Here is a 72,089-nt window from a genome sequence, read left to right as displayed (position 1 = left end):
GGCAGCCACTCGATGTGTCCCTTCACGTCGATGTTTCTCTCTCTCTCTCCCTTCCTTTCTCTCCCTCCCACTCTATCTGTACAAAAAATGGAAAAATATCCTCGGGTGAGGGAAATAAATAAATGAATAAATAAATAGAGCCAAGATTGAAACTCAGGGAGTCTGATTCCTAACCTCCAAACTGGCACAGAGCCCCAGCTCAGAGCTGTGCTCCCTGGGGGTGTCCTCACACTGAGGAAGGGCAAAAACTAATATGACTTTGTCTAACACCCTTTCCATTCTGCCTTCTAATTCAGCCAGAGCTACTGGAGTATCAAGTTAAAACAACGTTCCAAGGGGGAACAGGTGGGTTTGGAAAAGTACATTTGTTTGGTCTGATGACTCATCTTCATCGTGTGTCTGGTAAAAATGAAGTTGTTTTGTCTCATTGTGGCCCCAGTTATATCCAGAGATATCTTGAGTTTGTCATCTTTGTCTGGCTATAAAAATAAAGCCGGGTGGCATGCTGCAGGTACCGGCACGAACCTGGGTTCAGGGCAGAGGTCTGAGAGGTCAAGGGAGTGATGGGAAGTTCTCAGCAATATCCTTGCAAAGCTTTCCCAACTCTCTCTTCCCCTGGTCACAACGCGCACACGCTCCTAAAAATACATTGGAGATGGCTGTTCATGAGAACCCATGTCCAAGCATTTCCTACACTTCAGGGACCCGCCAGCGAGGCTGTTTGTCTTCTTTCTATCCTCGTGCAGTGGTGTCCGCAAGCTGTCCTCTCAGAGGTTGCAAATTCCTCCCAAAAGCCCCTGCCCTAACTGCGGCGCTCTGTCCCTGCCTGTGGTCACCAACCCGTTCCCTTATCCAGCAAGTCTGTTCGAGGCTCCAGAGATGCACTGGTGAGCAAAGCAGATCCATTTCCTACCATCCAGAAGCTCACATCCTAACAGGAGGCACAAAATAAACCCAAGGCATTATAAGTGAGTAAATGACTTAGGATGTTCAATCAGGAGTGTTATATACAAAAAAAAAAAAAAAACATGTTGAGCCGGGAAGAAAGATGAAGGGAGCGGAGGGGGAAGGCGAGGATGTGCTTTGCGATATGAAGTAGCCTGGTCGAAAGCGGTCTCACCGAGGAGACATTGGAACGAGGCTTGAGGCTGGCAGAGAGTGAGCCAAGTGGATAAACGAGGACAGAACATGTGAGGCATAAGAAAAAGCAAGTGCAAGGGCCCAGGCCAGAGTGTGGCAGAGGGTTTGAGGAGCAGGAAGGAGGCGGAGTGACTGGAGAGCAGGAGACGAGTCCGCGACATCACCGGAGCCGTAGCTTCTAGGCCTCGTAACCCAAGGGAGGACTTTGGGTATTCACTTGGGTTCAAATGGAAAGTAAGTTATATTTGTTCTTGAATTTAATTGATATAGACAGGCTCGCTCTCCTCTTTTAAGAAAACATATAAAAACCTAAGAAACAACATAATTGAGAGGACCAACGACTTGTCCAACTCAATCTTCTGCATCTAAAGTGTTTCCAGATGAGAAAAAGAGCTTTGGACCACATCCTAATCACAAACCTCCTCTTTAATATCTATCAGACACTGTGCTCTCTTGGGCAGCACATATACTAAAATTGGAACAATACAGAGAAGATTAGCATGGCCCCTGCACAAGGATGACACGCAAATTCATGAAGTGTTTCATATTTTTACAAATACTTCAAAAGTTCATATGGAACCAAGAAAGACCCCAAATAGCCACAGCAATCTTGAAAAAGAAAAACAAAGTGGGCAGGATCACAATACTGGATATCAGGTTATACTACAAAGACACTGTAATCAAAATAGCCTGGTACTGGCACAAGAACAGGCACATAGATCAATGGAATAGAACAGAGAACCCAGAAATGAACCCAAAACATTATACTCAATTAATATTTGACAAAGAAGGCAAGAGCATACAATGGAGTAAAGACAGCCTCTTTAATAAATGGTGTTGGGAAAATTGGACAGCTATATGCAAAAAAAAAATGGAACTAGACCATCAACTTACACCATACACAAGAATAAACTCAAAATGGATAAAAGACATAAATGTGACCAGTGAATCCACAAAAATTCTAGAAGAAAATGTAGGCAACAAAATTTCGGACATTATACGCAGCAGAATTTTCACTGATACATCACCTAAGGCAACAGAAACAAAGGAGAAAATGATCCCATAGGACTACATCCAACTAAAAAGCTTCTGCACAGCAAAAGAAACAACCATCAAAATGGAAAGGCAACCCACTGTATGGGAGAGCATCATTGCCAATGATACATCAGATAAGGGGGTAATTTCCAAAATATATAGAGTACTTATGCAACTCAACAAAAGGAAGACAAAGAACCCAATTAAAAAATGAGCAGAGGAGCTGAATAGACACCTCTCCAAACAGGACATACAAATGACCAAGAGACATATAAAGAAATGCTCAACATCACTAATCATCAGGGAGATGCAAATTAAAACAACAATGAGGTATCACCTCACACCTGTCAGAATGGCCGCCATCAACAAATCATCAAACAAGTGTTGGCGAGGGTGTGGAGAAAAGGGGACTCTAGTGCACTGCTGGTGGGAATGCAGACTGGTGCAGCCGCTATGGAAAACAATAAGGTGTTACCTCAAAAAATTAAAAATTGAATTGCCATTTGACCCAGTGATCCCACTTCTAGGAATATACCCTAAGAAGCCTGAAACACCAATCAGAAAGAATATATGTACCCCCACGTTCGTAGCAGCACTATTTACAATAGCTAAGATCTGGAAACAGCCCAAGTGTCCATCAGTAGATGAACAGATAAAAAAGCTGTGGTACATGTACACAATGGAGTACTATGCAGAGGTAAGAAAGAAAGATCTCTTATCCTTTGAGACGACATGGAGGGACCTGGAAAGTATTATCCTAAACGAAACAAGCCAAACAGAGAAACACAAGTATCATATGATCTCACTTATTTATGGAGTAAAATCAACATGACAGTCTGAAGAACCAGGTAGTCCCAGAGACATGGAAGTAGGGTACAGACTGACAATCCCCAGAAGAGGGGGTGGAGGGGAGAGATAAACATAGCACTTATGCATGTACGCATAACTAATGGACAGGGACAACAAAGCTGGGGACGGGGCGGGGAGGGACAGGGAGGAGGGTGTCAATGAGGGAAAAAGGAGGAACATCTGTAACATAAATAAATGAATGAATAAATAAATAACTAAAATCTATCAGACACTTATGTGACATGTACACAATCCCATTTTAAGATGTATCCTTTTTTTAATTAAAAAAGATATATTCTTTCAGTTTGCATAAACTTGTGAGAAGAGGGTCTGAATGTGGAAGACAGGAGGTTCCAACCCTTACAGCTTACCACTTGGTCTTCAATTTACACAGCAGCCACTACCCCGTGCCAGCCTTCTGCCCCGTAACCCAAGACTTGTATAAAATCAAAAAGCCAACAAACACAGTTTTTTCTAACAATGGTTTGAGGACTTAGGTGTCTTAGACATTAGGGACCTGGTTTAAAGCCATAAGGCTCTCTTTTCAGCCCCAAATAAACTTGATGGAGTGATTCTTTTTTCTGCTTGTCATTTTGCACGAATTACTATTTATCCATCCACTACTTAATTGAGAAGGGCTAGGTGGCATACAATGTTAAACATTCAAGGAAGGACATTTTATTCACCTTGTAAGAGCACTGCAAAGCTATCCTTCAGGAGGAGAAAGGAGCCAGGGAGGCCGGGACGAGGACAGAGAGGAGACACTGTGGAAGGGGAGAGCCACAAAGACACGAGGGAGAGCAAGCATGTCGCTGCGGGTTCTTTTACGTGGATTTCTGCTTCCTGTGTTCTGTGGCCTTCTCTCTCTGACCCCACAAAGGGACACCTAACCTATAGGTTTTTAGCTTTCCTAAATTATTTAAACTTTTAAAAAGCAGCCCCGAGACAATACCGCCATGACAGCTGGAGACAAATAATTCTCTCTGAATAAATAGTAACAGCTGTTTTCCCTGGGGTGTTTAATGTTCGAATGCTTCACAGTGCCTCAGGGTCATCTTCTCCTGCCAGTGAGGGGGGAAATGAGCACTTATTATTAACCCTAGATTGCACGTGATGACACCCCCCAGGCAACAAGAGAGCAAATGGCTTAGAAGGGAAAAGGGGAAATGTTGACTCTGTTATAGAGCAGGGTTTCTCTATCTCAGCACTACTAACATTTTGGATCAAAAAACAAAAACAAAAATAAAGAATCTTTGATGGAATGTATGGGGGTAAAGGACCTATCCTAGGCACTGTAGAATGTTTGGCAGCAATGCTGAGTAGCACCTTCCCAGTCACAGCCATCTCAATGTCTCCAGACCTGCCCTGGCTGGTGTCCCTCAGCGGTTAGAGCATCAGCCTTCTCGCTGAAGGGTTGCAGATTTGATTCCCGGTCAAAGGCAGGTACCTGGGTTGCAGGTTCGATCCCTGGCCCCGTCAGGGATGTGTGGGAGGCAACCGACTGATGTGTCTCTCTCACATCGATGTTTCTCTCTCCCTCCTTCCGTCCCCTTCACTCTCTCTAAAAATCAATAGAAAAAATATCCTTGGGTGAGGATGAACAAAAATAAATAAATAAATGTCTCCAGACTTTGTGACATGCACAGCCACCCCAGCTGCGGCTGGCTGTCCTGGGGTGACCCTCCTGTGCTGATGCTCAGCCTCAAAAACTACTTTAAAACAATAAGGAGGCTGACACCTCTGTACTTTTGAACACTACAACTGGAGATCAAAATTTCAGAATTCTGGTTAGGCGCAAGCCAACGTCAATGCTTTTGCAGTGACCGTGTGGATGTTTTTCACAAATAGACAAGACTGCTTTATACAAATTAGTGTTGGTCGATGTGATTAAGAAATGTAACCCGTATGAAGCCATGTTATGAATTGTGAGGAACTGGAAGGCTGAAGCTTTTATTTCCTTGGTCAAAAGGTGAGCCTATCCATTCCCCTCTTCTTCTAAGGAAAATAAAGACATAGTTTGAAAACGCACCTACCCATTTAGCTCAAAAGTTAAGTCTTGTCTGGCTGTAATGTAAAAATAGCCATTCCTCTGTCTGAACATGAAAATAGCACTTCCCAACAAAAGCCAGTGTCTTAGAGCTTCAAAAGATGTTTACTTTCATAAAAAAGCTTTTCCTCCGGTGTTTATTTTGGAATTGCGTGGGTGTCTGGTAGAGGTAAGCAGGTATATAAGGCTCAGAGACAAACATAAGAACATGCTCCCCGCAGTAGCTGAGAAAGTTTTGTGATAATGTTTACGTGTTAGATTGAGAATAGATGCTGGTATAATAATGCATGTCCCCCCCCCTCCCCCTTGAAAAGTCGTGGATATAGTGAGTAATGATAATGCTCATAATCACTGTCTAATCTCTGAACAACACCTTATATTCATTCATTCAGTTAGCAAACACTTTTTGAAGACCGACCAGGCACTTTGCAAGCCACATTGTCCCTCAACTCTGCTGTTGTGGGGCAAAATCAGCCATAGTCAAGACATTAACAAATGAATATGATTGTGTTCCAATAAAACTTTCTTCGGAAAAGCAAGGGGTCATAATTTGTCAGCTTCTGAAACAAGAGTAAAAAGAATCAGGAGTTCAAGTGTGTCATCCATTTTAAAAAGGACAATTAAAGTTGAGTCTCACTGAGAAGGTAACATTCAATCAAAAACTGAAAGTAGGTGAGTAAGTCAGACTTTGGTGATATAGAGGAAGAGAACTCCGGGTAGAGGGAGCAGCCAGTGCTAAAGTCCTGTGACAGCAATGAGTCCGGTGTGCTTTGAGGCTTAGGAAGTGGCTCAGTGGAGCGAAGAGAGCATGTGGGTGACTGTAACCATTTCAATTGGTATCTCCAATTTGTTTTCTCTTTCTTCCTTTCTCCACTCCCTCCCCCCACCCCGTTAAATGAAACATGTTTTACCACATTGGGCAAGGGTCAGAAATAGACCTTTTCCTGACTAGGAAAGGTAAGCAAGGTTGATATGTTTTGTTTTTAAAGCCTTGGTTTTATTCTGTACGGAGCACAGCGCCACAGACGAAGGGAAGAACACCTACCACCAAAGTTTCCGCTGGGAATCTTTAACCAGCACATTCTAATCCTCAGCAAAGCTGGCAGAATACTGAAGGTTTATGATCCAAAGAGCAACGATAAAAGATTGCCTTTTATTCGCTTGCTCCCGAAGTGCTTTTCAGAGGCAGTTGGCCATGATGTTTTTGCAGAACCAGAGGCGGACTATTTCTAAAATTGTCAACAAATCTATCTTCTAGGAAGAATTCTCTGCCTGTGGATCCGGACGTGCTGCGGAGGAAGACTAACTCGAGCCTGCCGAGCAAAGCCCAGCCTGTTCTCAAGGGCAGGTTCACCTAGAGTGGCCCGCCCACCTGTGTTTGGAGGCTGGGGACCCGTGGACGAGCCTTGGTGGTCAGGGGGCAGGGTGTGTGTGAAATTGTTTTTCATATAATGTCTGATGGAGTCAGCTTATAATGCAATTTGGAATACTAACTTTGAATTTATATGCCATCTGTTCCACAAAGTATACTTATTATGAAAGGTTAACACAGACAAGAGATAGAGGGTACAACGAAGCCTGGGTAAGATTAGCAAGCAGAACTGCATGCACAGGCCGCCGACACCTCGCTCTCTTCTCAACCTTGCCCACAGCTTTCCCACCTTTCCCCGCACTTCAACTCCCCTGGAATTCTTCTTCCAGGTGCCAGACTGCACGATGGTGCCGCCCCCTTCTGGTGGGGAATGCTGGTGCCCCACCCCTGTCACCCCCACTCGTCCTGGGTTTCAAAGGGCACTTTTTCAAATTAAGTGCAGTCTTGCTGTTTTGCATTCTGGTGGTATGAAGCTTCCTTTCCTCAATAGCACTCTTCAGTTTGTAGTTTACACATTCATCTGAATGGTTACTGAATATCTATCTGTCTCTTCCACCAAAATGGAGCCTTCCTGACGACAGCGGCCCTCCCTTGTGTGCCTCGTCCTATCTCCAGCAGCCTGACATACGATGGCCACTCCATCAATACTAGTTGAATAACAGAACCCTCCTAGCAGGCAAGGAAAGAGATAAGCATGATAAGTTAGAATATTTACAAATCAGTAAGTAAAAGCAAACAGCTTTTCCTGCATTCTGAGTTTTAAGCAAAATTGCACCCATGGGTCCTCAAAAACAACATTGTGTGAGTTTGTAGATAACATCCTTATATTGATATAATACATTTCAAACAGCTGGGTTTTTTTACATCATCCCTTAATAGAGGCCTAAACAGCATGCCAAGTTGCCATTCAATATAAACAACGCTAAATGGGGCAAAACAAGGTGATCCGAGAAAAAGAGCTTTCTCGGGGTCCTGGTGCAAAGGTAAAATAATGTTAGTGAAACTGAGAAAAAGGGACTGCATGTCCTTCAGGCCCTCCTCCTAGATATTTCTTCCAGTCGGGATAATGGGATGACTGAACAGCCGAGAGTCGAAAGTTATATTCTCTGTGAACACATAAAGAGCAGACCCACATTCATTCTTTGACAATCGGCTGGAAGAAGGATGATTATTCAATTGATTATTGTTCAGAATAGAACATGCATTCAGCTGGAGAAAGAATGACTCATGGGTTCCATTCCTTTGTGAAAGAAGACCTTGGTTCGCACTGCCCTCTTGTGGCTACTCTCAAGTATACAGGCTTGCACGCCAGAGCATAGTCAGGCAAATGAGCAATAGATATCCCCTCTCCCGTCAGGTATCCTGAGAATCACTTATTCTTTAGTTTTCTAGAATGTCAGAACTTTTTTTTTTTTTTTTTTACAAAGTGACATAATGTTTAACAGCATCTTAAAACAAGGGTCAATAGACGTTATATTAAATTTGCAGTGATCAATGTGTAAAAAGCTCAATGTTTGAGCTAAAGCGGGTGGAAGATTTGATGCAAATACATGAAAGGCCTGCTCATCCCTTGCACATTACCTTCCCTTAATTATACTGGCCTTCTCTCACTCTGTGCCCTTCAACTAGCACACCGGTAAATTTGGAGCTTTTGGAGAGTGTCGAAAGGAGTAATCTGGTGAGTGAAGCAATCAGTAGAGTCAAAAAAATGCTCGTTTTACATATATTTATTGAGTAATTACCACTGTAGGAAAGCAGGGTTATACAAGAAATAATCCCAGCTCTAAAATATTATCTAATAGAGAAGAGGGAATTTGCATAATAAAACTGTACTACATCATGACAGTGATAAATATCCCCCAAATTAAATTAATGTTTTTCCCTATGACACAGGACAAAGCCAGAGAGGGGAAGTGAAGGTGGACAGATGTGCTGATTCTTCTGAGTCAATACATTTTAGGCAGGATGCACATGGACATAGCACTCACTCTGTGTCAGGTGCTCTGAGCACTTTATCAAAAATACGCTGTTCACCACAGACCCATTAGGGTATGTGTGTTATGTGCCATTGAGTCGTCTCCAACTCCTGGTGACCCTGTGAATGAGTGATGTGCACAATGTCCTAGCCTCAACAGCCCTGCTCAGCTCCTGTAGCATCCATTAGAACACCTATCATAAAAAAATAAAAGAAAATAAACTAGAATATAACAGATGTTGGCAAGGATAAGGAGACATTGGAACCCTGTGTGCTATTGTTGGGAATGTAACTGTGTACAGCCACTGTGTGAAATACTATAACTATGCCTCAAGAAAACTTAAAATAGAGTTACCATATGATCCAGCAATTCCCTTCCTGGTTATGTACCCCAAACAATTGAAATCAGGGCCTCAAAGAGATACTGGTACACCCATATTCATTAGCAACATTATTTACAATAGCTCAAATGGAGAAGCAATCCAAGTGTCTGTTGACAGATGCTATCTGTCAGTGTGAATAAGCAAAATGTAGTCTGTACACACAATGGGATATTATTCAGCCTTAAAAGGGAAGGGAATTCTGACACATGCTACAATGTGGATGACATTATGCTAAGTAAAATGAGCCAGTCACAAAAAGACAAAAGGTAAATATTGAATGATTCCACTCCTATGAGGTACTTAGAGTAATCAAAATCATAGGCAGAAATAAAAACATTGTTGCCAGGGCTCTGGGCCAGGAGGGAATGGGGGTTATTGTCTAATGGGTATAGAGCTTCCGTTTTACAAGATGAAAAGAGTTATGGGATGGATGGTGGTGATGGTTGTACAGCATTATGAATGTAATTAATATATCATGGAGCTGTACACTTAAAATTCTTGAGGTGGTACATTTGATCTTATGTGTATTTTACCACAATAAAAATTCTTTCAAAATAGATGCTATTGAAACAAAGACCTAATGCCTAACCTGATTTCTGTTTCAGCCGCTCCCAGGAAGATCATCTTAACTGGTTAATCTGGAATTTCCTGGTCAGCATCAGTGGGGCAATCTGCCTAATAGACCCAAAGAAATACTGTTACACTTCAGAGAAAGAAATAGTTCCTATCAGAGGCAGAGAGAAGGCTTCTTGGAAAGAACACATCCATGGTGGACCTTGAAAAAGTGATAAGGTTTAAGCTTGAAGGTTTGGGGCAGAGGAAACTACCCAAGCAAAAGCATCAAGGCAGAAAATGACGAAGCAGGAAAGAGCGTGAAGGGAAGGTGATCCATAAAGGAGCAGATGGCTTTCAACGCCTGGCTGTGGGTTCAAGTGGACGTGGTGCCTGACGCTTTAGGCAGGAGGTATCTGTCCTGCTGCTTCGGCTGAATCTCCACTATTAACATACAACATGAGAAGTGCCAACAAGATGAAAAAAACTGTAATTATGAAAATTTTGCATTTCCTCAGAAAAGCAACTATAATGTTTTCAAGAAGTTATTTTGGCTTGTTCCTTTATAAACTTTTAAGAGTAATAAATACTGCTCTAAGTATTTTACGGAGTTCAACAGCAAAACGTGAAGGACTGTTTCTCCTCCCATAGCAATTGATTTCGCCACAGTCAAGTGTGTGTTTTTAGGCATGACTTGTGTTTCAGTCACCTGGTGAGGCTCATTAGTCAAAGGGGCAAAAATGGTTTCTTGGGAGGGGCAAAAACTCCTGTTACTTTTTTCTTTTTTTTATCCTCACCTGAGGACATTTTTCCATTTTTTGTTCAGATAGAGTGGAAGGGAGAGAGAGAAACATTGACATGAAAGGGACACATCGATGTGGTTGCCACCGGTACGACCCAACCAGGGCCGGGGACAAACTGCAACCAAGGTACGGCAGGAAGCAAACCCCAGTCTCTGTGGACCACAGGCCAACGCTCTAACCACTAAGCCAAACCGGCCAGGGTGCTGTTAATTTTAATACACATATAATCCAGCCATAGATACAGTGCATAAACAGATGTACAGTATATCTGCGGTATTACAATTTCGTGGAGTGGGGTGGGGGTGGGAACACAGGAAAGAAAGGTTCAAAAAACCCCTTGGGAAAGTGATAATAAAAGAAATGTTTGAGAAATACTAAACTAGAGAGATCAGAGGGGGTGAGAGTGGTTCGCTCTGTCCCGTTCGGCGAACGCCAGCGCCGACTCTGGCCAGCCCCGGCCTGGCCCTGCTGCCGCCCGAGCCTCAGCCGGTGCCACCAGCTCGGTGTGCAGCCAGGCCGCGCGGTCCCGGAACAGCCCAGCGCTCCCACAACTGCGGCACCGACAAGTCCAAATGCCGCCGCTCCAAACCAAGAAGAAAGTACAACCGCTGGAACAAGTCTCCAGAAGAGGATTGCTTCATTACACAAACAGCCCTTTTTCGTCAAAACATCTTGCTCTGGGAACTGATCACTAGAGCCAGGAAAACATCAGACAGATTGGGAGTGGGGCGGCGTCTGGCTAGCAGCTGCGCTGACCTCACCCGCGAGGAGCCCAGCACGGACTTCTGCCTCACTGACCGGGATCCATCCTGCCTGTCAGGCGCACAGAAATAGGAAGGGGACCAGCTGCATCTATCTCACTGGGACAAGAGACTCACACTCCAGGCCATTTGATGGATTGGGCTCGGTGTCTACTCCACGGTGAATCGGAGATCGCAGCCAGGCAGCTCACATCGCCAGTGTGTGGGCCCACCCCAATTTCCCCAAACTCAATGAGGGTTCTGTGTGAGAAAAGGCAGCAACACAGGACTCCAGGGATTGATGTGAGCAGCTGCTGTTCTACAGAGCTGGGCTAAAATGATGTGTTTCATCCCCCTGCCTGAAAGTCATCATCCATCACAGAGCACATTAGCAGTATATGTGAAAAGAGGAGGTGTTCTAGTTTCTATTACAGGAGGCTCTGCGACATTTGGCTTCTGTATTGGTGGCCTTCATCATCATCATCTTTACTACTACAATTATTATGTATTAAGCCCTAGTCCAGTCAAGCATTGGACAAAGCACTATGCAAACATCACCTCTTTTCCTCAAAATGACCCTATGAGGTAGGTACTGTTATCATCCTCATTTGACAGATAAGGACATAAAGACACAGAGAGGTTAAGTAATTTGCCCAAGGTCACACAGCTAGAAAGTCTCGGACCTGGGACTTGAATTCAGGTCTGTCTGACTCATCAATTTCTACATACTTCTTCCAAGGACAAGGACTTTGAACACGTGTTCTATCCTCCAAGGGCTTGGTTGGTGTAATTTAGATTGAGAGGTAGTAGAATTTATTCCTGGTAGTATTCAGTAGCATCAGTAATTAGCAAGATCTGTTTAGGTCTGCTGCATGTCCTTTGTTAATCTGCCCCCTGACAGGGAGGTAGGAACAAAAGATTGAAGGCAGGCATTGAACCTCAACTCCTGATGTCCTTCGATTTAGAATTGACCAATTCTGAATCAAAGCACTGGATATATGTACCTACATGTAGCTTTTTGTGCTGGGACAACTAGACTCAAACTGAACCCACAGACCAGAGATCAGAATTTAACAAAAATAGCAGTTGCCTTTTTTTGGAGTTTTGCTAATGTCAGCATTGAAGAACAAAAATCACAGATCATGTGTTACTGTCTCACAAAATGTCTTTACTTAGTTGGACTTCAGCCATTTTCCATTACCTACCCACCAAGGGATGTTGTAGGAAACAGCTAAAAAAAACATGATATTGCAAAGATGCTATAAGGGTACCACTTGCTGCTTTACATAGTGGCATGTGGTTGTTTTGTTTGTTTGTTTTTCTGAAAATGCTTACATTATGAATTCTACCATTAATAATATTTTCTTTATTCCCTTGGGCAACAAGAAGTTTAGAGTCAAATGTGCAACTCATCTTGTAGTGGCTTGAATTGTGTCCCTTTAAAGGGTATGTTCAATTCTCAAACCTCTGGTAGTCATGAATGGGATCTTATTTGGAAATAGGGTCTTTGCGGGTGTAATTAAATTAAGATAAAGTCATACTGGATTAGGATGGGCCGTTGATCCAACTGTGTTGTCCTTGTAAGAAAATAGGACGCAGAGAATCAGAGCAGACACACTGGGGAGAAGGCCATGTGAAGACAGAGGTAGGGATCAGAGCGATACACCTACAAACCAAGGAATGTTGGGAGCCCCCAGTAGGAGGAAGTAAGGGCGTATTCTTCCCTAAAGCTTTCTTTTCTTTTCTTTTTTTATCCTCACTCAAGGACATTTTTCCATTTTTTATTCAGATAGAGTGGGAGGGAGAGAGAGGAAGAGAGAGAGAGAGAAACATCGACGTGAAAGGGACACATCGAGTGGCTACCACCCACACGACCCAACCAGGGCCGGGAACAAACTACAACCAAAGTACATGCCCTTAGTGGGAACCGAACGGCCGACGCTCTAACCGCTGAGCCAAACCGGCCAGGGCTCTCTAAAGCTTTCTTAAGGGACCTGTGCCTACTGATTTCAGACTTCTAGCCTCTAGGACTTTGAGATAATAAATTCCTATTGTTTTAAGCCACTCAACTTTTGGTAATTTGTTATAGCAATTGTTGGAAACTAATAGAAGTTTTCATACTGATAACTGGCACTACTATACCAAATTCCCAAAAACGTAGAAGTGGCTTTGGGATTAGATAATGGGTAGTGGTTGAAAGAATTCTGAAGCATATGATAGAAAAAAAAAATCTATGTTGCCTTGAAGAGATTGTTGGTAGAAATGGGAACATTACAGGAAATGCTGGTAAGGGCTTAGAAAGAAGTGAGAACTATTGAGAAATATTCTATCATCTCAGAGAAGACATATATTATCATGAACAGAATGTTGGTAGAAACATGATTGTTAATGGTAATTCTGATGAGGTCCCAGAAGAAACGGTGAACATATTAGTGAACACTAGGGGAAAAGCAACCCTTGTTAGAACGTGGAGGGAACTTTGCTGAATTGTTTTCTACTATGGAGTGGAAAGCAGAATTTGTAAGTGATGAACTTGAATATTGAGCTGAGAAGATTAAAAAAAAAACATTGAAGGCAGAGCCTGTTTTCCTTCGCTGCTTATAGTAAAATGTAAGAGGAGAGATCAATGGAAGAAGAAACTACTAAGCAAAAATAAACCAGAACTGCCCTGATCCGTGTTGCTCAGTGGTTAGAGCATCGGCCACACACCAAAGGGTCTCGGGTTTGATTCCCAGTCAAGAGCAGGTACCTGGGTTTCAGGTTCTATCCAGGCCCCAGTCCAGGGTTGTGCAGGAGGCAACAAGTCGATGTGTCTCTCTCACATCAATGTTACTCACTCTCTTCCCCTCCCTCCCTTCTACTCTCTAAAAATAAATGGAAAACAATATCCTCAGGTGAGAATTAACCCCCCCCCCAAAAAAAAAAAGTAACGATTTTGAAAATTCTCATCCTCCGCATAGCAAATTTAAAAATAAAAAAAGGAAAGCATGCTCTGGAAATAACATCAAGGGTATAGCTGGATAATATTTGCTACAGAGATTAGGCTTGTGAATGTGACCCATGGTTCCAAAATCAACCTTCTCAACAGAAGCCAGGAATGCAGATTGATTTATCCAGGAAAGAGCTATGAAGAACCCTCTTTCTGATGGTTTAGATCCTCCCAGAGTGAACAGGAGACCCACAAGTTTCTTGAGAATGTTATACCAGCAGAAGTACGTCTACCCTGGGCTGAAAGGGAGAGCGATAGAATGAAATAAAGGCTGTCAGACTTCCAAAATTTTATATGGCTACAAACATGTGTTATCCTTGAAGAAAAAGGAAAAACAACTCCTGTTATGGGCTAAATTCGGTTCCCCTAAAATTCACATCTTAAAGTTCTAACTCCCAGTATCCCAGAATATGACTATGGGACCTTTAAAGTAATTAAGGTAAAATGAGGTCAACATATATGACTGATGAGCTTAGGGCAGAGGCACACGCAGAAGAAAGACCATGTGAAGACATAGAGAAGACAGTCATCTGCGAACCAAGGCGAGAGGCCTCAGAAGAAACCAACCCCGCCGACATCTTGATGTTGGACTTCTAACCTCCAGAACTATGAAAAAAGAAGTCCCTGTTGCTTAAGCCACCCAGTCTGTGGTATTTTGTTATGGCAGCCCTAGCAAACTAACACACCGTGTAAGCAAAGACGGAGGTCCTTCCTCCAGGTGTTATGAACTGAATTGTGTCCTCCCCACCCAAATCCCATATGTTGAAGCCTTAACCCCAATGTGACTGAAGTTGGGGATAAGGCCTTTAAAGAGGTAATTAAGGTTAAATTAGATAATAGGGTGGAGCCTCAATCCAATAGAACTTGTTTTCTTACCAGAAGAGGAAGAGACACCACCGGTACGTGTGCACAGAGAAACGGCCGTGTGGAGACACAGTGAGGAGACAGCCATCTGCAAGCCGAAGAAAGAAGTCTTGGAGAAACCTACCCAGCTGCCACCTTGATCTTGGGATTCCAGCCTCTAGAACAGTGAGAAGAGGAAAATAAATTTCTGTTATATAATCCACACAGTGTGTGGTATTTGCTATGGCAGCCCTGGCAAACTAAGCAAGGGTCCTACAGGCCAGGTCCTGGCCAAGGTAATTATCGGCACTATTTTCATTGCAGCTTTCCTTCGCCCATGCGCACTTCCTCCTGGGGCTCTCCACTTCTCCAGGGGAGCCGTGCCTTCTTCCGACAATGAGTGTATGTCTTGTTTCTCAGTCTCCTACTAGGCAAGAATGATGATATTCCTCTCATATGACCCAGAGACTTGTGCTATGTATTTTTAAAGAGGCTCATTTGATGCTTAAGGGTTGATTCTTTTTTTTTTTTTTTGGTACGTGCCCTTAGCGGGAACCGAACCCAGGTCTCTCTGGTCCGCAGGCCGATGCTCCAACCGCTGAGCCAAACCGGCCAGGGCAAGGGTTGATTCTTGAATCAGAAGTTCTTAATTTCATGGAACCCTGAGTGTGGGAGCTCACAGATGGACTTTAGGAGCTGGCCCACGGCTTTCATCAACCTCTCAAAGGGACTCCTAGCACTAGAAGTTTAAAAAATATGTAAGCTTTGATGTTGACTTTCATTAAACCCTTCTCCCCGATGCTGATGTTATGTAGGTCAGTTCACATGCAGTAATGAAATAATTTCTTTATTAGTCAAAGTTCTCCCGTCACATTGAGACACTGGATAAGCTTCTAAATCTGAGCTGCAGCTCCATCTGTTAAGTGGCTATTGTTGTGGGTTTATTGTTCTCAGCTTCATGAATTGTATTTTATAAACAACAGCCCCAGAAACAATAAGAGTTTGGATATTTGCCCATGTACATTCCCAAAATAAAGCCATACTTAAAAGACATTGTGGATTCAAGTTCCTTTTATTTTTTCAAACATTCTCTATTTTCACCCTGGCCAGGTGGCTCGCTGGAGCACCATCCTGTACACGGGAAGCTTTCGGGTTCGGAGGCTGGAGGAGTGGTCGGTGTGTCAGTGCAGTCAGGTCTTTCTGGAGGGTAAATCCCCTGAGAGCCCAGAGAGCAAGGAAGGGAAGAAGAATGGGTGGAAACTGGTTTCTCCTGAATAAAAAAAAATAATTTTATATATATATTTTAAGTATTTGGGCAAGACAGCAGCGTAGGTAAACATGGTATTGCCTCCTCCCACAACCACATTAGAATTACAACTAAACTACAGAACAACCATCATTCAGAACTGCCTGACATGGAGCTGAATGGAAGTCCTACAACTTCAAAATTAAAGAAGCAGCCACATCGAGACTGGTAGGAGGGGTGGAGGCAGATGGGCTGGCCCCACACCCACGTGTGGCAGATAAAAATTAGGATACCTCAGCTGTGAAGGTCCTCCCTGAGGACTGAGGGGTCCCCATCCCACACCAGCCACCCCGCTCAGGGTTCCAGTGCCAGGAAGAGAAGTCCCCATAACCTCTGGCTGTAAATCCCGCGACAACTGAGGTTGAGGGAGGCTGAGGCTTCTGGAGCCCCAGGCAGTTCCTCTTGAAGGGCCCACACATGAAATTACTTGGACTCGCTCCTTCTGGGCTCCAGAGTTGGGGAGGCAGTTTGAAAGGCACCAGAGACCTACAGGGAAGAACTTAATTGTTTGGCATTGGGGCGAGAGCTGGAGGAGCAGCTTTCTCCTGGACAGACTTGCTGTGGGAGGCCGTTGTTCCTTTGGTGAGCCCTTCCCTGGGGCGGCAGACAGCGCCACATCTGGGACTCCAGAAACCTGGCTCACACTGGTAGCCCCGCCCTGGTGAATCCCTGAGGCCCCGCCCCACCCAATTTTCAGGCCCACCCAAGCTGTTTCCAGTGGCTTTATCATAGGATTAGCCAGTCTTGAATCCTGCTTCAGTTTCCTAAAATCTTTCAAACAAGCAGCATCTAGTCTCAGTAAGCACCATACCTCTCTTTAAGTGGCCCCAGGCCTGGCACTAGAAGCAGCCAGCCTTGGTTCACAACTTGGCTTTTCCTGGGCACCTCCAGGGCCAGCACAAGAAGCAGCCATCTGCAGATCACTTTGTAGCTTATGTTGGGTGGCCCCGGGTAGAACACAGGCAGAGGCTGACCTTGCCCCAGAGCCAGCACACTCAGGGGACAGCTTCAGACCACATCAACGCAACACCACCCAACTGCCTCCACAAGTGACACACTCAAGAAGTGGACTCAGTGGGTACCAGAGCCCTGCTGAAGTAAGTCTTGCTCTGTGCGGTGAGCCCCTACACAGCTGATCCTCCAAGGGAGTCAGAGGCCAGTGGTCAGTGGGCACAGCCAGTCCTTGTAGCTGATCAGCCTGTGTAAATCCCTCCCATTAATGGGCCAACAACAACCAAGACTCAATTACAACAGAAGGGTGTACAGTTCACACTAGGGGTACGCCTCGAGGGCCCAGCTGAGGTGACCAAGGAGGTTGTGCCACTGGACCCTACAGGACACCTACAACAATAGGCCACCCTATGAAGCCTAGGAGACAGAGAAACTCTACCTAATACACAGAAACACAAGGAAGCAGCCAAAATGAGGAGACAAAGAAGCATGTCCCAAGTGAAAGACAAGAACAAAATTCTAGGAAAAGGACTAAACAAAATGGAGATAAACAATCAATCAGATGCAAAGTTAAAAACACTGGTTATAAGAATGCTCAAGGAACTTAATGAGACCTTCAAGGAACTTAAGGAGACCTCCAAGGAACTTAGTGAGAACATCAACAACATAAAAAAGGACCAGTCAGAAATGAAGGATTCACTAACTGAAATAAGGAATAATTTACAGGGAATCAATAGTAGAGTAGGTGAAGCCAAGAAGGAAACCATCCAATTGCAATATAAGAAAGCAAAAAATACCCAAATTATGTCAGCAAAATGAAAAAAGAATTCAAAAAGAATGAGAACAGTGTAGGGAGCTTCTGGGGCAACTCTAATTATACCAACATTTGCATCATTGGGGAGCCAGAAGGAGAAGAGAGAGAGCAATAAATTGAAAACTTATTTGAAAAAATAATGACAGAAAACCTCCCTAACTTGGTGAAGAAAACGAACATACAAATCCATGAGGCACAGCACTGGCCAGTTTGGCTTAGCGGTTAGAGTGTTGGCCTGCGGTCCAGAGAGACCCAGGTTCGGTTCCCTCTAAGGGTGGGTAACTCGGTTTCAGTTTATCCCCAGCCCTGGTTGGGTTGTGCGGGAGGCAGACACTCAATGTGTCCCTTTCTCGTCAATGTTTCTCTCTCTCTCTCTCCCTCTCACTCTATCTGAACAAAAAAAATGGAAAAATGTCCTCAGGTAAGGATTAAAAAAAAAAAAAAAAAAAAAAAAAGCCCATGAAGCACAGAGTCCCAAACAAGCTAAACCTGAAGAGGTCCACACCAAGACACAGCATCATCAAAATGCCAAAGGTTAAAGACAAAGAGAGAATTTTAAAAGCAGCAAGAGAAAAGCAGTCCATTACTTACAAAGGAGCTCCCATAAGACTGTCAGCCCAGTTCTCAAAAGAAACTCTGCAGGCCAGAAGGGAGTAGCAAGAGATATTCAAAGTGATGAAAAGCAACGACCTACAGTCAAGATTACTCTATCCTGCAAAACTATCATTTAGAATTGATGGACATATCAAGAGTTTCCCAGACAAGAAAAAGCTAAAGGAGTTCATCACCATATGAAATGTTGAAGGGTCTTCTGGAAGGAGAAGAAGAACAAAAATATGAACAATAAAATGGCAATAAATACATACCTATCAACAATTGAATCTACAAACAAAATGAGCAAGCAGAACAGAAACAGACTCCTAGATACAGAGAACTTTTTGTTGCTTGCCAGATGGGAGGGGGTTGAAAGGATGGGTGACAAAGATGAAGAAATTAAGAAGTACAAATTTGTTGTTAGACTGATGAACTTCAAAGGGGAGGGGTGAGGGAGGGAAAGAAGAGATAAACCAAAGAACTTCTATGCATATGTGCATAACCAATGGACACAAACAATATTGTGGGGAAGGCAGGAGGGGAGCGGGATTGGGGAGAAGGGGTTAATGGGGGGAAAGGGAAGAACATCTCTAATACATTCAACAATAAAGATAAGTTTTTTAATTTGGGTTTGATTCCTGGTCAGGGTGCATACAGGAGGCAACCTATCAGTGTGTCTCTCTCATATCAATGTTTCTCTCTCTCTTTCTCCCTTCCTCTCTCTAAAATTGATGAAAAATATATCCTCGGTGAGAATTTCAAAAATTCTCTATTTTCTATTTATAAGAAATAAAGTCAGCCCTTGTTTATCATGGTTAATCAGTTCCAGACTCTACCACAATAAATGAATTTCCGCGAAGTAGGATTCTTTATTTATACACAGTCGTCCCTCGCCTCTTAGCGCTCGGACATTCGCGGCTTCATTCTATCACGGTTTTTTCAAATATAGTATAGTATTTTCAAATATAATACAGCATTGGAAAAAAACGTGATAGAGTGAAGCCGCGAATATCGGAGCGCAAAGTGGTGAGGGACAACTGCACAGTGGATCATTTTCATCATGTTAATAAGATCTAGAGAATATATCCAATATAACAGAGTCAAAATTCTCAAGCTTTGCCACCTACAAATAAACCTTCTAGGTACATATTTACATTTAAGAGATAAAGCCAGCTCAGCCAGTGTGGCTCAGTGGCTGAGCATCGACCTATGCACCAAGAGGTCACCGGTTTGATTCCCGGTCAAGGCACATGGCAAGGTTGTGGGCCAAATCCCCAGTGGGGGGCAGGCAGGAGGCGGCCAGTCAATGTTCTCTCTCATCAATGTTTCTATCTCTCTCTCCCTCTCCCTTCCTTTCTCTATAAAGTCAATAGAGAAAAAGAAATTTTTTAAAGAGATAAATCCACTTTGCTTTAACCAAATTATTTTTTATGTTAACATAGATTTCTATAAGAAATTTCATTTTGGTCACTTCATAGAAACATAAAATGCCAATTTTTGTATTAGAAAAAATATTTTTGTCATTCAAATCTTTTTTCTGCCCTGTAGCTAAAGCTCTCTTTACATTCTCACTGAATTAATATAATTACCTGAAACAAATCTCATCAAACTATCTCATATAGCCCTGGCCAGTTTGTCTCAATGGTCAGAGCATCGACCCACGGACCAGAGAGTCCAGGGTTCAGTTCCCACTAAGGGCATGTACCTCGGTTGTAGTTTGTCCTCAGCCCCGTTTGGGGTCATGTGGGTGGCAGCCACTTGATGTGTCTCTCTCACATTGATGTTTCTCTCTCTCTCTTCCTCCCTCCCTCCCTCCCACTCTAGCTGAAGATAAATGAAAAAAAAAAAAAAAAGTGTGAACTAAAAAAAAAACCTATCTCATATAAATGGGAATGGTGTTAGAATAAGGAGTTAAGATTTTGGGTCCCAGAGAAAATTTTCTTTGGCTAACCTGGGCAAAAGCTTGAGAAATGCTTGTTCTGCATACCCTGCAACAGTCCCACCACCCCGTGGCCCTCAGGAGCTGTTGGAGAAATGGCGCCTGTGTCTCCCACACTTCTCAGATCCAGATGTGCAGAGGAGCAGCAAAGTCAAACACAGCCCACCCCTCTGGTCCTTCCCCTGAGGAGACTGCCCACACCCCAGACCTTGGCTGAGGAAAAACATCCCATTGTCTGAGGCAAAAGAACATCATGTCATTTCATCCGGTGCCTGGAAAGGCAATTTGAAACAAGTCATCCTGATTCAAGAGACATGAGACACTTCCCAGCTGCGTCATGACTTGTTTTCGGTTCCTGGGCAAATTGCCCAGTTTCCTCTGCTCCCCATTTTCCCCAACTGCAAAAGAGAGATAACTCCTGTTACCTTTCTCTTGTGGTGTTCTGAAAACTAAACAGTGCGAAGGTTTGTAAAGAGCTTGGAGACAATTGTCTGAGGGCAGATTTACCTAGAACTAGAGGTGAGGTTTTTGTTTATTTTCATTGCTGTTGGTTTGCATTTGGCCTGACTTCAGCATAAATGCAGAAAATCTAAATTCAATTACATGACAACCATTCATGTCATGTTGATGGAGCCTTTGCAGTTTGGAAAGCACTGTGTTAGGCACATTGAAAATACAGAGGGGTCCCGTTTCTACCCTCGATGAGCTCATACCTCACTCAGGAGGTATTATAGCCTAGAGACCGAATAGCACAACAGAGCCCCATGTAATAGATGTGGTTGCTGAAGCTTGGAAAGCTTATATAACTTGTCCAAGGTCATACAGTTAGGAAGTGGTTAAGCCAGGTTGCAAACCCAAGCTGCGTGGCCTCAAAGCATGCAGACTTTGCCACTATACATTACTTTGTTCAAATAGGAACATGGTAATAGTCACCTCATATAGACTTGTGAGGACCAACTAAAATAATGCATAAAACATGTTAGCACAGTGTCTGAAGCATTATAAATGTGCAACAAACAGAATTAGCAGTAAAAGACATCAGACTCATATATAAATAACCAGAATGTCAAGTAAAAAATAAATGCATGCCTCCAGCCTATTTCATGGGAAAACTTCTTCTTATAGAGCAATCATTGTACAGGGGGTTACAGTAGGGGGTTGTGCTGGGGGAGGGATAGTCTAGGCACTGCAACATTTGTGAATCTGTAATATGAAGGAGCAGTGCTTTATACACACGTGCATTTCCGAAGGTCATTTACAGAAAGGTTAAAGTATCTGAAGCACCCTGCTATTATTAACAGTCAGACTGTCTTCGTGAGAACAATTTCCAATTAAGCAATGTGAAAATGCATCTGCTACAATTATTTTCCTCTTCCTTAACCCCCGCCCCCCGATTTCCTTTAGGAAGAAAGAACAGCATGGAGTTTCTTTTCAAAGTCTTAAAATAAAAAAATCCCTTAAAAAGGGATCCTGCTTATAAAACCTTTTAGAGTTGTTTGGGGAAAAAAAATGCATAAAGAGCCAAGCGCTTATATTCTGGCCAAGTTATGAGCTTCTGAGAACAAGAGCTTGAGGGGAAGACTGTTAACTCTCTCCCTGTTGGTTTGCACTGCTCATAAAGCGCACCGCTCCCTCAGCGCGAGGCCAGCCTACCAGGGAACTGCAGGGATCTGCAACAAAAACGATGACAGTCTGAAATGCACCCCAGTGCCAACCTCCAAGCGGGTCTGTCACCTCAGACCCTGACTAGTTGACAGAGCAGAATTTCAACTCCAGTAGGCTCGAATGTGTTTCTGTGCAAAGAAGCAAAGCTAACGAGGGAAGAGATTTGAAGAGTATTGGGTATTTGTCAAACTTTTATTCCCTGGCTGTGTGCAAAGAGGGGATTCAACTTCCATTTTCTGCCAAGGCTCTGGGTCCAGCCACCTACCTGAAGGTAAATTTTAATACGTTTACTGTATCATCTAATTGCATTTGCTTAACTGATTAGCATGATCTGATAAAGCTATCTGAGATTTTTGCCTAACACAAAGCCATTCATTTGTTTTTAAACCTTTTGCATGATTTATAGAAAAGCTACTTAATAGGGAATTTTAACTCTTGTATTCATGTTTCCTTTTCTTCTCCACGATTAAATAGTAAGAACTAATAAATGGTGGTTTTAGTACAGAGCAAGAACACAAATGTAGAACTATTGGCAGCTAGAATTGCATTCAAATCTTGGTTAAGTCTGAATCCTGAACCGTGTTTTGTAGAAATACTTGACTGATTATATTAAATAAATCATAAGGAAAGTAGTCTTTAAAACACTTTTGAATTGAAATAATTTGTGTGTTTTCCATGTCTACATCATGTGAAGTCATACATCACCACTGTCCCAGTCTCTACCCAACTGCAATGTAGAAATGGAACATTTTGCTTTTCCAAGGTGGAAAAACCCCTAATACTATATATTCTTCTTTGATTATTTTTTAGTTATTGTGACACTATTATTTTCTTCCTGATTCCCTTTTATAGTTTTATGACTAATTGTCTCTTGTTTCCTTCTATCATTTTTAAGATGTTCACAAATGTACATAAAATTTCTCTAATTCCTAAGGATGTCTTGTTTAAGAAGGGGAAAAAGAGGAAGGAGACTCAAAGAGCTAAAGAGATTATGATAATTTATAAGGTACTATCCTTTCCGGCTCTATCTTCTAAAATAAAATAAAATAAATAATGCAAGTCATGCTCATTCATTCCTTCAGGTATTAGAGGTCACCTTGCAGGAGAAAACCATACTCTCAACTGCAGATTGATACTGTTGATACTATAACCAAGAGGTACTGCAGAAAGAGTATCTCTCTTGTACAGCCTTTAATCTGCAAAGAGGTTAAATATGTCACCTTGGCATTGTATCAGACCTCACATCTGGCCCAGGGCCTAAGTACATTGAATAGAAATGTTCACTTGGTCCGACTCAGCAGAAATCTTTTTTTTTTTTAATTGCCCCTTTCTTATGATACCAGCTTTTTCAGTTCACAGCTTATTCAGCTAAACCTTGATGGTTATGGCCATTGTTAACTATGACTTTTTAAGAGAAGGACACCCATTTTAGGAAAGATTTAAGTACATATTTCTGTTCATTCAACAAGATCTAGCAAAGCAGAGCCATGTGTCTCTGATATCTGAGATTTCTATGATCCAATCAATTCATGCTGCTTTCCACATTTTGGAAAAGAATATATACATGTTATTAAGAGATTTCGCCTATTTTCTCTCATGAAATTTTTGTACAGCCATTTAGCAATTAGAGTACTGTGTTTTCTTTCCAGGTCCTTTGGGATATAATCCCCAATAGTTTCTCGTGTGCAGTTTCACTTATCATTTAAGTAAAAATAATTAATAGTGATGACAAAAATAAAGTGAATAGTGAGTGATGTATCTAAATAACTCCAAAACTTTATTCATTTCCTTTTCCTCTTGACTGCTTGTTATTTTTATTCGGTTGATTTGTAAGAGTAAGAAACACCACTATTTCAGTGAAGTTTAGCACGATATTCAGAACATATTGGGAATCTTTTGCCACCGAGAACATAAACAACTGTTGTTAAAAGATGTCAGGTGCCCTTTTCCCTCACATATCATTCTGCAACAATCTTTAGTGAAGAAGGGAGTCTCATAAATCCAGGAGAATTTCCCCAGCAGGTCTGATTGCCCAAGAGATGTTCAACTAGTCTGGGGTCTGGTTCATGCAGGGCCCACAGGGCATATTTCCCCCAAAATCTGAGCCTGCAGTGGTGGGCCACCTGGGGCTAGCCTGGTTTTCACCCTGGGCATCAAAAGGTAGACAGAATTCTGGAGGACAGAGCGATTGCAGGGAGAATAGTGTAATAAAGTGAATAAGATCATGGGTTCTGGAAGCATTCAAACCTGGTTTACATCAGGGCTATACCAGGCTCTGGACAAAAGACTCTTTGAGCCTCAGTTTCCTCATTTCTATAAATGAGGATCATAAAATTAGCTGCTGCTTCAGAGACATGTTGTGATAATTCAGTAAAGAAAACAGCTATGCATGGTACAGATGAAGCAATCAATCACAGCTAATATTAAAACATTCGGTCCAGGCCGGTTTGGTTCAGCAGTTAGAGCATTGGCCTGCGGTCCAGAGAGACCCGGGTTCGGTTCCCGCTAAGGGTGCGTACCTCGGTTGCAGCTTGTCCCCAGCCCTGGTTGGGCCATGCAAGTGGCAACCATTCGATGTGTCCCTTTCACATCGATGTCTCTCTCTCTCTCTCTCTCCCTCTCTCTCTCTCTCTCTCTCTCCCCCCCACGCTATCTGAACAAAAAATGGAAAAAGTGTCCTCGGGTGAGGATAAAAATAAATAAATAACATTCGCCTACCCAGATGTCCTGATTGGAACTCTGTAGAAAGGGAATTTACTCCAGGTCTTCCCTCAGGGTTTCTCCCTTATACTTAGAAACGTTGCTGTAGAACAATCCAGCGCCCGTCCCTGCCTCAGAGTCAGCACAGCCGCGTGGACAGAGCATGGGCTTCAGAGTCTAACACTCTCGGATTTGAATTCTGCCTTTCACACGCTGTATGAGCCTGGGCAGTCACTGCACACGTCCAGAACTCAGTTTACCCATTTATTAAGCAAATAAGGATAATATTACCCACAACTGAGGTTGTTGTAGGAATTGAGTGAATTTGGGGTGTTTTATTTTTTTAATGCTAAGTATAGCACCTGGCTATACTAAACAGACAGTAAGAAAGTGTTCAGTTATGTACTTGGAATGATTTTTCTGGTGTTAAAATTGGGGATCACCCTGGTCAGTTTGGCTCAGCGGTTAGAGCATCGGCCTGCGGTCCAGAGAGACCCGGGTTCGGTTTCCGCTAAGGGCGCGTACCTCGGTTGCAGTTTGTCCCCGGCCCTAGTTGGGTTGTGTGGGTGCCAGCCACTCAATGTGTCCCTTTCACGTCAATGTCTCTCTCTCTCTCTCTCTCTCTCTCTCCCCCTCTCTCTCCCTCCCACTCTAATTGAACAAAAAATGGAAAAATGTCCTCAGGTGAGGATAAAAAAAAAAAATTGGGGATCAAGAAAGAAATACTCTTTAAATGGATTATCTTTTTTTATCCAAAGAAATGAACACAATAAATCGAACATTACTGTGTTCCCCTTGGGGCCTCAACATAAAGTATTGATTACCGTGAGTCTTTATGCTTCATCAATTAGCTGCTTCTTAACGGCCAAGTCAAATGAAACCAAAGAGAGTTTTCAGTTTCAGATTTGCCATTAAGGAGAGAGGGAAGAAACACTGCTTTGCAGTCAATTCTCTTTCATTGGCCTACTTGGACAGGGGAGGAGGCCCCCCGGCATTTCTCCTTTCTTATCTTTTCTAAAGGCAAGAATAGGGGTTTTGACTTGCTCTAGGGGGTATTTTTCCTCTCTAACTGAAATTCAAACGAATTTTTTGTTTTTTGGTGTTTTTGTAAACCTCCTGTTTCTATCATTGAAATGGCAGCTGCTTTTTCTGGCTACATGTAGCAGGAGCAGCCTGTCGTCATAGCGATGAAAGGGTATGGAGAGACTCGGGTTTCGGGACCCACTCTGAAATCACTCTTGGTCTGCTCTAAAATCCTTCTTTAGAAACGAAGTCTCTAGTCCTGGCTTGTCTTCTTCCTATTATGCAACCAACTTATGTATACCAATTGCAGTAGGTAAATGTTTCCTTTAAAGATTCAGTGAATAGATGTTAAGAAAATGAACAAGGAGACTACTAAACCCATGACCAGCTCACCGCTGAGTGCAGGGAAAAACAACTGGGGAGACCACAAAAGAGAAATAGAAATGACCTCACTTCAGAGCGCTTACTTCACACCCACAGAAAATCCATTTTCCGAGTTCCTCCCAACCTCATGGCGTGTGACAGAAGGTGGTTATCCAGGGGGGTTCCGGGACAGGCAGCCTGGACTAGAGTTCTGACACTCATACTTTCTAGTGTTTTTATCTTATCCATTCTTTGCCTCCACTTTCTAATATGTAAAATAGAGATGATAATGGTAGTTATAAAATTGTCTTGGGAATTGAGTGAGATACTTTATGGAAGGCTGTTACTACAGTATCTGACCGGTGGTAATGGTTGGCTGTTAAGCTTGACAAACTGTTGAATGGAGATAACACAAAAATCCTGAGTTTGTAGGAGGAACTGAAATAATGACTATAAGAGCTCAATAGATAGTAGTTCTTTAAATATTTTTCTTCATGAGGTCTAACTCTAATAGGAATGGCTTTTTTCTTTTTAATTTTTTTTTTATCCTCACCCGAGGATATTTTTCAATTTTTTGTTCAGATAGAGTGGGAGGCAGAGAGAGAGAGAGAAACATCGATGTGAAAGGGACACATCGAGTGGCTGCCACCTGCATGACCAACCAGGGCCGGGGACAAACTGCAACCGAGGTACGTGCCCTTAGCGGGAACTGAACCTGGGTCTCTCTGGACCGCAGGCCGACGCTCTAACCGCTGAGCCAACTTGCAATCTCCCAGCAATGAATAAAGGCCTCAGAAATATTAACGTAAACCATTGAATTCCTAAAGAGAAAAAAATAAAATACAGTTTTTTACATTTATAAAGAATAGCCCTGGCCGGTTTCACTCAGCGGTTGGAGCGTCAGCCTGCGGACCAGAGAATCCAGGGTTTGGTTCCCACTAGGGGCACGTACCAAAAATAAAGAAGAAAGAAGATTCTTCTCATCTTCATTAACATCTCATATTTCATGAAATATACATCTTTCACATCCATGTCTGTGTTACTGGATCCACTCTGTAATTATCTAATGCAGAGCACGTCATCGGTCCTCTGAACGTTGTTTATAGCACACTTCTTGCAAATCTGCTGACGCCTCAAGTTTGATCCCCAAGCAGGAATTTTCATTCTATGGTGAGGATCCCTACACGTTAATTACTTACTATATTGCTTTTACCAGTACTCTTTAAAAGGGATTATCTGAACCCACTGTAATCTGTAAAGTGTGGCTTTCTAAAATTGTTCAATTCCAACACTTAGAGTGAAGTCATATCTCAAGAATAATTGCTAAATCTGCTTTTAATGTATTTATCTCTTTTTTATTGCCAAGGTGGCCTTCTTAAGAACAAAAATAAGCATTGAGATCATTTTAGGCTGTTTTCTTGAAATGATACTTTGTTGTTCAAAATGAAGTGATTGAGAAAATGGCCTTTAATGTGAGAGACCGCGAAATTACTGGAATATAAGACAAATCTCTTTTTTACAGCATCATTTTAGAGGGTGAAAAATTCAAATTATATCCAGCATGTATTGTATATAATTATACAGTGAAATAAGTGTTAAGAAGGCAAAGCACTTTTGTTCTTAGAAAGTATGTGAAGAGCCTGACCTCTGCTCAAGGTCAGTGATGGCTTTCTTTCTATCCAAAGGTTAGACAGAGGTTAACAGTGTGTGTGTGTGTGTGTGTGTGTGTGTGTGTGTGTGTGTATGTGTGTGTTGGGTGGTGGTAGTAGGGGCAAGTGGATGCTGGCAGGAATGTTCTGAGAGAGTAAACACCTTGCACAAAGACCCTGCAGCAGGAGGGGCCATGGCTATTCCAGGAACAGAGAGAAGACCACCTCCTCTGAGCAAGGGGCAGAGCAGTGGGGATGCAAATACCAAGCAACTCCCTATAATGTCCTCTTACCTGAGCACTAAACATATTTATCATCTGCTTGATTTAATGTATACCTTTAATTTCTCTGTTGAATTCTGATTAGAGTCAGAGTTCCTTTAAGCATGGACCATGTGTAACCTTAGCTCAGACCCACATAGTGATAGGTTCAGTTAGGAAGAATGAAAGGCAGTTGAAGGTCAGAGCTCCAGAGAAGTCTGTACCTTTGAGACTGAGTATATTATATACACTCAGAGGCTGGATGCCTTGATGTCAGATGCTAGTGACTCAGCAGAGATCTTGAAATAGCAGAGCATCTTTCTTAATCCATCAGATGACTTTAACTCCAAGCTACAGAGCTCTCCCAAGAGGCTCATTATACTTTAAAAGCCTTAAAGCATCAATGTTAACTCTGGATTAGGTAATAATATGTATATGTTAGCCAAAATATGACTAAAGGATTTGCTCTTTGATAGCAAAGGCTTTGCCTACAATGTAAATGCAGGGAGAATGTTCTGCTTGAATCTGACTATGAAGTACCTGTAATAATCATTTTGTTGACTGCATTTCCCTGAAAGGACATTTTTTCATAGTTATAATAATTACTAAAAATAGAGCAGCCTGCAGGCTTCCTGTGATGTAGACGGGTTGAACAGAAGATACCTGTCCTTATTTGGAAGTGTGGATGTACATACTCCAGGAAGTGATATGCCAATAGTAAGAAGAAGCATAACAGGGAAAACAGTCTGTGTAAACCTCTCCTTCTTCTGGGGTATATGGTGTGTCTTTCTCAGGTCTTTTGCCTTGAGACCAGATAGGATGAACAGATCAAGCAGTTATCATCTGCCTTGAAAACCAAACGCTCTGAAGCAAGTATCCTTGGTCCAGAAGGAAAGGGGGAGGACTTGGAAGTTTGGCTGAGGCTGCCAACCAAGGAGCCAACGCCTGGGGAAGAACTCAGGCAAAAAGAGAAAATCCAATTAGAAAGACCTGAAGCAATAACCCCACCACTAAAATTTCCAATGAGTCGTTGATACAGCCAATACAAGCAATGGAAAATAGTAGACTCTAAGCCTGTTCCTCTCTTTAGAGGCATGCATGGCCGTGTTTACACTCAAGCTCAGTGGTCAGACAGCTTGTTAAGAGAAAAGGAAAGAGAAGGAAAATTTATTTTAAAAAAAAGGAGAAGAGGTATAGTGACATAGGAAGTGCTCAGTGGAGACAGATGGTTGGGTTAAGTTGATTTGAGTGGCAAGGCAACACACAGAACTTCAAAAATAAGATTTACTGTATTACCTGTAAATTTAAATCAGTGGTCTAAATTAATTATATTAGTGTTCTTAAAAAGCTATAGGAACTGAAAATAAATCAAATACAAAATCTATTCTGCCCTGGCCGGTTTGGCTCAGCGGTTAGAGCGTCGGCCTGCGGTTCTGAGAGACCCGGGTTCGGTTCCCGCTAAGGGCGCGTACCTTGGTTGCAGTTTGTCCCCGGCCCTGGTCGGTTGTGCGGGTGGCAGCCACTCGATGTGTTCCTTTCACATCGATGTTTCTCTCTCTCTCTCTGTTCCTCTCTCTCCCTCCCACTCTACCTGAACAAAAAATGGAAAAATGTCCTCGGGTGAGGATAAAAAAAAAAAAAAATCTATTCTGAACTAATCTTATTCTAATTTAAGCTTCTGGAAAATATTATAGAAACTGAAATGGAACCAATTACAAATAAGAACTCAGAATGAACCAGAGTGTCCAAAGCCTATTTTGTCTTTTTTTGTGCAAATTCACTCCTAAATCTAGATGGAGAATGATGTTCTCGGGTGTGCCAAACTGCAAGTGCCCTCCCTTTCGCTACGAGATAGAAATGTTAGAACACCAAGAGTCAGGAGGTTTCATTCAGAGGGAAGTCCTGTGTTCCCAGCGAGGTCTGCTATGACAGGCCCTGCTTTCCACACTCCACCCGAAAGGCCATGCACTGTCTTGGAGGCCAGAGCTGGCATCACCCTGCCAGGGGTCGGGGGTGGCCGAGACACGCATTGCCCTTCTGCCCGTGCCTTTCACTGTCTGCAGGCTTGACGGGGCTACCTCTCCAGCTGGAGGACAAAATATTCAGGCCCTTTTCCTTGTTTTTCCAGGGACAGAACTTGTAGACCTGCTGAGAAATCTAATTACAACCTCCTTTCATGGTGAAATCCAATTACAACCTCTCCCATGGTGAGAGCCAACCCCTTTCATACAAAAGGGAGCAAAACAAAGGGGATTCAAGCAGGGGATGTGCCTGCGTTCTGCCTTCTCTCAGGCAACTCTGCAAAAAGGTTACAGCGACCTTGGCTTGCTTAGCTTGGAAACAACGGTCATGATCTATTACTACCCCTATTCCCATAGGAAGGAAAAATATTTCATATCTAATGCCAAGATTTTCTGGGGATTTTTCAAGGATTCATTCGTTGGGCAAAACACATGTTGAGCCACCCTCTGCACACCCATTTTTGATTCAGCAAAGTAATTTCTCTTATCGCACGTAGAATGTAATGTTAGACAAAAAATAAGGTAATGAGTTATTCAAGCCTCCTATAATCTGTCCTGTGCCACCCTTTCAGCCAATCTGTTTGCTTGAGGATAATCAGGAAAGGCAGAGCTGCCGGGAGGGGTCGCCCAAAATGTCTAACACCGAGGTGAGATGAACGTAGACAGTTATCAGAATAGTCATTTATGGAAGTACGTATTTTACAAGTACCTGGCATAAGTCTATAAAGGCTGAAAAAATAAAATTACTAACCGTATTCTAATCAAATCTCTATCACTGCTACTCAATCACTGTAATCTACTGAATAGGTATAAAAACCAGATTTGTAGCTTATCCCAAAAAATGGGCAAAATTTTAAGAAGGAATATTTAGCCAATTATTAGGTTTTTAGTTATAAGTAGAGTGAGAAGTGGTAAATGCTTTATTATTTTTTTTTTAATAGGATGGAGTTCACCTTAGATTTAATAAAAATATTATGCCTAGCCCTGGCCAGTTTGGCTCAGGGGCTAGAGCGTCAGCCTGCAGTCCAGAGAGACCCGGGTTCGGTTCCCACTAAGGGCATGTACCTCGGATGCAGTTTGTCCCCAGCCCTGGTTGGTCATCCAGGTGGCAGCCACTCAATGTGTCCCTTTCACGTCGATGTTTCTCTCTCTCTCTTCCTCTCTCTCCCTCCCACTCTATCGGAACAAAAAATGGAAAAGTGTCCTCCGGTAAGGATAAAAAAAAAAATGTTATGCCTATATTGTTAATAAGAGTAAATAAACAAGGATAAGCCTTCACTATTCAGAGTGACCCTCAAATAGCCCTGAAAACAAAGCAGTTTTACTACTTGATTCAACATGATTCAAGATTTGGGACTGGTTTCAAGACACTGTGTGATCAGATCTTCACACTCTATTAACCCATTGGAATCATTTTTAACTCTCAAGCCATTAGTTCAGAGGATTCCCCAACCTTTTACTGGGACCGAACAACTTTGAGCTCATTCTAAAGCAACACAGCATTCTGTTGGAATTCACAAGAAACAAAACATAAATGCTAAACCCCAGGTGTCTTCTTTCTCTCTCCTTTCCTTCTCTGACCCCCAATTCTAACACACAACAGTAGGCTTTGAGGACCTCATAGTGGGGTGCAAGTTAAACTCTTTCTAGGAAAACTTTTCAGGAATTTCTTAACATATAGGTAGAGGAATACTAGAAGCTTTTGTTTTAATCTGGGAAACGTTGGGGGTTAAACCTTGGGACTCCCAATGATCTTGCATTTAGTGCTTCTCAGAGAGGCTGGGGTACGGGTGGAGTACCAGCAATAGCTCACTGATAAACAGCTACTTGATGTCTTCTTATGATCCAAAAACAATTTCTAGCCCATGCTTACTCTGTATTTGGGTCTTTGTTGTCTTATTTTTCTTAAATCCCGTGGTGTGGATAATAGCCACCACAAGGTCTGAGACTACAGCCGTGGCTGGATGTGGCTGACTCCCCTCAAGCTTCCCAGCATCTTGGTAACAGAGCTAAAATCTCTAGGGACCCATAGTTATTAAATGTGGTGTGTACATTTTAGTGCCGTGAAAACAAAATTAGTCATTGACCAAAAAGAATTAACAACAGGTTCCCTTGGACTGCATTATTCACCCAAAACACAACTTTGTTTCAATTTGGCTAATTAGACTACTTTTGATTAAGCAAATTTCTACATGTTCTATGACTAACCACCCAAAAACAGTATTTTTAGAACAACATTTAAAATGTTTAGTCAGAATGGAATTGGGTTTCCTCTGGGGTGTGAAAGGAAAAGAACAGAGAGACTAATTTACTTCCCACGGTTCCAGATTCACCCTGGTGTCATAACCTTCTAGAGACCCATGCGAGGAGAAACAGGAGAGCACCACGCAGTGAAACATGCCACGTCCTCACACAAAGCGCTCTCAGAGCTAGGTGCCCATATTTCCTTCTAAATCTCTGCGACTCCCCCTGGCCGGTTTGGCTCAGCGGTTAGAGCGTCGGTCTGCGGTCCAGAGAGACCCGGGTTCGGTTCCCGCTAAGGGCACACCTCGGTTGCAGTTTGTCCCCAGCCCTGGTTGGGTCATGTGGGTGGCAGCCACTCGATGTGTCCCTTTCATGTCGATGTTTCTCTCTCTCTCTCTCTTCCTCTCTCTCCCTCTCACTCTATGGGAACAAAAAAATGAAAAAATGTCCTCAGGTGAGGATAAATAAATAAATAAATAAAATAAATTTCTTCTACTACATAGCGCCTTCAAATCTTGTGAATGGCCCTGGCCGGTTTGGCTCAGCGGTTAGAGCGTCGGCCCGCGGTCCAGAGAGACCCGGGTTCAGTTCCCGCTAAGGGCGCGTACCTCGGTTGCAGTTTGTCCCCGACCCTGGTTGGTTGTGCGGGTGGCAGCCACTCGATGTGTCCCTTTCACATCGATGTTTCTCTCTCTCTCTCTCCCTCCTGCTCTATCTGAACAAAGAATGAAAAAGTGTCCTCGGATGAGGATAAAAAAAAAAATCTTGTGAATGTATCAGTGAAATCATCTTCACTGAGTACTGATCACATTTTAATACCTTGAAGCTCTTGATTTTCCCAAAGATGAGGCCTGCTGTGCTCCATTTAAAAAGAAAAACGTTAGTGTTGACAATAAAATTAATTTTAAAAACAGAGAGAGAGAGAAAAGAGCCCTGGCCTGCGTGGCGCAGTGGTTAGAGGGTCGCGGGTTCAATTCCCCATCGAGGGCACATACCTGGGTTGCAGGTTCCATCTCCAGCCCAGGTTGGAGCATAATCAGGAGGAAATCGATCAATGTATCTCTCTCACATTGATGTTTCTCTCTCTCTCTCTCTCTCCCTCCCGCCTCTTTAAAAATCAATGGAAAAAATATCCGCCGGCGCAGATTATCAAAAACAAAAATGTGCACCCACTGAGATAATGGATGTAAGGACAAACTTTTCCTCTACTCTCTTATGTTCAGTAACTGGGTCCTGCAAATTAAACTGGCAAAAGACAGAAAAGGACTTCCTCATATGCACACAGGAGCCAACAGAAGCACTGACTCCCTAAACTGTCACAGTTAAATGCGTACATGCCTAACTTAGTAAGGGAAAGGGAGGGGGAGAAATGGCTTCTGGGGGAAGAACAAAAATATTTCTTTAGGAAAGACAAATGGATGTTTAGGCCAAACAGGAGATAACAGAATGTGTGATGTTTGTCTGTAGAGGTGTAAGTGGTCTTTCTGTCTTGTTCTGGGTCATAAAGCCCCTGGAGAAGGAGTCATAGTAGGTTTACTCGTGTGCTCTCTCCTGGGAGTAGAAGCCACCCCGGAGAGGAAATTTATGGCAGTTCTCATTTCTCAGAAGTTTCTGCTTTTAATCAGATAAGGGAACATCCAAAAAGGCTTCCTTCTGCATCTGTTGAATCTCAAATGTCTTCGCCTTAAAATAATCTTGATACCAACTGTAAGGTTCCAAGTAGGTCCCCACAGCAACGACAGAAAGACGGGCAACAGCAGCACTGGGGAGCAGGAGGCAGCCTTGTTGCCAGGATGAAAATATTCGAACCCATGAATCCCAAACTGTGAATCAAGGGTGGTATTGATACAGGCCCCAGCAAGGAAATGATAAATCCAGGCGATGAATAAAGATATTTGGGGATTGGACGAGAGTGTAATTAAGGGATCAGTCACCAAGGTGTAGGCAGGATACAGAGCAGCTACAAGGGGTTGTAGGAACAGGCTAGTAAGAGTTAAACGTGTAGGATCCAGGGAAGGGAGCATTTTCTGAACCCAGACAGAAAACGCTGTGTGGGGGTCCCTGAGGGGGACTGTGACCTTCAGGAGAGGGACATGGTCACAGAGAAGGAGCTGAGAAAATACATATTCTGATTTTACTCTCCTTCCCGCAAGTCTCTCCTGCCAGTGTTCGCAGTTGTCCGAACCCAACAGAAGCCATTGGGGCCCTGGCCGGTTTGGCTCAGCGGTTGGAGCGTTGGCCTGTGGTACAGAGAGACCCAGGTTCGCTTCCCGCTAAGGGCACGTACCTCGGTTGCAGTTTGTCCCTGGCCCTGGTTGGTCATGCGGGTGGCAGCCATTCAATGTGTCCCTTCACATTGATGTTTCTCTCTCTCTCTCTCCCTCTCTCTCCCTACCGCTCTATCTGAACAAAAAATGGAAAAATGTCCTCGGGTGAGGATAAAAAAAAAAAGAAGCCATTGGGCATGAGAACCTGATCACTCAGTTCACACCGGCCCTGGGACAGCTCAGGGTGGATACAGCTGAAGAGTGGACATGGAGTGGATCTGGGGAGCAAACGAAAAATATCTAGATATTCAGAGGAAAGAAAACTCTTGCCCATGTGAGACAGAGACAGAGTTCACAGCTGCAGACCAGCTGTGTCCTCTCCTCGCACCAGTGACTCCTCCGGCGCTGCCCCTCGGAGGGCATACAGAAGCTTAGGTCTTCCACCCTATTTCCAGAGACCTCTTCAATCCCCAGCCGTGGAATCCATGAGGGTGTGTGTATCTGCTTCTTTCGGAGGCACTGAGTAACACTGCGCCTCTGGGACAAGCCACTGTCGCTCCTCCGCGACGTGTTGGCCCTGGCCGAGGCACAGGAGACGCGCCGCCCCTGTGCTGAATCCTGGAGGGACTTCTGGGACTAGTGCTTTCATTAGCGGTTCACACAGAACGACTCATCAAAGCCCACCATTGTTCGCCGTGGTCCCAACACCATGAGAATGAGGCTACTTGGAACCGTTCTTAGGTATGATTTGCCGTTTTTCTTAATCCTGGAAGACAACTGCCCCAGTGAATAATTCTTCGCACATTCACAGAACTGAATGCACTTGAAATGCCTCTCCTAACTTTAGTAGAACTTGACAACCGACTTGCTCTGTTAACAAAAGAAGAGAGACAATTTCCACTGAATCCAAAGAGGTTTTATATTTTGTTGGCAGAATTGAACAAATAAGGAAAATTCAAATAAGAGTGGTCAGAGGAGAAAGCTAAGAACCTGGCATTCAGAGAAAGGAATTCCAGGGAGGTCGAGAATAAAATAAATGAGGAGGTAGAGAGGAGAGCTAAAGGCTGAAAACGAAAAGGAGTAAAGTGTCCGGTCACTCCAGTGCTGAGGTAGGCCTCAGACCGTGAACGCCACGCTGCTCACACCAGGCAGCAGGTCACCCCGCTGTTGTGAGCTCCTGCACCGGAACAGGTGCCACAGGCCTTCAGGGGAGCCTTACTCGGGAGTGGACTCAATTTATGAGCAGGACTTTTACACAATGTGTGGGGTCCTCTTTTTTTTTATAAAAAAACAGAAAAATCAAAATCAGGTACAGAGTTTTGTAAAGAGCTTGTACAAGTGAGACCTGAAGCTTTTTATTTTATTTTATTTTTCTTTATTGACTTTAGAGAGGAAAGGAGAGGGAAAAAGAGATAGAAACACTGATGAGTGAGAACATCAGTTGGCTGCCTCCTGCATGCCCCCCGGCCCCACCCCCCAGGCCCCCCTTCCCCCCCCCGGGGATCAGGCCCACAACCTGGGCATGTGCCCTGACCGGGAATCCAACCGGCGACCTCTTGGTGCATGGGTCAATGCTCAACCACTGAGCCACACCAGCCGGGCGAGACCTGAAACTTTTTAGCTTCATGGTACGGCCACCTCTAGCCACACTCTAATGTCTGTGCCCCAGAGAATATGCAAAAAGAGGAAGGGAGGAATAAATAAATGTAAATATGAGAAAACTCCACCTTCACAGATGAAGAGGAAATGAGAGGTCAGATATCATAATATGATTTAAGCAAAGTTTCTCCCACTGCACCAGGGAACAGGGTGTGGTGGAGACTCTGTAGGCTGGCGAGTGCCTGAGGGAAGGAACAGAGCCCTGCCCCCATGACCTTTTGCCTTCTGAGTTGTGAAAGGAGACCCAGGGGGTCACGGAGTGGCAGGTACAGGAAGATGAGGGACTCTGACAGGCATGATGAAGAAGTGTGGAAACAAGGCTATTGCGCAATCTTGCCAGAGATAGGGCATGCGGATCCTCTAAATATAATTAAAGTAATCCTTCAATGACACATTATAGAAGACAGAATGAACTGATTTCTCCCGAGCTAGACAAAGACTTCGAGAATGGCCCTGAAAAGCTACCCCTTTGAAATTCTCACGTCCTGTGGCTTCCACCCTCCTCACTCATGACTGTGCACAGTGGCACAAGGTGACATTCCGGAAGCTCTCCCTGCATGGACATGATGTGGAGGTGAGGTGGCAGGTGGAATGCATAGATGTGCACAGGTGAAGTGCTTAGCATTGTAGCTGGCATGTAATGAAATCTCAAAAACTCTAAGCCATCACATTAGCTACCATATTAAACAGTCAATGATAAAAACCTACTTTTTCAATAAGACTTTGATGAACATAAGTGATTCTACTGCTAGTGAATATACTTGAGTGTTATTTCACTCAAGATACTAGTGTTTATTCCAATCTTTTTTATTGCTGTTTACAAACGTAGTGACTTAAAACAGCAACCACTTCATAGTGTCTCGAGATTTTGTGGGTCAGGAGTTTGGGCAGGTCAGGCAGCTCCAGAGGGTCTAAGGTGGCTCCTCTCACATGTCCTGTGTCCTTCTGAGGACACATGGAAAGCTGGGATCTGCAGGGGCTGTTGAACGATGTCTTCTGCAGCATGACAGTTTCTTACAAAGTGGCCCGTGGTTCCCAAAACGAGTGTCCAAGTAATCCAGTTCAAAACTCCAAGGCTTCTTATGAACTAACCTCAAAATCCCAGAACATCACTTCTGTCTCAATGATCTGATCAAATAAGTCACTAGGGCCAGTCAAGATTCAAGGGGAAGAAAATTCTACTCCACCTCAGTGGAAGAGTAGCAAAGAATTTACACCCATCTTTACTATACTGCATGTTTATATACAGTAAAGGAAAGTGTTAGAAATTGTCTCAAGACAGCTACCCACATGCCTTGAGCAGAACTGGTGGTCGTGGATATTTGGTTCTTAATGGGAGAACTGTTTCTGCCATGCTAAATGTTTCATCTGGACATTTGTTTTGATAGTATGTGGTTCTGGCCAATAGAAAAACTCTGGGTATTTGAAATTCCAAGTCCTGCATTTCCCCAGAAAGGCCACCCCTAAGAAAGCCTGTTTAGCTGTCATCTTTCAAAATTCCGGATGAGGTTCGGAAAGTTTGGTATTGAGACAACCGGTTCCTAACAGAAGGAAAAGGCTCTCCTCCAAGTTGCCCACCGTCTCTCATCTTTAACCTCCCCTGGCCCTTGGAAAGAAACAGCGGTACAGAGGAAAGAAAAAAATAACTGAATAACTCTAAGTACGGTAAAGGAATGAATTCAAATCTCTGTGAAGTAATTACTGGAGTTATTAAGCTGGTTTTTTGCCTTATGAGTGTCTCGAAGAAATGACATATTTCATTTCATTTTTACAGTTGGTTAAATTACCAAATGACTGCATGATCACATTTGGTTCTCAAAACCACCCTAAAAAGTAAATAGGAAATGTACTATTACTTTTTCCTGTTTTGTAGATAAAGAAACCATTCACTTGACCAAAGTCTCTTGGCTGACAAAAGGTAGCTCAGGTCTGGAACTTAGATCCTTCAATTCTATACCAAGTATTTGTTCAGCTATGCTGCTGCTTGTGAACAAACTCATACATTTGGGCAAAATAATATTTATCTAATTTCACATCAACACTGGATATTTATCTTTAAGAATAATAATTCTGTATTTGAAAATGTGTCAAAATTTTGCACTTTTCTCCTAGAATTTTATTTGCTCTTTCTGCAAAAATAAAAATCTGCTTTTGTAGAAAGTACACACCAAATCTGAGATATGTGACTTTTTACTTATCCAAGAATAAACGATATTCGTCATACTTAGCAAGAACATTATGGGTTTCATTTTCAAAATACCATGCAGTCATCATCTAATTAAGCCTCCCTGTAGTCTTCAGTATGACATTGTTTTCAAAATATCTCTCGTGTCCCAGCACACTTGTTCAATTCTTAAAATTAGAAGCTAAAGGCTGGGAAATTATTTCGATCGATGTGTAGCAAACACAATGAGCTCATGAGACAAACATGCCCAGTGACTAGTCTAAAGGACAGTGTGGCACTCAGGGCCTTCTACTTTCTAGGCACTGGATTGTTCCATGAGGTCTTCTGCATGGATCATTCTAAATGACAACCACAGTCTGTCTTTGTCTTGTTTTCAATTACTGGGTGGAAATGTAAACAAATATGAGATTCCTAAAAAATAGTTCCATCCTGGGACACAGTAAATGATCAGGGACTATGCAGGAAATGTTGGGGTTGACTCTCAAAAAACCTGCACAGCTGGCCACGGAAGGTCGTAGGACAAACTCTGCTTATTCTATGTCTAGATGTCTCTCCCCCACAGCTATGCCAGGATTCTCAGCATTCTAGTAGCTCCTTTAGGGTAAGCCGAGTGAAAATAACTCTTACTTGAGAATAGAAAGACATTAATTCAGGAACATCCTTATCTTCTAAGTATAGATTAGAGGCATATAAAAAACTAAAATTTAAATGCGTGAAATATAGGACCAGGGAGTTTATTTTTAATGAGTGAACTAAATGTAAAAATATTCTGTAACTAGGGCTCCTGGGCAGCTTGAAATCCCCCAAGAGGAAGAAGAGACGAATGAAGAGAGGAGAAAACGCAGGGATTAAATGACGATAGTGATGATATTGGTGAGAGGCACCAGGCAGAGCAGTGGAAATAATGATCATTTAAATGTTTATGTTACTTCAGAGTCTGCAAAGAGTTTCCTCACCTCAGTGGCTCCCTTTGACACTGGAAGAAATTGTCATCCCCATTCTATAGCTGAGGTTTGGAGAGATTAAGTAATTTTTTTCAAAGTGGCAGTTAGTACTTGGCAAAGCCAGGGCCCAAAGCCAAAACCTCTGATTTCCAGCCTGCAGTCGGTTCTGCTAAACCATGTGAGAATCCTGGATGCTGAGTCCAAGGTCCTTGCCCACTTCTTACCCATGCACACTGAGCCAAATCACTTAAATCCTCCAAACTTCTGTCTTATATAGTTAAATGTTATGTACTCTTCTTTCCTTATTGGATCAAATGAGACAGTATACAAGAAAATATTTATGATCTGTAAAAGGCTATATAAATACAAGGAAGATATAACCACGTCTGGCTAAATGAACCTATATTCCTGAGGTCTTGTCTCAACACATCCTTACAGTTAAGCTTTTCCCTTTTTTTCTGAAAAAAAAAAAAAAGAATCCTTCCTTCTCTTCATAGTTAAACCTTCCACCTGCGCTTTAACATTACACCAGCAAATATTTATCAAGGGCTTACTGAGACTCTGTCACCTCACTTAATCTTTGTCATCACTGTACACAGATAAAGAACTGAGGCTCAAAAAAACTAAATAATTTATCCAGATTATACAAATTAAGTATTAGAGGCCAAGAAGTCCTATTTCAGAGCCTGTATCATTAATTGACTCAGGCAACTTCTCTGTTTTCCCTTATTTGGGGTATCTGTTCCTACATCCACCCCCAAGTTAACTGTATTAAAACCAATCCCCTTATTTGCACATGATTCAGCAGTATGTACTGAACTCAGCTGAGTGGTTCTTCCGTTGACTTTGTCTGGAGTTACTCATGTGGCTCCAGCAAGCTGCAAGCTCAGCTGAAGCTGAACCGTCCCAGGCGGTCTCGCGTCCTCCAGGGTTCTCTCTGCACGGTTGCTTATCATTCAATGATCCGAGCTAGTCTGTCGTCCAACTTTTTTATAGCACAGTGGATGGCTTCCACAGGAGGACAAATCCTAGTGTGCAAGTGCTTGCCAAGTCTCTGCTGGCATCATGCTTGCTAATGTCCCATTGGCCAAAACAAGTCACAAGGCCAAGGTCAAAGTCCAGGGCATGCAGCCCAGGAGTTGTGGCTCACTGGGGAGATCATTGCTTACCATATTTCCTCTCTTCCCCTCTATCTTTTTATTTGAGTTTCTTATGCTTTCCCCTAAACATAGAAAACAGAATTTTGGATGACCACATTTTAATACAAATAAAATTTTCCTGCGATCGCACTTTCCCCTTACTTTCCTTTCTTTCATAAACAACCATCTTAAAAGAGTGGTTTACACCCACTGTCTTTACTTCATCACTGTCTGTCTGCTCCTCAGTCACCACACAATGGCCTCCACCAACACTACTGCACCAGAACTACTGTCCTTCCATTCCCCAATAACCTCCGTATTTCCAAAGGCAATGGATAATTCCCTGGCCTTGTTTACTTTGACCTCTCTGTGACGTTTAAAGCCTTCTTTTTCTTGTATGACTCTCCTTTCTCTCATCCTTTGTATCTTTAGCTCTTCCCATCCTCTAATGGACTAATGGTCTTCCCTCACCAGGCTTCTGGCTCCTGCCCTCTGCTCTACTCATAATGTAGCTTCTCATGCTAATAGCACCCAAAGTATCTTTAACCCCAAGCTCTATGCCTAACCGCAGACCCATTTATCCAAGTGTATCTCTACTCGAACTCAACAACTCCAAAACTAGTTCACCCTCCTCTTATAATTCCTCATCTTAGTGGTTAATGCCACCATTTACCCATTTGCCCAAATTAGAAATGTGATAACCTAAGACTCTTCCTTCTCTTCTTCCCATAATATCCAATTGTTTATTAAATCTTATCTGTTCTGCTTTTAACTATTTCTCAGAACTATCCAGTAGTATGCTGATAAATGTTGTTGCTTTTGTTGTTGTTATTGAGTTTATTGGGGTGACATTGGTTAACAAAACCATACAGGTTTCAAGTGTATAACTCAATATGCCGGTAAATGTTTAACAACTAGCTTTGGGAAGGGACAGGAGGTATTGGGTAGCATTTGATGATTTCCATGGTATAATCCTCCCACCATGGCTAATTTCAAACTACTAGTATGACATCACTGAACAAAATTGGGAACAGATGTGCAAATACAGATACACCAGGCATAAATAACCCCAAAAGAGTATATAACAGTAAAATGTAGCAAAGTAAGTATGGAGTGATGAGTTTTGAGTATTTATTTCCCTTGTTTTGATATTATTAATTTAAATATATGCATGTATAATTTAATTTTGAATAATGACTTCCTTTAATAGTTAGCTAACAAAATTCCTGGAAATTTAATAATTGGCTCTCACAAGCCGTTACAAACTGGATCTAGTCTTCTCTTCTCCATTTCTGAGACCACAGCCAAAATTTAACGCTCTGACCACCTGTCACTTCAGTATTGCCATTTCTTCCTATGAAGTCTTACTGGTCTTCCTTCACATAAATAACTGCCCCAAAGACCGTTTCTAACATGCTACAAGTTTTTATTTAAATATGTTCTTCATTCAAGGGAAATTTAATTTCTATGCTTTTGCCTTGTTTACATTATAAAAAGCATTATTGAAAGGGACTTTTGATAATAAATAGTTCAATTTTCTATAATCAGCCTTTTTTCTCCAACACAGAAAAATGTTTATTTGCCACATATGAAAAATTTTAAACTTTAAAGTGTTTGGAACTCCTTATTTAAAAACGCAAAGTAAATTCTGAATTTCTTCCAATACTTACTTTGGGGTGTTTGTTTACTTGTTTTTCTCATTCCCAACATCTTTGGATAAGAGGTAAATGAGATCTTTATTTGCAAAAGAGCTGGAAAAGTACCAGAATAAGAGCCAGAAAATCTGGGTTCCAGTCCAATTCCCCTTCTTAACAGCTCTTTGACCTTGAACATGTCCTATCATAACCTTTCTAGGCCTGTTCATCTGCCACATCAATGAGGTTGCTGCAATGATCAAATAAGATAATATTCCATTTATAAATCTCTTTGGTAAAACCAAGGCACTTTAATAATAGAAACGTCTGGTGTCTGTTATACACCATTACTAGTTCTAAATAATGTTTATTTAAAGGTATAAATGATGTAACACACATTTCACTGTTAGTACTCTGGAGTTCTACTTAAGTAATGAATAGTCATTTTCAGAGGGGACCCTTAGAGGAATTAAATTTAAATCTCCAAGCAGAGTACATGTTATTTTCATTAAAACTAGAATAGATTAGTTATTTAAGGTTATAGTGACTTGAGTTTTTCCCCACACTCGATCCCAAATCACCCTCTATGTGCAGCTTTCGTTTTCATCCTTCCAAAGCACTGTTCCGGGGTCCATGTGGACTGTCTTGTGAGGATCAAGTTGTGAGATAGATGAGAATGAGCTCTGATTTGTTTCTGACATGATAAAAAATCTGTGCTCAGACCGGTAGCCTCCTTTTCTTCAATAAATTCTTTATTTGCTAATGAAGTTAGAACCAAATACCCTTAGTAATTCTTATGTGTCCTAAAAAATAAAATAATAATAAATAAGGGAAATATAATTCAGATGAAGAAATGAAAACCTCAGTTGATTAAATGGGATAGACAAAACATATGCATATGTTTTAACTCCCTGATAAAACTCCAGTAATATGATAGGAGAATAAAAATTATATAAACTTAGAATGACAAAGGAAAAAGAGGAGAGACAGAGAAAATATAAGATATCAGCACATTTTTAGAAGATAGAAAGCAGCTGGTAGACCAGGGAAAGTTTAAACTTAAGGGTTTTCAGAGAGCGGTTCCATGGACAAAAAACCCAATTCACGTGGCAAACCCAGAAAAGTTTCAAGAAATGGAGGCACCAGGTAACTTGGAAGATGAGATGAGGGTAGAGGTTAAAATCAGGGGGATTGGGTGAAAGCCTGTCAGATAAACAAACATGAGATCCTTCCTCATGCCTGCACAGCCAGGGAACTTCACACTCATTTCACCCGAAACAGGAAAGAGAAGGTTTTTCTCTGGCCCCAGAGAGATAGGTGCAGGGGAGCGGGGTATGTGGTGCCACCCAGAAACCTGGGGAACTATGTGAGAGTCAGTTTATGCAATGAGAGATCTCCAGTCCCTTCACTCATTCATCTCACAGAATGATGGCAACCAGGCTATACCCACCTCCCCAAAGTAGGAGATGTAAAGATATTCTCTAGAAAAATATATCTACCCAAGAGAAAGATCTGACAATGACATTTAGGGTGCCCCATCAAAACTGTTAAGTTCCTGTCCCAGCCTCTCCATGAGAGCTCTCCAAGGTGACAAGTCTGCCTGTGAAACTAGTAATTGGCTTTTTAGTGACTCACTACTAACTATTACTGGACAGTCAAAGGCACTAGACATTTGAGAAAAATTTTCAACATGAAAAGCAAAGACCAACAGGAACTAACCAGAAAAGGTAGGGATAATATGGAAACAGAAAATGCAGGGTGCTGAGAAATTTTTTTAAATGTTTGATTAATATCTTCCATATGGTAAGAGTATATATTACACTAATGAAAAAAGAAGATGATAATATTAAAAGGGGGGTCATAAGGAAATAAGAAATTAAAAACATATGAGTGAAATGTTTTTAAAAATCAATAGAAGAAATGAAAGATAAAATTGAGGAAGTTTCCCACAATAATAGAAACAAGATGGAAAAGAGGGAAAAAAAATAGTAAGTAAATTAGAGAATCAATCCAAGAATTCTGACATTTAACTAATATGAACTTCAGAAAGAAAAAACAACTTTTTTAAAAATAAAAAGCAAAAATTATCAAAAAAAACTAACAGGTAAAAATCTTCCAGAACTGAAATATATAAATTTCCAAATTCAAAGAGCTTAATTAGTGTTTAAAATAAATTAAAATGGAACCAAACTAAAGCAGAGAGTGTAATATTCAGATCACTGGGGATAAATATTAAAACTTAAAATCTTTCATAAAGAAAGAAAAAAAACAATTCTCATTATAAATAATTGGGGAGCACTGACATTGGAGTTCTTACCAGCAATGCTGGAAACTAGAAGAAAATGGAACATGCTTTAAAGACAAGAGAAAAAAATAATTCCAAACTAAAATTCTATATCCAGCCAAACTATGCATCAAGTGAAGAAAAAATGCAGATGATTTTGATATGCAAAGTCTCAAAAATTTTGTCTCCTATATGACTGTTTCTCAGGAAGTTTCTGGAGGATATGTTCCATGAAAATAAGGGAAAACACCAGAAAAAAAAAGAAAAACATTTGGGACCCAAGAAGCAAGAACTCAAACACAAGAAATGAGCAAAGAGGATTTCTAAGGTGCTGGTGACTAGACATCCCAGGAGAAAAGCAAGAGAACTGACAGTCTGAGAGGGACATCTCCAAGGGGAAATGGGACTCGGGGATTTCTTTGTGGGTTTATTGTTGTGGTTTTATTATTGTTGCTGTTGTCATCATATTAAAAGGAATTTTTAAATTGTGGAAAATTTAGGAAGTGTAAGTGATGGGTAGATGGAGAAGTCCTTTAAAAAGGGAGGCAATTTCTAGGTCCAGATAAAATAAAAATATTTTTCAAGAGAAGAAATTTAAGTATAATTAATTCAATACAGAAAATTGCCAGGTGTGATGAATATTCACACTGTTAAAAATGTTAAATCATGGTTTCAATAAGACTTGTGATACAATTATTTTTGGAAGAGGGGTGGGGAAGGAAGAAGAGAAAAATTTGTATGTACGTCTGTGGGTATGAATGTGGAGTGTGTGTGGGAAGTGATAGTTGTAGTTGTTACAGTATTAAATTGGTAGAATAATGCATAATATTTTTTAATATCAACTTAAGCATGTTAGTTTAAAACATTGAGGTAGCTAACAGAAGAAACTACTCACTTTCTTTTGAAAAAAAATAAGTGTCATTTAAACCTTTGTAATGCATGTAGGTCTAAAACTATGATTGCAAGAAGTAATTTAAAAGAGTTATCTACTATTTCTGGGAGTTTCAGAGATAGAAGAACTTCTATTAAAGACTAAAAACTGTAGCCCTAATCTCAGTCAGAGTTCAGAGTACCAGGTTTAAGGATACGGTGCAAGAAATTATAGACCGTCCAGTCCTTTCAGGAAAGTTCACCCAGAGGTCAGCTGACTTAGCCTCTTAGTGTCACTTGTTTCATCTCTAAACTGAAAAAGTTAGTTTGGAACTATCTACACTGAAAAAAAAATGCAGGGCAAATAATAAAAGAGAAACAGACCAGATACAAATGCCAGCCTTCCTTGTCCAGGAGAGCATAACTACTCAGATCCGCCCATCTGTCGCCGCCAGAGCCTGCCGTGGCTTAGAGGACGAGAGAAACTGCGTATCTGGATCTTTTACGTGAAATCTCCAGATTTTTAAATGCTAATTTAAAATACACAGTGCCTACCAAACCAAACTCATTTGCAGGCCACCCCCAACTCATAGATCATCAATGTGAAACGTCTAAATTAGGTGAACATGGGTGGTCCCTTTAGGGCAGTGCAATGTCTCATGCCTAAAAATCTTCACGGAATGTATGGGTTTCTTTACCACCGAAGAGGCATTTTTTTTTAAACACCCTATCACTTCACTTTGTGACGTCTATCTTCACTTTGAACACTTGCACGTTTTGTTTTGTTTTGTTTTTTATATGAATTTTTATTTATTTTTTTGTTACAGATATTTTACCTTTTTACCCCATTGGCACCCCCCAACCCACCCCACCTCCGCCCCATCCCCGGCTTAGTTGTCCATGTCCATTGGTAATGCATACATGCATATAAATTCTGTGGTTTATCTCTTCCCACACCCCCCACACCCCCATCCCCTCTTCTGAGGGATGTCAGTCTGTGCCCTACTTCCATGTGTCTGGGTCTACTGTATTCCTCAGACTGTTATGTTCATTATATTCCGTATATAAGTGAGATCATGTGGTATTTGTCTTTTTCTGCTTGGCTTCTTTCACTTAGGATGATACTTTCCAGGTCCCTCCATGTCATCTCAAAGGATAAGAGATCTTTCTTTCTTACCGCTGCATAGTACTCCATTGTGTATATGTACCACTGCTTTTTTATCCATTCGTCTACTGGTGGACACTTGGGCTGTTTCCAGATCTTAGCTATTGTAAATAGTGCTGCTACGAACATGGGGGTACATATATTCTTCCTGATTGGTGTTTCAGGCTTCTTAGGGTATATTCCCAGCAGTGGGATCACTGGGTCAAATGGAAGTTCAATTTTTAATTTTTTGAGGTAGCACCATATTGTTTTCCATAGCGGCTGCACCAGGCTGCATTCCCACCAGCAGTGTATTAGAGTTCCCTTTTCTCCACATCCTCGCCAACACTTGTTGTTTGATGATTTGTTGATGGCGGCCATTCTGACAGGTGTGAGGTGATACCTCATTGTTGTTTTAATTTGCATCTCTCTGATGATTAGTGCTGTTGAGCATTTCTTCATATGTCTTTTGGCCATTTGTATGTCCTGTTTGAAGAGGTGTCTATTCAGCTCCTCTGCCCATTTTTTAATTGGGTTCTTTGTCTTCCTTTTGTGGAGTTGTATGAGCACTCTCTATATATTGGAGATTAACCCCTTATCTGATACATCATTGGCAATGATGTTCTCCCATACAGTGGGTTGCCTTTCCATTTTGATGATTGTATCTTTTGCTGTGCAGAAGCTTTTTAGTTTGATGTAGTCCCATGTGTTCATTTTCTCCTTTATTTCTGTTGCCTTAGGTGATATATCAGTGAAAATTCTGCTCCGTATGATGTCTGAAATTTTGTTGCCTACATTTTCTTCTAGAATTTTTATGGATTCACGGGTCACATTTAAGTCTTTTATCCATTTTGAGTTTATTTTTGTGTATGGTGTAAGTTGATGGTCTAGTTTCATTTTTTTGCATGTAGCTGTCCAATTTTCCCAACACCATTTATTAAAGAGGCTGTCTTTACTCCACTGTATGTTCTTGCCACCTTTGTCAAATATTAATTGAGCGTATTGCCTTGGGTCCATTTCTGGGTTTTCAGTTCTGTTCCACTGGTCTATATGCCTGTTCTTGTGCCAGTACCAGGCTGTTTTGGTTACAGTCGCTTTGTAGTATAACCTGATATCTGGTATTGTGATCCCACCTACTTTGTTCTTCTTTTTCAAGATTGCTGTGGCTATTCAGGGTCTTTTTTGGTTCCATATGAACTTTTGAAGTATTTGTTCTAGTTCTATGAAATATGTCGTTGGTATTTTGATGGGGGTTGCATTGAATCTATAGATTGCTTTGGGTAGTATGGACATTTGAATGATGTTAATTCTTCCAATCCATGAACAGGGTATGTGCTTCCACTTTTTTATATCTTCCTCTATTTCTTTTTTCAATGACCTGTAGTTTTCTGCAAATAGGTGCTTTACTTCTTTGGTTAAGTTTATTCCTAGGTATCGTAATTTTTTTGGCGCGATGGTAAATGGGATTGTTTTTTCAGTTTCTCTTTCTGTGAGTTCATCATTGGTGTACAAGAATGCCGTCGATTTCTTGACGTTAATTTTGTATCCTGCTACTTTGCCAAATTCATTTATTAAGTCTAATAGATTTTTGATGGAGTCTTTAGGGTTTTCTATGTACAATATCATGTCATCTGCAAATAATGACAGTTTCACTTCCTCCTTTCCAATTTGGATCCCTTTTATTTTTTCTTCATGTCTGATTGCTGTGGCTAAGACTTCCAGTACAATGTTAAATAAGAGTGGCGAAATTGGACATCCCTGTCTTGTTCCTGTTCTTAATGGAAATGTTTTTAGTTTCTGTCCATTTAGTATGATGTTGGCTGTAGGTCTTTCATATATGGCCTTTATTGTGTCGAGATATGATCCCTCTATTCCTACATTGCTGAGCGTTTTTATCAGAAATGGATGCTGGATTTTGTCGAATGTCTTTTCAGCATCTATTGATATGATCATGTGGTTTTTATTCTTCATTTTGTTTATGTGGTGTATCACGTTTATTGATTTGCGAATATTGTACCAGCCTTGCATCCCTGGAATGAATCCCACTTGGTCATGGTGAATAGTTTTTTGATGTATTGCTGGATCCGATTTGCTAATATTTTGTTCAGGATTTTGGCGTCTATGTTCATCAGGGATATTGGCCTGTAGTTTTCTTTCTTTGTAGTGTCTTTTTCTGGTTTTGGAATTAGAATTATGCTGGCTTCATAGAACGTGTTTGGAAGTCTTCCTTCTTCTTGAATTTTTTGAAAGAGTTTGTGGAGAATGGGTGTTAGACTTGCATGTTTTAAGACCCAAGATTTGCATACAACTTTCATTCAAGGACGCAGTCATAGACAGAGACAGTTTCTACCAACACAACTGGGCCAGAAAAAATCAAGGAGTCCTTCTGACAGGGAGAAGTTGAGTAAAAATTGTCATTAATCTGTCTTTCCAGACATATTAGTCCACAAAGACAGCAGTTACCTTTCAATACAAAGGACAGTATCAAGCTCAATATTTGCTAAGATTATTTTTTAACTTTTTATACATAAGGAAAGTTTACCCACCACTGCTAATTATCTTCTCGGTTCCTAGGTCTTGAAAGCATGAAGACTGTACTTTTTTTCCTGTACATTTTGGGAACTGCAGCTGCAATCCCGGTAAATATTCTTTTTTTCTGTTATTACATCTCTCCCTCCTGACATTAAGCTTGGAAACCCTCCATTTAAAAGAAAATGTTTTTTATAGTGGTTTCAACTTTTCCTTGTTTGTTTTAATTACTTTATTTATTTATTTTTGCCCAAGCAAGGAATAAGATATTTTTTTAAAATATCTCTTTCAGAATAATCAGGTTCTAGAAGATGCATTAAATATGTTGCTGAAGCCCTGGCCAGTGTGGCTCAGCTGGTTGGGTGGTGTCCCATGCACCGAAAGGTTGCTGCTTTGATTCCCGGGCAGGGCACAGCACATAACCGGGTTGGAGGCTCAATCCCTGGTGAGGGGCATGCAGGTGGTAGCCAATGGATCGTTCCCTCTCACATTAATGTTTCTCTCTCCCTCTCTCTTCCTCTCTCTCTAAAAAATCTATTTTTTAAAATTCTTTTTAAAAAAATGTAGCTGAAACTGTTGATTATCAATTTATTGGTTAGGAAATATGCCCAAATACCAAGGAACACAGGAAGAAATTTCTCTTATGGAAGTTTCATCACATTAGTATGAGAAATCTCAGGAATTCGTACGAGAAAGCTTGGAGGGCACAGCCACACCCTCCAGCAGCATTTTCTTCAAGGTCAAATACAACCTGGAGGAGAAATTCTGAGGTTGTAATGAAAACAGGAGCCTAGGGGTTAAGGACAGGAAATGGTGCAGTAACCACAAATCAGTTCTTAACTTATCCTTAGGGGTTTGTCCAAGTAGACATACTGAAAGCAGACAGGGCTAAAACATTTTCTTCATGGTTAGATATACCAGCCTCGCCATTCACACAGCAATAAATCAGCCATACAAATCAAATCATTTGAGACATGTCAGCAGCCTCAAAATAATGTGAAATATATAGAGTATCCCCCAAAAATATATAGTGGGTGTCTATAATTCTATTACATTTTGAAAATAAAATGTATTTTAATAAACACGGGCTTTATAATTATTCAAAGTTGTGTATACATTTTGGGGAATACACACACACACACACACACACACACACACACACACATACCATGGCTGGATGATCATTTGAATGTCCCCCAAAGAGCCATATCATCCATCCTTAATCAAACTAAAAGATTTGTGTATTTTTTTGTTTGTTTTTCACCTCATGGAGGATTAAGGCTCCTTTAAATAGACAAAGCAGTTTCTTCTGTCCCTGCTCTCCCTCCCTCTCAGATTCTATCCTTGCTTTTTAGATAGCTGGTGGGTGGCTTCTGGCTGACAGATGTGTCAGCAAAGATGAACACCATGCAACCCACCAAGTAGTTCTTAAGAAATAGAATTTATGACCAAAGCTAACAGCCATGTTTACGTAGTGTGGAGCTACTCCAGCTGAAATTAGACATTGTACATTGCCCTCAGAAATTACCAACACGGGATCAATTGTGTTTGGCATAGAAAGGAACTCCCACAGAACCGTTGTTTTCCCCTGAAAACATGTTTTGTTGGCGCAGCTGTTGCTGCTATGTAAACAGGTATCAAAAGCATCTTTGAAGGAAATGTTTGAAGGACCTACTTGCATATAGATACATTCCAGATGGTTGTTTGTTAGTTTTTTTAGGACAATTTGCTATCACAGGGACCCAGGGAATGCTCAGAATATCTTCTCATAGCTTTACCTATTAGAAATCTTGTATCCTTTCCTCCTCCTGACTGAGTTCTCCAAAAGTCAATGGATTGAGTCTATGTGGTTAGAAAAACCTGTACAGACTTCCAGAGGGTACATTGTTATTATTATTATTATTATTATTATTATTATTATTTTTAATCCTCACCTGAGGTTTCCATTGATTTTCAGATAGAGTAGCAGGGAGGGAGGGAAGAGACAGAGAGAGAGAGAGAGAGAAAGAGAGAGAGAGAAACATCGATGTGAGAGAGAACAATTGGCTGCCTCCCACATGACCCAAACCAGGGCCAGTGATTAAATCACAACAGAGGAACGTGCCCTTGACCCGAATTAACTCAAGACTCTGGTCCAAGAGCCGACGCTCTAACCACTGAGCAAAACTGGCCAGGGCCATTGTTATAAATATATATGAGCATAAGGATAAAACAACTTCATTTCCATAACGTTTCTGAAAGAAAATAAGATGCCATGCTCTTGTGCATTCCTTTCCTTTTGAGGAGGGGAACTGAAGAGGAAGGGAGTAGAGAAGAGGAGTTCTCCACTCAGAAGCCTAAAATCTCCTCAGTCCATTGACTTACATCATGCCCCTTGCCAGCAACTTGCCACCTAGCTGCCATTCTTTTTCCTTTTCCCTCTTAAAAATGGCTTCTTTGGAAATTAAAAAATATATATTATCCCTCTTCTTAGTTGAAAAGATAATAAGAAGCAAGAAAGCAAACCTAATCTAAAATAAATCCTGTGCTCCCCAATCAGCACTGCAGGATGGCTAGTGGAGTCCAGATGAGTCCATCCAAATAGCATCCGAGCTTGCTTCTCACACCTGGCTCTGACACCTGTGTCCGCAGCGTCTCTTTAGCAAAGACACATGGTGACTACCTGCCTAAGAGATCAGAAACTTCCTGTTATTACCACACCACCGCATGCTATTACCACTAGCCATAGGAATTTTTCACTTAGGTAACTCCTAAGTGAAAAAATACTTTTAAGTTATAAAATACTTTAATGTACATAACCTTATCTTGATATTTCGGCTCACTCTGCCTTGAGAGAAGACAGGATAAAGATGGAAAGAAACCCACAAGTAGGTAGTCAGTGGGTGAGTCAAGACTTGAAGGGAGGTGTCTTATTGCAACTTCTCCATCATGCCTCCAATCTTGCTAGAACTAGACAGAGCAGTCCTTCTAGTGGAAATAATGTGCCGTAGCTGCTCTTCCCTACTAGACTTGGTGCCCTGCTTCACAGTTTTTTAATTAGTTGACATCACATTGCTTTTATTTAGAAGTTTTTTGATGGATATAGGCTTATAGTTTTAAGAAAGTAAACAAATGTTAAATAAAAGGTTTATAAACATTCTGTGAATTATTAGTAATTAACTTTAAAAATGTACAATACTATACCCTATGGAAAATATCCAATGGTTAATTTAATTTAACTTCAACTTTCTGCTAAACGATGTTTTTCAAAATTATGAAGTATGAATACTGTGTGGTCATTTGAGAAACACAGAAAATAATTCCAAAATGCAAAGGTCAGTATTATTGAAATCATTTTTGTTCTCTTTTCATTCCATCTCTGTATACATAACTATTTCTTAAACATTATTGGGATTCTGTTTTCACTTAAGATTTTACTTTAGACATTTGCTTGTATCCTTATAAATTCTAGAGAATATCTTTTTTTGATGTTAGAAATGAAGTGTATTGCTACTAATAATGATGACAATAAAAAAACTAAATTTCTAAACATTAATATCTATACATTAATAACACAAATTAGTTTTTAATTTTTCAGACAAATGCAAGGCTCCTATCTGATCATTCCCAACCAACTGCTGAGTCCTTGAGTTCCGTCCAACAGGCTGAAATGTTAGTGACACCTGACGACACTACGGTGCCCATTTTAAGGGTTGAAGATGCAGAAAATGAAAAGGAAACTACAGTATCTGTAGAAGAGCAACCCACCAATAAGGTAAAAGTCTCATAGTTATGCTAAGATAATTTTCATATTCTCCAAAGGTTTCCATTTCAAAGCGTGGCCAAAAAGATTATGTCATTCTCATCTCAGTTTAATTTTTTTATATCTTCTCAACCGCCTCCAGTCACTAGGAGAATTGTGAGAATTTATGAGTTTTACTCCTTCAGTTGAAGTGCTGTATAATTGTTTCATTTCCCAAAATTCAAATTCACATAAAACTTGTAGCTTTAGAATGTGAAGAACATTATAAATATAAGTTTACATGTTATTATATAAAAATAATAATAAACATTAAATGTTGACTTTATGAATTATAAATGCAATGTATATATTAAGTTATCATTGGTTTCAAAATAAACTCTTTTTCTTTTAAGGATGAAGAATCTTCACTACAAGAGTCAAAGGAGGAAAACCATGACCAGTCAGCAGATCAGGACCAGAGTTACAGCCAAGAACTGGGATTGCAGGATCAAGAGGAAAGCAAAGGTGACTTAAGTGAGACTTTGGAGTATACACCCACCGAAGGTACACTGGACCTAAAAGAAGATATGAGTGAGCCTCAAAAGAAAAAACTCCCAGAGAACATTGATTTCCTTGCTCCTGATGTTAGTTCCACTGCAGATTCTAACCAACAAGAAAGCGTCACAAAGACAGAGGGAAACCAACAACTGCTTATAATTGATTCACATCCTCATCAGTTGAACAGGAGCAGCAAACGTAGCGAAGATGTAAGTGATCAAGAAAACCAAGAGGATCCAAACATTCCCGATGGAGAAGAGGAAGGGGGAAAGGAGCCAGGTGAAGTTGGTACCCACAGTGATAACCAAGAAAGGGAGAGAGACTTTCCCCAGGAGCATTCTACCAGCAAGCAGGAGGAAGACAGTACCCAATCTGATGATATTTTGGAAGAGTCTGATCAGCCAACTCAACTAAGCAAGATGCAGAAAGACGAATTTGAGCAAGAACAAGAAGAGGATGACTCCAATGAAGAAATGGAAGGGGAACCCGCATCAAAAATCAATAAGCACAATCAAGATACTGAATGGCAGAGCCAAGAGGGGAAAGCTGGCCTTGAAGCTACCAGCAAACCTGAGGAGATGGAGAAAAAGACTGTTTCTGAGGCTTTGCCTGCAGGGCCTACTGTTGATAGTGATGATGGCCCCAGACACAGTGCAAGTGACGATGACTTCATCCCAAGCGAGGCCTTCCAGGATGCTGAAAGAGCTACTTCCAATTACTATCACATCAAATATGAGGAACAAAAAGAAAGAGTACATAACAATGAAAATGTTGATACCAGTGAAACTGGAGAATCCCAAGAGGTGAGATTATTTACGGTGATGCTTGCCTCATAAAACAGTAGGCTTTACCAAGAAATAGCCATGACCTTCCTTTGTACTTTCCAGTCTCCTGTGCTCATCCCTATCAGTACATTACTAAATACATTACAGTTATTTATTTTCCTCTGCATGTCCATTATTAGGCTGAAAATGCCTGTTTTGTTTGGATTCCCATAGAAGCAGACCCTGAATTTTAGTGCAGTTTGTTTGTGTGTGTGTGTGTGTGTGTGTGTGTGTGTGTGTGTGTTTTGTTTGTTTGGTGTTTTTTTTTTGTTTGAGAAGTTCAGAGAATAAAGAGGAATTTTAGTGCAGTTTTTTATTTGTTTGTTTGCTTGCTTGCTGTTTTGTGTTTTGTTTTTGAAAAGTTTAGAGAATAACGAGGATTACAGAAGTGATCCAGGAAAGGAAAGGAAGTTAATCAAAGGTACCTGATTTACACAGGCTGAGAATTGCCTGGAGGGGGTGTTATAATTCTCTAGGACTCGGAGTCTGTCCTTTGAAGGGGTTAAATAGAATTTCATGGTTTTGAAGCCACAAAGACTGTTGTGGCTGTTGCAAGTCCCTGGAGATAACTAGAACGGAGAAGCTGACAGATGTAAGGGGTGGGAGTCACTGATAACCCAGCTCTAATGTCTTGAGAGCAGGTAGGTGTCATGTCACATCAAGCTGAATTACCAATGTCTAGCAAAATGCCTTTAACATAATAAGAGAGCCAGCAATGTTTGTTGACTTAGCTGTAAAGATTAAGAACAAAGACTTCAACTACAACATGCACAAAATGATAATTGGGAGTCAACAGAGTGAGAGTGGTGGAAAGTAAATTGTTATTTGGTTGTTGAATCATTTGGAGCTTTCATGCAAAACCCTGGCAGCCACCCCCTGGGAGGTCTTGACATAGCTTTTGGTGGGCAAGATCAGTAACAACCTCGATTACTGAGAACTCTGCTGTCATTCTAAGGTAGGCATTTCCTTACACTTTGGAAATTGTAAGAAACCTTTACCAGCAGCTTCCTAGGGATTACTGAGGTAACTATGTCTTAACCACAGAACTGCATGATAATATTACATTTCTACTGTTTTCCCAAATCCCAAGGGGAGGTTCCAACTATGCCCCTGATGTTAGTTCCAACTTTCCTTGAGTAATCCCCAGAGATACAGCATTGAATCCAGTTGATGAAGATAGAAATAGCTCCTGTTCTCAAAGGATCATCGTCTATCTCCACAGTTGTGACTGGTATCTTTTTTTGAGATCTGAAATGATTTAGGCATGAAAAGCTCTGTGAAGGTATGCACAGCAGAAACATAAAGAATGTAACACTTTGCAACAGACTTAAACTTCTCCTCTTGTTGTTATAAAGGCCAAAAAGGCAGAGAGCTCACCGAATGAAGAAGAAAGTTCAAGTGAGGGCAACATGAGGGTGTACCATGTTGGTGAGTATGGGCTGAGGAAGCTCTTTGTGACTATCAGGGAAAAGATGCAATGGGCCACACTGGGCTATCTGCATCCCTTCCTTTGTGACTACTGCACAGAATTCTCCTCTCCCCAGTTCTCTCTAAGGAAATGTTCTCATAAATTGTAGACATTCTCTTTTTTTTAGTTGACTTAGAAAAGAGAGAGAGATTTGTTGTTCCACTTATTTATACATTCGTTGGTTGCTTCTTGAAAAGTATCAGGTAAGCCTGGCTGGTGTGGCTCAGTGGTTGAGTGTCCACTCATGCACCAAGAGGTTGCAGGTTTGATTCCTGGTTGGGGCACATGCCCAGGTTGTGGGCCCGATCCCCAGTGGGGGGCATGCAGGAGGTGGCCAGTTGATGTTCTTTCTCATCGATGTTTCTATTTCTCTCTCTCCCTCTCCTTTCCACTCTCTCTAAAATCAATAAAGAAAAAAAAATTTTTTTTAAAAGAAGGTATCAGGTAAGGGGACTACTGTACAACTATGGGTAAATATGTTTACAAACTGTAAGTCCTGTTGCAATATTACTGCAAAAGCTAGAATTTTTTTTTTTATCTAAATCCTTTTGCTTCTGAGAAGAATTCATTCTACCTCTTGATTCTTTTTTTTTTATCCTCACCTGACAACACTTTTGCATTTATCTTCAGACAGAGCAGGAGGGAGAAAGAGAGAAACATTGGCATGAGAGAGACACATTGAGTGATTGTCACTCACACGACCCCAATCAGGGCCGGGGACAAACTGCAACTGAGGTACGTGCCCTTAGCGGGAAAGTGAACCCAGGACTCTCTGGTCCGTGGGCTGCTGCTCTAACTGCTGAGCCAAACCGGCCAGGGCTACCTCTTGATTCTTAAATCCATAACTTACTACTAAATTTAGATCCCATATTTCATTAAGACCTAATTGCCGATCACAGATATTTTTAATTTCAACACAACAAAATCCTCATGGCTTATTTAACTTCTGAACAACCTGTACAAAGTGCAGAATAGACTACGACCATGACCACTGCGGGCAGGCCAGGACGAGCTGTTTGTTCTTTCTAAATCTCTGCTCCAAAGTGTATAGAAAATCTAGACTGTTGTGTAACATAGTCTGATGCCGGAGGAATCCACATGAGAATGGCTTCTAATGTTTTCCCCAATTTTCTCTTAATTATGAAAATGGAGCTAATTGTCTGGATGAATTTGAGTTTACATAATCGGTTTAGTTTATCCTGTCCAAACATTCTCCTAGATTCTTGCATGAACTTCCAGTGTAAAAGAGGACACATGTGTAAGGCTGACCAACAGGGAAAACCCCACTGTGTTTGCCAAGATCCAATGGCCTGTCCTCCTACAAAACTCCTTGACCAAGTAAGTATTCTTCAAACTGGTCTTTGAGGGCCACCAAATAGTGATTTAAATGAAAGGAGTCATTGAAACATTTTGTAACAACAACAAAAAAAAGGTAAAAGCCCAGGTTGTCATCTAATATCTGAATCAATATTAAATAGGAACAAACACCAGCAAATCAAAGCATTTCGACGGTGCCCTAAAAAGGTAATAATGGCACTGATCTATAGAAATCATTTTAAAATTCATTCTGTCCTTGGAATATCTTCAGTTTTTATTCTACTGGGCTTATCTAAAGCTAAATTGTCATCACCACTGGTATAATTTAGTTGATTTTTTTGTGCCCAGTGGGTGATTATAATTTTACTAGCCTCGCCTACCTGACCACATGTGAGACACAGCACAGTTTACCAGACAGACTATGACCTTTAAGGAGCAGAGTGTTTCCCCAAAGAACATTCGGAAGCATGAGCTTTTTCTCGTGCTTGTCTTTCCTAGGTCTGTGGCACTGACAACCAGACCTATGCTAGTTCCTGTCATCTGTTTGCTACCAAGTGCAGACTGGAGGGGACCAAAAAGGGGCACCAACTGCAGCTGGATTATTTTGGAGCCTGCAAATGTAAGATTCCATCACTGCTACCAGTCACCATTGCTGAGAGGGCTTGGGGTGCATCTGTGTCCATCTGAATAATATACTTACATGTACTCAGACATATGCACGGGAGAGAGCAAGTGTAGTTCTGAACCCAGGCTGCACTTAAAACCAACTGGAGAGAGAAGAGGGAAGGAGGAAGGAGGAAGGAGGAAGGAGGAAGGAGAAAGAGAAGAAGAAGAATGTCCAGGTTCCAACTATAAGAAATTTCAACTTTATTGAACGAGGTTGGAACCTTGACATTGATTTTTTTATTTATTTTTTAACAAATTCTAATGTGCAGCCAGAGTTCAGAACCACCATATAATGTTATCCACTTGATAACTTGGGATGAATCATTGGAATTTTGCTAAATTATTTGTCCTTTTCCCTAGTCAAGTTAAGCCTCTGCCAAGAAATTTTATGACAACATATTCTTCCAGAAGTTTTTTCTTAATTGTCTTCCTTTCCCAGGATATTCTCAATTGTCTTTGGATCTCCTTGTCGTTAAGTGATTCTCCACATTAGCCGTGCTCGCTGATATTTCCGGTTCTCATCTCCTTCCAGACCCATGGGAGGATGAAGCTTCTCAGCCCTCCTGATTTGAGATGTGGCCATATGGGTTGTTTTGTCTAAGGAAATTGGAGCAAAAAACCATCCATGTGTGTTCTGGACAGCAGCATTCCAGAACTGCCGTGTGGTTCTCTGCACACCCTCTTCCTTGTGCGAGACAGTGGAGCCCCCACTGTGCTGAGCCCAGAGAGGTTGCAATGGGCAGACCTGCCAACGTGTACTTGGCTTGTAGCAGGATCGAGAAATACACCTTTGATGTAGTGTACAACACGATGACTATACAGTTAATACTAGTGTCTGGTATATTTGATATTTACTAAGACAGTAGATTCTGAAAGTTCTCATCACAAGTAAAAATATTTTTTCTTAACTATATGAGGTTGTGGATGTGAACTAAACATATTGTAGAATCATTTCACAATATCTATGTGTCAAGTTGTTATGCTGCAGACCTTACATTTTTACAGTGTTATATCAATTATATCTCAATTGAAGTGAAAAAAACAAATGTTTGTTCCTTTAAGTCACTGAGATTTTAAATTATTACATTATGACCACAGTACAAGCTAACTTCTACCTTTTTCTTTTCCCCCTCTAATTAACTACTCTCTTGTGTCCCCCACCTCAAAAACCCTGCTCTCTCGTTCTAGAGAAGTGGTCACAGCCCTGACTGCACATCAAAATTACTTTCGGAGCTTTGGAAACATCCTGATGCCCAGGCTCCACCCCAGAGCAATCAAATCAGAATTCCTCTGAAAGCTGGCATCTGACATGCTTTTCAAACACCCAGGGCAACTGCATCGTGCTGCCAGGGTTAAGGATTGAGGGCCACTGTTGTGGCACCTGGGCAGTGAGGATGCTTCCTGTTACAAGGACTTGCCATAGGACATGAGTAAGACCCAATGGTTACCATGAATTTACTCTCTGTTTGAAACAGCTATCCCTGCTTGTACGGACTTTGAAGTGACTCAGTTTCCTCTAAGAATGAGAGACTGGCTCAAGAATATCCTCATGCAACTTTACGAGCCTAACCCTGAACATGCTGGATATTTAAATGAGAAGCAGAGAAATAAAGTAAGTTATCCACGGGTCAGCTCCCCAAGTGTCTGTCTTCAAGGCCTGAGGGAAAAGGTGTCAGGGGGGAGGGGGAGGCTATCTCCCTCTGCATACAGCATAAGCCCACGCTGCCTCCCATGCCTGTTTAGCACATATGGATTAAGAGACTAGTCGTGGGCCCAGCTTGGTGTGGCTCACTGCTTGAGCATCAACCCATGCACCAAGAGGTCGCCAGTTCGATTCCTGGTCAGGGCACATGCTCAGGTTGTGGGCCCAATCCGCAGTGGGAGGCATGCAGGAGGCAGCCAATCGATGTTCTCTCTCATCGATGTTTCTCTCTCTCTCTCGCTCTCCCTTCCTCTCTCTAAAATCAATAAATAAATAAAGAAGAGAATAGTAGTAGTCACCCTCATGCCACAGGTACAGGACATGCCAAACCTCCCCATTCCTGTGCAAAGGGCAGTAGCCTGAGCATGGGCCCTTTAACTCATACCTAGAGCAACCTCTGGTTAAGTGAACTGAACCTCCTTTCAACATTTATAGATTCAGGCCAAGACATATTTAAATCTAAATGTCATTTTGCCCTCATAGGCTAGACATAGATTTATGATATAAGAGAATTCATTACTCACAATGTCAGTAATATATGAAAATGTGAAGAATATTGATTCCAGAAGTTTCCAGGAAAAAATTATTCATCAGATAGTTACTGAATACATCCTAGGTACCTGGAATTGATTTATGTGCTGGAGATACAGCATGAATGAAACAAATATCTCTGCCTCCATGAGCTTACATTCTAGGCAAAAAGACAGATTCTTACCAAATAGGTGTATGTGTTTGTGTGTTTAAATATAAGTGTATGTATGTGTATATGTATATATTTACCTATGCAAATATGAACATACATGCAAAATATGTATAAAATATGTCAAGTGGGATGAACTGTGCCATGAAGAAAAAATTAAACAAGAAGAAGGGTGTGCAAAAACTGTGTCAAATGATGTTTACAGGTTGTAAGAGGAGAACTAAGAGTTGGCCACTGATCTTGCATGTGGCAATCATGGTTGACCTCAACAAGAGCTGGAGAGGAGAAGTTTGAGTGGACAGGGTTCAAAATAGAATAAGAGCCCTGGCCAGTTTGGCTCAGCAGTGAGAGCGTCGGCCCGCGGACCAGGGAGTCCCGGGTTCAATTCCCACTAAGGGCACGTACCTCGGCTGCTGTGTGTCCCCGGCTCTGGCTGGTGTCGTGTGGCTGGCAACCAATCGATGTGTCTCTCTCATGTCAATGTTTCTCTCTCTTTCTTCCTCCCTCTCTCCCTCCCACTCTATCTGAAGATAAATGCAAAAATATCTTAGGGTGAGGATAAAAAATAAAAATAGAATAAGAGGAGAAGACTATGGAAGCAGCAAGTATAAACAATATTTTCAAGATATTTTGCTGTAAAGGGGAAAAGTGAAATAGGGTGGCAGCTGGAAGGGAATGTGAATGTCACAGCTCCACCCACCAGTGGGAGATGGTAGAGGAAATGTGTGTGCTTCTGAAAATGACTCCGTGAAGAAGGAAAGATGCCAACTGCGGTGGGGTGTTCTTCACTCGATGAGGAGGGGCGGGCTCCTGGGAACCAGTGAGGGGTGGGCTTAGATTGGGAGCACAGGCAGTCCATGCATGCTAATAAGGAGGAAAGTTGGTAGATGTGGTCATGGGAATCGGCAGAAGTTCTGTTCTGATTGCTTCCAATTACTCAGTGAAATAATGGGTAACATCACAAGCTAAGTGTTTTACACACATGGGCCCAAGATCATTTCTATCCTCTCTCTTTAATACATCCTCACAGAGAGCTTGAGAGCATTAGAAACAAAACAGAAATTTTAATGAGGGCGGACAAACAGTATCACACCAGGGCTAAACTGAGACTGAACAGGCAGAGGGTAGCAATACCCTGAGGATTAAGAATGGAGTATGCCAACAGGGGAAGAGCAGGGCTTTTCACTTACTAATCAACAATTATTGCTCAAGTCAATAAAATCTTTTCATTAAAATTTTCTCATAGTTTTAAGGAATGCAATAAGCATTCCTTAGTTCAAAGAAAACATCAAGAGAAGACAAATTTCTTCTGAAAACTCTGGTGTTTTTTTTCATGTGGGCTGTTCTGTGTAGAAAGAAGAAAGGCTATAGTGTTGATCAGAAGGCATTTCATTTAGTCTCATACAATGGTGGGGGCTTGTTTTTCTCTATCATGTTATTGTTATTCTTCAAGTGAGGTTTAGCAAGTGATAACTTGATTACACTGCTCTGATTCTCTGATGATCTGTCTTCTCCCCTCCTGATCCCAGGTCAAGAAAATTTACCTGGATGAAAAGAGACTCTTGGCTGGGGACCATTCCATCGACCTTCTCTTAAGGGACTTTAAGAAAAACTACCACATGTATGTGTATCCTGTACACTGGCAGTTTAGTGAACTTGACCAACATCCTATGGACAGGTAAAAACTCTTTACCTTCACATGACTAGGTCATCTCCCTGATGCAATGTCTAGTTATCTTTACCAAGATAATTCTAAATAGACTTAAAATTTTTCTAGTTTCAGTCTAGAACCCTGAAATGCCAAACAAATGTGGTTAGGTGTTTAAACACAAAACTGCTTTGAAAATAATAGATTATGGCCACATCCCTGCTCCCAAATTCACTTGTTAGGGTCTATTCTCCCACAGAGACTCTTCTAACTCTTTCTCATTATTGATCCTAAAGTCCCAAGATAATCTGATTGTCCCAATTGGGTCAAGTGCCTACATCTGGAACCATCAGGTATGACCAGGTTGTACAGACATATTGCTGGGGTGCACCCCTATAAACTTAGGGTGGAGGGAAGACAGTTCCTGAAAAAGGAAACCTTGTGACTCGACACCCCAAAAGCTGTCTATCTTGCCCATAAATCATTTATTTCATTTGAAGCTTTTCATGAGTGTACACTTTATGTGGCATAGTCAGCAACCTTGTAAGAAAAATGCCCTTGGTGATTCTAAGAGTTAATTTTCACATGCAAGCTATTCCGTTGATAAGCGCTCACTTATTCATTGCAGAGTCTTGACACATTCTGAGCTCGCTCCTCTGCGAGCATCTCTGGTGCCCATGGAACACTGCATAACTCGCTTCTTTGATGAGTGTGACCCCAACAAGGATAAGCACATCACCCTGAAGGAGTGGGGCCACTGCTTTGGAATTAAAGAAGGTAAGTCCGTCATCATCCTCTAGACAAGCCCTAAGCCCTGGAGCCCTCCTAGAGAGGTCCTGCCGTGTGTTCCAATGGAAACCTGGAAACAGCCAGGTGGCAGGTCCCCAGCAGGGCTCCTTCAGAGTAAGTGCCCTCATGGCAAGGTCACCTTTTACTCCCTTCATGACACTCTGTTTTCAAATAGTAGCAAGTGTGACCATTGAGGGGATACCCGCACCAAGGTCTCAGCAAGTTGGTGAAGCCTAAGAAAATGAAGTGAATCTAGAGAGTTGAGCCAAATCTCAGAAGGCTGCCCTTCTGAGGAAAGGATTTTATATCCTTCCCTAAGCTGGATATTGGGCCAAACTTTTAAAAATTGAATGTGAAGAGTAAAACAGTCGGCCGAATTCTGCCCATGGGAGGTGTCAGAAGAATCTCAGAATTCATTGCCAATACACTGAAGTCTGGGTCTTAAATCACAAGTTGGACCCCAATATTATTTTGTTAATCCAAAAGTGACCCATTAGTTTATCTTCAGTGACAAAAATAAAATAAAGAGGGTTCTTTCTTTACTCCCACAGTGGAGGAATTTAAATTTAGACATTTGTTTTGCTAGGTTATGTCTTAATCTATTTCCTTTTCTTTTCCTAAGTTACAGTTGATTTTTATCAGCAAGCATGCTTTTAATAATCAAGATTTGAAAGATGTTTTTAAAAATAGACAATCAAAATGACTTGCAGAATATAAATGAACAGTGAATATCAAATCTCTAAAGCAAGGGTTTTATACATATATTCACAACATACATGTAGAATGACATGCAACAAAGCAGTAAAGAAAAGTAAGCTGCTCACCCTGGCCGGTTTGCTCAGCGGTTAGAGCATCAGCCTGCAGTCCAGAGAGACCAGGGTTTGATTCCCACTAAGGGCACGTACCTCGGTTGTGGTTTGTCCCTGGCCCTGGTTGGGTCATGCAGGTGGCAGCCACTCCATGTGTCCCTTTCATGTCGATGTTTCTCTCTCTCTCTCTCTCTCTCTCTCTCCCCCTCCCTCCCTCCCTCCCATTGTATCTGAACAAAATATTGAAAAATGTCCTCGGATGAGGATTAAAAATAATAATAATAAAGAAAAAAGAAAAGTAAGCTCCTTGAGGGGGTGGTGGGGGAGAGATAAACCACAGAACTTATATGCATGTATGCATGAACAATGGACAACAAAGCTGGAGATGGGGGGGGGGAGTGAGGGGTGAATCAGTGGGGGGAAAAGGAGAAACATCTGTAACAAAAATTAATTAATTAATTAAAACAATAAAAAAGAAAAGTAATGTCCTCAAAGGTCAGAATTCCCCAGAAGCAGGTAACTTGTGTGACCTTTACTTTAAAAATGTTCTTTATGTATATATATATAACACCTTGAAATTAGAGAGAAAGAGCTGAGAGTATGATGAGTTATTTATTGATAAATAGGCAAGCAGAAAAAATTAGTCCTTTTTCTCTACAATGTTATTCTGTGAAATAAGCACAACTGTAATGAGCAAAGAAAGGATATTTTTGTAAGCGACTAGTTCTGTGTATTAGTTGTCTATTGCTGCATAACAAATTACCCTAAAGCTTAGACGCTTAAAATCTCCCTCACCGTTTCCAAGGGTCAGGAATCCAGGAACAGATTGTCTAGATGGTTCTGGCTTAGGATCTGCTCTAAGGCCCTCGAAGTTGTCGGGAGGCCCGAGATCCTCACCACGTGGTCCTCTCCCTAGGAATGCGCCCAGCTTGGCATTTGTTTCCTCCAGAGTGAATGGTCGGAGAGAGAATCCAAGACTGGGGCCCTGATGTCTTTCATCACCTAACCTCAGAAGTGACATATCATTACTTCTGCCATATTCGGTTGGTCACACAACCTTCGTGCAATGTAGGAGGAGCTGCAGGAGGTGGGCATCGTTGGGGCCGTCTTGGACGCTGGCTCCCACATGCTGTTTATACCCTGTTGGCATGGATCGGAAATAAACAAGCTATTAAGAGCCAGACTCACACAAATAATGCCAATGTCCTTTCTAACACCTATTCTATAAGCACAGTAGGTACAAATTCAAATATACCCATACAAATGATTAAAACCATCTTTTCCAATTCCCCTGTTAAAAAGTACCCGAGTACAGCTGCCCCGCCCTCTCCACTCCACCAATCTGAAGAGGGAATAACCTAGCTGGGGCAGACACATTCATGTGCACCCTGTTATATAGCACTTGATTCGAAAGGAGGGATCAACAGGCGGATTAGAACAGAGACCATTCATTTAAGGAAAGCAGTCCCTTCACCGTTCTGAAAGCGGCAGCCTTCCAGCTCTGAGGCTGGCTGGGCGGCTGGCTGGGAGGGGCGGGAAGAGCTTCAAGGTCAGTGACTGCAAAGCTCCTAATGGTCTTGTTTGTTCACTGTGGTCTGGCTGCGATTACGATATTCTGAAGGAGGGAAAGAATTATCACATAGGAAGCCAATTAAGCAGATATAAAACATTCAGTCAGAACAAGTAAACAAGTCGCTGCTTTGGGACGCAGACAGGGAAAGCAAAAAAAGATATATCTCTATTTGTAAGTATATCCTTCCTTCCCTGAGGGCTGGGGAATCAACAGAAGGACAAGGTAATTTTAGCCAGGGTTTTCCTGAATTTTAATTGCCTTTGATGTGAACGAAATGTGCTCAAATATCCCAGCTTCGTGGTGAACGAGCTCTGAGTTAGAGTATGCCACTCAGACCCAGCAGGTTTCTGTTCCTTCTCTGTGCTAAAAGGGTTCAGTTACGAGGTGGTGAGTCCTACTTACTTACTGACTAGGGCATAACATAGGTAGGTATGCTACTGACATATGTCCACACTGATCTTTAGAAAAGCCTTCCAAGTGAGACTAACAGAGTAAACGAGTCAGACCATGCAGGTCCTACTAAGCCAGTTAAAGACATTATCCTAGGAGGACTGGAGGATCACCAAAGTGTTTTAAACAAGGGAGTGATTTCATTGAATTTATATTTAAGAAAGATTCTTTTGATTACATTGTGGAGAAGCCAAAGAACAGCTGAGAAGATGAGGTAAATTCAGGCAAGAGTTGATCAGAACTTAAACTAGGGCAGTTACATTAGGGAAAGGAAAAACAAACATATTCAAGATATATATTAGAAATGTATTCAAGATGTATTTAAGAATATAAACCTATTCAAATATATGCAAATATAAGTACATTTATAAGTAATGAGATTATTATCCCAATTTTACAAATGAAGCCAGTGCTGAAAAGAAACATACCAAACTCATCATCTTTCCCCCTCTTGGAGTGAAGAGAAGGTTTATATTGGGCAGGAGAATTACCTGGTGCCCCAGACGGGTAGTGTAGTGTGCTTCAAATTTGACCCGTCCCGCAGGTCGAGCAACGAGGACTCTAGAGGGGGAGTGAGGATGAGGAGGGACAAGAGACACGAGAAATGGAGACAAGACAGGGCTCTGATCAAGTCTCGTTTATTCTGGGGAAATTCACAGAATATATAGGGCAGGAAAAACAAGATCATTTGTCGTCAAGAGATAAGTTATTGAGTAACCACCCCAAAGCACCGGTGGAACAAAAGATTGAGTAAATGGTTCAAAATGCAGAGATAAAGCAGAGATATACTGGCTTGGGGCAGGAGATGGCAGAGCAGATTTTAACAAAATGGATGCCATGCAAAATGTCTCCCACACAAATTAATCTGCGTTAAGTATTTATTCAACAACTACTGAGTGAAGATGGGCCACACTGGTAACGGGGCAGCCTTATATCTCCCAGAAGATGCCGTCCACTTCCATAGGAGCCGCAACGGGTTCTTTTCCAATTACTTGATTGGGAATTTGATTTACTAACTGGCACTATACCTTCACTTATTTCCGTTATATTTTAGTGACCCTTACAGATTAGTATACTTGGCACTACTTGGCTGGGCCTTCCCTCAACGTCCTCTATCAGTGGTTTTCAACCCTACATCAGAACCACCTGCAGGGCTTTCTAATGTATACGTGCCAATGGCCCAGCCCTGGGGATTCTGACTCAGGAAGCTGGGAGTGAGGCCTGAAGTAATATTATTTTAAAAGCTTCACAGGTGATGTTGATGCCCCATCAGGGCTTAATTAATAACTGCTCTCATCCTTCAGCCCTATCGTTATTTGTTTCTAGTACTACTCTGGCTACTTTCTAAAATGTGCTTTGTTTTGTTTTCATTTTTCACAGAGGACATAGATGAAAATCTCCTCTTTTGAATTAAGACCTGGAAGAACTCAAACTTTCCAGCATCCTCCTCCTTTCTAACCACTTCTGAAATACATGCAGCCATGATACTGGTAGATGTATATTTAGCAAAACGTTTGCATGTCTGAGGGGACAATGAGAGTAATTGCTTGATAACAGTATATGCACCAAGCATTTAACATTAACTTTGGGAATAAAATTTTAAAATTAAATGAAGTCAATATGTGCAAAATGCTGTATGTTGTTTGTGAACAGGAGTTTAACTCTTCACTCTGTATCAATTTCTGAGATACGTTCCTCTTGTCTGTAATATCATGTGCACATCAAGAAAATGCAATAATGCTCTTTTGTTGTGAATGTGTTTTATTTTCAATGTTTTAATACCCTAATAAAAACCCACAGAAATCCAAATGTTTCCTTTATTGCCAGTCATTTATTTAAACAATTATATGTGAAAGATCAACCCAAGGCTCACACTTCATATCAAATTATAATTGTGCTTCCTAGACCCTATTACTTAAAAAAAAAAAGTGTGCGTGTGGTTGAGAGAGATGTTTCCTGTGGGAAACACATATTCAGTTGTTAAATGGTAGTTGTTTGTGAATACCCTTTGTCATGATATAAGTTTAAACAGGTAAAAAATTGAATTCAGCCCTGGCCAGTTTGGCTCAGCAGTTAGAGCATCGGCCTGCGGTCCAGAGAGACCGGGTTTCGGTTCCTGCTAAGGGTGTGTACCCCGGTTGCAGTTGGTTCCCAGCCCTGGTTGGAGTTGTGCGGGTGGCAACCACTCGATGTGTCCCTTTCACATCCATATTTCCCTCTCTCTCTCTCTCTCTTCCTCTCTCTCCCTCCCACTCTATCTGAACAAAAAAATGGAAAAAATATCCTTGGGTGAGGATAAAAAAATTTAATAAAAAATTGAATTCAAGTGTTCTTTACCAAATTCAATTAAAAATGTGGGTGACAGCCCTGGCCGGTTTGGCTCAGCGGTTAGAGCATCCACCTGCAGTCCGGAGAGACCCGGGTTCGGTTCCCGCTAAGGGCACGTACCTCGGTTGCAGTTTGTCCCCGGCCCTGGTTGGTCATGCGGGTGGCAGCCACTCGATGTGTCCCTTTCACATCGATGTTTCCCTCTCTCTCTCTTCCTCTCTCTCCCTCCCACTTTGTCTGTACAAAAAATGGAAAAATGTCCTCGAATGAGGATAAAAAAAAAAAATGTGGGTGACAGAATTTATATGCATGTGTGCATGAACAATGGACATGGACAACAAAGCTGGGGACAGGGCGGGGAGGGAGGGGGAGGGGGGAATCAGTGGGGGGGGAAACATCTGTAACAAAAATAATTACATAAAAAAAATTTTTTTTAATTTTTTAAATGTGGGTGATTATGCACTGCTTGAAACAAGTAATTTTAGCTTTTATGCAGGTGTCCATGTGTGTTTGGAGAAAAGATGTCCCTGCAAAATTTCTTCACCTATCATATCCTCAGAATAAAGCAATGTAAAGATAAAACAGACAGTAGAGATTCCTGACTTGTCTTGACATCCAATATTATAAGATATCAATATTACTACTGTAAACTGAAAGCAAGAAAATTTATCATAAGAGAAAATGTGTTCTCATTTGAGCTCTTCTTTGGAAACTACTGATACAGTAAAAGTTAGACTGCAAAAATATATAAGACACTATAATAGAAGTTTTCTAAGGTCTAAAAGACCTTGTCACCCACTTTATTCTACTTGAAATATTTGAAAGAAAATAGAATGGTTTTGTATATAGTTTCCTACATGAAATAAAAACATTAGTGCAATTTTCTTTGATTATTTCTTTGAATAATCAGAAATTTGAGTCTTATCTGTGATAGTCACTGAGAGAATGTACCCTAAGAACTTTCTCTGAAGTATCCTTATGGCAGAGTTTGTTTTTCATCTGAATAATCCTCTCTGATTAACTTCACAATTGTATTTATTCCTATTCTAAGCTCACTGAGTCGCTTGTTTTTAACCAGACCACATCATACTGTGTTATGTCTGAATAATTAAGTTCAATTTGATTAATCAAAGTATAATTATTATTTATAATTTTTTCCAACAAGGAAATCGTTTTAGAAATTATTTCAAAGTGTAAAATACTTTTATATGTGGCTCCAAGGAAATGTCATGAAAAATCTTAACTAATTACAAACCAAGTTTCTGTTTATGAATTTGCTGGGAACAGTGACATTGTATTTGGAGGTATTAATTAGACCTAAATTACCATTTTAAATGTTTTGCATGTTTTGGAATAGTGAAAAGTGATTTTAATGCTAAAGACACTACCTAAGTATTTACTAAATATTTACTAAAAATGTTTTATTTGAAAATAATTTTTATTTTGAAATGAAAAGCATTATCTAAAAACAGAAATTTTGGAAGAGCACATTTTTCTATCCATTAAGGCTCCCTCATGTGTCACTGCTCTAAATGATATGTTATAGAAGCACTTTAATATTCTTGGTGGTCACGGTTTTTAATTGTGGGTTGTGATAAAGACATTACTCTAATGCCAACCAAAGGGATGAAGTTATTTTCTCAGTAATTAGTCTTTAATCTTATCTCTGTGTAATTGAGAGACTTTATAAGTTGGAGTTTCTAGTCTGGAAACAATTATTCACTTCAGCTTTGAGTTTCATGACTCATATTGCCCATGACCATGAAGGCATTAGTAATACAGCTTAAATACTAGATGCGCATAGAGACTCTGGAAGATCACACTGCTCCTTGACTTCTTGCTCCGAGGGCCATCTGAAGCGAAGGTAATTTAAAAAGACATACAGTGTCATTTGGAATGATTCTATTGCACTAGGTACAGGATGTAAGATATTCTCGTGTTGGACAATTTAATAATTTCTAATAGTTCTAGTAACAAAGGAAAAAAGAAATTCAAGGGTTTGAATCTAAGGAAGAAAAATACAAAGGAGAGATGTGAAAAAGGAGGAAAAGGGGGATGAGTTGCCTAAATTCGGGCAAAATCAAATAGCACAAAGGTAAATCTGATTTCAGTTTCAAATACACATGAAATAGTTGAAGAGTGATTTATCTATAAAGACAGCTTCAGATGGTAGGGACAAGTCTTAATAAAAGCATGATGAGGTTGATTTTTCTGTCAAAAAATCAATTCTAGAGTTCACTGATCTGGTTGGAAACTCACAAGGTAAGTTAATTTGACTTAAATATGATTGAAGACCATAAGAAGGTTTGCTTCCAGTATCAGCTGGCCAGTAAAGACGACATCGATTTGCTTTATGGAATCTATTCAGATTGTCTACCAATCCATTACACCTTACAAGATTTTTCCCATATCATTTTGTACTTGAGGAATTATGATTGTCAGTGACAGCATCCAGACCATGCGAAGCCCTGGTGAGTCTCACCGGCTTCATAGAAGCTCAAGGTGGATATATTTGTATATTACATAAGAAATCTCGTTAGAGCCTGCAGACACCTCCCCAGTACTGAGCATGATATGACACTGGTGTATGAAGATTTGTGGGTAGAGATAACAAATCCAAGTAACTTCAGGGACCAAACGGGTATAGCTGGAGCTGTGACATGATGAGGACAAGTAGGAAGTGTGTGCACTGTGATGAGCCAGAGGACGCGTGTCTGGCCTAAGGCGTTCAACGTGTGTAGGTTTACAAAACCCGAATCTAGAGGCGGAATTTAGCCTGCCCGCGATTTCAACACCGCTAACGAAACCTTCTGTTTACAATGGGAATAGAATTTAGGTAGGAAAACTGAAATGACCTCCTAACCCTTCCATTCCAGACTCCTCCCCAGCATGAAGTTCCTCACCCTGGCCGGCCTCTTGAGCACGGCCGCCGCCCTGCCCATCGTGAGTACTGCCCGGCTGCTGTCCACCCCGTTTCTCTCCGAGAGACAGTATTTCTGGGCTACAATGCATTTCCTATATGTTTCATTTCACAAAAGAGGCAAGTGGAGTCCGGGAAGGTTGTAGATGCAGAAATGTCCCGTTTTTCCCAGCCCATGGGTCTTTCCAGTACAAACCCCAGCAGCACGTGCCTTCTGCTAAGTGTGTGACCTTGAGCAAGGGGCTAACCCGTGGCTTCCCTGCCGGTAAAGTGAGTTATAGAACCTTGTGCGGATGATAAAAATGCATCTAAAACACTGAAGAGTCCTAACTGGAGCATAGGAAACTCTCAAATAAACTTAACAATATAGAGCAAACATTCTGCAATGACCTAGGTCTCAAATACACAGTTTGAATTGAGCTTCATTTACAATACCCTTACCCGGGACCGTCTCATGTTGACTACAGCCAAGCTTTCCACATCTATGCAAATGAGATTTCCGAGTCTAATCTGTGTTTATTACAGTCGGAATATGTAGGACACCAAGTAGGCAAGAAGCCCTGCTCCCTGCACTTTTTTTTTCTTTTTTCTTTTTTGGTAACAAAGGAGTTTTTAAAGAAGTGAGAGAGCTTTCAAAATTTGTGTTTGGGGATAACAAAATTTAAATTTGCACTTCCACACGCCCTTCACTTTGAATTTTTAAATGCTGAGAACTATACTGAGAACACTGTTGATTCAAAGATAAAGAGGCTTACAGTATGTAATTAATCTGAAAAAATGTGAATAAAAAAATGTGAATAAAAACTTTTTTTGGAAATAAGTTTAAAGGCAAAAAGTGCACGTTCTGATCCCTGGGTAGGATTAACTCAACTTTTCCTTATTAGATACTCAACCTCGTTTTATTTCAGAGGTGAACTTACTTCACTGATGGGTATGATGCTCAGGAGGGGCTTGTTACCGGTTCTCGGGTAGAATTAAGTCTCTTTGTAATGAGTTGCTTCACCTTATTGCTTTTATTGTTTTACAAGCTTGAACAATCTGGAGGCAGTTCCAGTGGTCAGGTAAACTTCTAGTTGTATTTACAAATGATATGTTCTTCATTTTTAAAGTTTGCAATTGTCTGCAATCATTGGCATTATGTTTCTTTTTAGAGATTTAACTTTTACCCACCACAAGGACTACCATTTTTTCCTCAGTTCCCATTTCTCCCACCTCCACAACTGCCCCCGGTAAGTGTGGGTTTGGGAAATCGCAAATTGTGAGATGTATTTATTATTTGGATAATGACTGTGAAAATTTCCAAATCTTCATGCAGAAATATGAAGCTTTCTGAGGTCACCAGGCATCAGCCGCTCACAGTGCCCTCCCCACTTAGCTTGTGGTGGCGTGTGGCAAGGGGTTAGCAAACTTCCCCCAAAGCTTCAGTGGCTTCTTCCAATGTCTCCTCCACTTGTCATCAAAAAGGTGTTTATACTGAATTACTTTAACTATGATGGGGCCGATTACTCTCACAAAGGGAATACTTACCTCTTTCTATAATACCCAGTCTTTTTCTTTCTTTCTTTCTTTTTTTTATTAATTAATTTTTGTTACAGATGTTTCTCCTTTTTCCCCCACTGATTCCCCCCTTCCCCTCCCTCCCTGCCCTTTCCTCAGTTTGTTGTCCATGTCCACTGTCCATGCATACATGCATATAAGTTCTGT

The 72,089-nt window shown here is 41.3% G+C and overlaps 1 protein-coding gene and 1 non-coding gene across 3 annotated transcripts; both read left to right on the top strand.

Annotated features, from left to right (window-relative positions):
* The first annotated feature begins 1,585 nt into the window (after positions 1–1,585).
* LOC118621101 lies at positions 1,586–1,692 on the top strand. Its single transcript, XR_004957623.1, has one exon. It is a non-coding gene; the product is annotated as a U6 spliceosomal RNA (small nuclear RNA).
* Positions 1,693–21,905: 20,213 nt separating this feature from the next.
* SPARCL1 (SPARC like 1) lies at positions 21,906–66,931 on the top strand. 2 transcript variants are annotated; one of them, XM_036246463.1, is made up of 11 exons: positions 21,906–22,268; positions 48,958–49,022; positions 52,490–52,666; positions 53,047–53,994; positions 55,371–55,443; positions 56,703–56,821; positions 57,299–57,419; positions 58,942–59,078; positions 61,398–61,546; positions 62,145–62,293; positions 66,518–66,931. In XM_036246463.1, exons 2-11 carry the CDS (start codon positions 48,969–48,971, stop codon positions 66,544–66,546), a joined length of 1,956 nt encoding a protein of 651 aa, XP_036102356.1. In that variant the 5' UTR covers positions 21,906–22,268; positions 48,958–48,968; the 3' UTR covers positions 66,547–66,931. The 2 variants fall into 2 exon arrangements, with proteins under 2 accessions (XP_036102356.1, XP_036102366.1); XM_036246473.1 differs by lacking the exon at positions 21,906–22,268 and adding an exon at positions 27,235–27,253.
* Positions 66,932–72,089: the final 5,158 nt, after the last annotated feature.

The sequence above is a fragment of the Molossus molossus genome, unplaced genomic scaffold (genome assembly GCF_014108415.1).
Source record: "Molossus molossus isolate mMolMol1 unplaced genomic scaffold, mMolMol1.p scaffold_m16_p_1, whole genome shotgun sequence".
Taxonomy (NCBI): Eukaryota; Metazoa; Chordata; class Mammalia; order Chiroptera; family Molossidae; genus Molossus; species Molossus molossus.
Note: the sequence above shows the minus strand (reverse complement) of the source record. Positions and strands in the feature narration are given on the sequence as shown.

Excerpts from the sequence above, each read along its gene's own strand:
- SPARCL1 (XM_036246463.1), top strand. The coding sequence starts at position 48,969 with ATGAAGACTGTACTTTTTTTCCTGTACATTTTGGGAACTGCAGCTGCA. Across the intron at positions 57,420-58,941 it reads TTATTTTGGAGCCTGCAAAT|CTATCCCTGCTTGTACGGAC; the intron begins GTAAGATTCCAT and ends TGTTTGAAACAG. Across the intron at positions 59,079-61,397 it reads ATGAGAAGCAGAGAAATAAA|GTCAAGAAAATTTACCTGGA; the intron begins GTAAGTTATCCA and ends TCCTGATCCCAG.